Below are 72089 nucleotides of genomic sequence, written 5' to 3'. Positions count from 1 at the left end.
ATAAGTAACAAGAAGTGCCCTCCATCAAGTCATACCTGCTAGTGAGTAACATTAAGTAGATGTGGGGCTGGTGTATGTATCACATCTAACCCGTCCATTGGATGCCTTCCCTTAAGTTACCCCAAGGTTTGATGATGACTTCGATCCAAGCGACAATACAAGGAATAATATGAGAGCCGACTCTCACCCTTGATTCTTGTTGATGCAGAAATCTGGCTAGCCTTCCTTGGACCATCATATACTTACATAAGGGATGGATAAAGAAGACCCTAGCTAGTGTAGGGGACCCTCCGATGCCTAAGTCAAGTAAGGAATCCGAGTCTTATCGAGTAAGGAGTTTTGGGCTAGAGAATGTGTGTGTACTTTTCACCATTGGAGGTTCTCCTATTTATAGGTGATGAGAGGCAGTGGCGTAGGAGGGACATCCCTATGTAGCAGGGATGTGTTGTAGCAGGATTCGGATCCTACACAAGTTGTGAGGATTTTCCTAGATTATTGGCTGGGATCTCATGTAGATCCAGATTGCAGTCGAATTCCCAGATCTTCGACTGTGGTTTCAGATAGACGCGGTTGGGATCGGGTCGGAGCTGACAGAAGGTGGATTGTGCCGACCTGGAGTTATGCCGATCTAGAACTGTGGCATTTTGTCTCCTCTAGCGAGCAATTGAGCTTCTTTCGATGTCAGGTAGACCAGAGAAACTTCAAACTTGCCGACAAGATACTGAGCTCAACCTTTTCTCTTGCTCGATCTGGGAATCAGTGGATCTTCTGACCTGTTGATGAGATACCGAGCTCGACCTCATTTCTTGTTCAGTATGGGGTCAGACGTTGGATTTTTAGTTGTGTCCGTTGTCGTTCAATCTGGCGAGATGCACGAGGTCCCGACTTGACCTTTTCTCATTAGTCGGTCCATTTTTCCCATAACAGTAAGCCCCCTCTACTTTCGAGTCTGCGTAGCGGGCTTGGGAAGTATGTTGGTTTTGGTCAAGTCGGATTATCTTGCACTTGGGGTGTCAAATCAGTTCATCATTAATCGTCAAGTTAGGTGGTGTGCATATGAATCGGGTGTATCTGCAATCATAGTATGCTGCGCTCGAGGTCATGTGTGTTGTCAATATGCCTGCTCGGCTTCTGGCCTATGGGGTGTTGACGCATGGCGTTTTATAGAGAGATATGATGGTTGGCTAGTGAGGACATTCCACGTGTTTGAGTATGAACAAGTAGGGACTCTCCACGTGTCCGAGCACGGGCGTTGAGGGGACGTTTGGGCTATGTAACAAATGCTGACATTAAATTTCGTACAGGCGATTTTTATTTTTATTTTTATAAAAGGGGATGCCCTAACATAGGGCAAGGTTATTGCCCCTTCACTTTTGCTGCACTTTCTCTCCTTTGGCGTCAGGCAATCCCCAGCGAGGCTTCGAGCAATTTTTCGATGTCTTCTCAGGTGAGCCCCCTTCCTTGGTGACCTCGTTTCTGCCTTTCTATCCCCTCCCTTCATCTTTTTCTTCTTTTCTTTGGATTTTCGGCAATCTTCCGTTCTCGAAATCATACCAGAAATGTTAAGCTAGGGAATAGTCTCACTTCAAAAAAGAGGCGGGGACACCCTGTGTCTTCAAAAAAAAAAAGTTAAGACAGTGAGAGGGGACATCTTGTCGTGATGGTGGGGCAAATGATCTTCTCCTCATGTCGAACCCACCATCACCCCTGATGATGATGAGAGGCAGGGATTTCCGGGCATCTCATGAGTCGCGGATGACGGAGCAGTCCTCAGCCAAACAACTAGAGGGCGTGGAGGAGGCTGCCCCAGTAGTTGAAGAGGTTAGCAGGTCTTGGTTAGAAGAAGAGGAGAAAGCGCTAGTAGGGTCCTCGCTGAAGGAGGCCGACCTAGAACGGATCAAGTCGGGGTATCACATCCCCGATTCCATGGTACTTCGAGCTCCCACATTGGGTGAGCTCCCCAATGAGCCTCGGGAAGGCGAGGTTGCCATCTACCAGGTCGTCCTCTAGTGTGGGTTGAGGCTTCCTCTTCAGAGGATAGTGAGGAAAGTCCTCGCGTACTTGGGGTTAGCCCCTGGGCAGTTGATCCCTAATGCGTGGAGAGCACTCGTGGGGACATTCCTTCTCTGGTCCGAGCTCGATCATCCCAAGCTGACAATGAATGACTTTCTCCACTTGTATCAGGTAAAGTTCAATCCTTTTTATGAGATTTAGTATTATTTTGCTGCCTAGAAGAAGACTAGTAGGCCCATAGTCATCGACATTCCGACCTTGAATAAGAATTGGAAGACCAAGTGGTTGTACGTCGAGGGACTGGGAGACACCAGAGATTTTCAGGTTGTGCTCTTGGGTTCCGACCTCCTTTGCCATACTGTTGATTTGATGCTCCAAGCTGCAATGATTGATACTTCAGGTGCGAGCTCTATGAGCTCAATTTGAGTCTCCTCCTCCGACGGGCCCGCCAAAGATAGTTCAAATTTTCTCGGTAGGTTCATTGTTGATGAGCCTATCGTCCTTCAGGTTCGTTTGTTCTTCCCTTGTGTTGAGATATTCCGATCTCTTCTTTTATGTCGAAGCAGTCATCGGTTGAATGGTTGTGGTCGTGGTGGAAGTGACAGTACTTCATCTTATCTCGCTTGTCGATGTCAGATTTCATCTTGTTAGGCCATTTGAGGATTCATTGGTCCCGAACTTCCATGAGAACTTGCTCGGGTGTCGTGTTGAGGGGGGTGTACGAGCTGAACCTACTCTCAAGTCGCCTGCTTAGGCACCGGCCCCTGGTTGGCTCATCATCTTTCATTCTTTTGTTGTTATTGGTTGTAGACGAATCCTCTTTAGGTCATTTCTCTCTGGTTGAGCTTCCTTTGTTCCAAGCGGCCTTCTGGAAGCTGAAAAGTTCTTCGGCATTGGAATATTTCTAGGCACAATTGAGGAGATTGGCCATCGTCGTTGGAGGGTTTTCGCCGAGTGAAAAGAGGAATCGTCCTTCCCTCAGGCCTCCCATCATGGTGGTCAGGGTGATTTCTTCTGAATGTCCTTGCACTTGCATTGTTTCAAGGTTGCAGCACTTGATATAATCTTTTAGCAGCTCGTCTTCCCTCTGGGTAATATTGAGGAGATGTGAAGCTGGTTTGATCATTTCCTTTCCTCCAATGAAGTTGGTAATGAATGCTTTGCTGAGTTACGTGAAAGAACTGATCGATTGAGGCTTCAGTTGTCGAAACCACCTCCGGGCTACTCCTGTTATGGTTAAGAAAAACACTCAGCACATGACGGCGGTTGATGCACTATGGAGTTTCATTCAAGCCCTAAAAGAATCCAAGTGCTCGGCCGAGTCGGTGGTTCCAGAGAACGATGCGATCTAAGACATCCGGAACCTTAATGGGAGCTGGGCATACATGATGTCAGCAGTAAACGGTGGTTTTGTTTCCTCCAGTATTGCTTCCACCGAGGTGGGAGCGTTCGTGCAGCAAACCTTCTGTATCTCGCCGATCTGACCCCGCAAGTCGTTAAGTTCGGCTTCCTAGGGATCTTCGCTTTTGGCCATCACCTCGACAGTTGTTGCTCCTTTTTTTATCTAGCTCATGGCGTAAGTTGGAAGCAGCTACCGCGACGGTGCCCGAGACGTGGGAGGGTGGTGGCCTCAAGATTCCAACCTACCTACTTCTTCGAGAGATGGCGGGCGCCTCAGATGGCTCCGGGATCTCCATAGCGACTCGTCCTGACGCTTGCCCAGTCCCTTGGACGGGATGGGGTTGTAATTGCTCCAACATTTGTTTCATCGAATTCGTGTTGTTATTCAACGTCTCAATTTCCTGCTCGAGGGATACAAGTCGTCCTTCCCGATTCCAGGATCGCTGCATCAGTCCTATAGGGGAAGAATCAACTTGGAGTTAGGAAGAGGAATTCCAATGGCTAACAGACTTCTCTGGCGGTGCAAGATCAAGTGCAGCGATGGAAGCTGAAGCTTTCTTTTTCCCTTTCGCTATCGTTGAGTTGTTGTAGATAAAGAGAATGGCTTTGACGTCGTTCCTACAGACAGCGCCAAACTGTTGATGCAGAAATCTGGCTAGCCTTCCCTAAACTTTTGTGTACTACACAAGGGATAGACAAAGGAGACCCTGGCTAGTGCAAGGGACCCTCTGATGCCTAAGTCAGGTAAGGAATCTAGGTCTGGTCGAGTAAGATGTTTTGGGCTAGATATTGTGTGTACCTTTCACCATTGGAGGTTCTCCTATTTATAGGTGAGGAGAGGCGGTGGCGTAGGAGGGACATCCCTATTTAGTAGGGATGTGTTGTAGTAGGATTCAGATCCTACACAAGTTGTGAGGATTTTTCTAGATTCTTGGCTAGGATCTTGGGTAGATTCGGATTGTGATCGAATTCCTAGATCTTCGATTGTGGTTCGAATAGACGCGGTTGAGATCAGGTTGAAACTGACATAAGGTGGATTGTGTCGACCTAGAGTTGTGCCGATCTGGAACTGTGGCGTCCTGTCTCCTCTAGCGAGCAATTGAGCTTCTTTCGATGCCAGGTAGACCAACGAAACTTCGAACTTGCTGACGAGATACCGAGCTCAACCTTGTCTCTTGCTCAAACTGGTAATCAGTGGATTTTCTGACCTACTGACGAGATACCGAGCTCGACCTCATTTCTTATTCGGTATGGGGTTAGAGGTTGGATTTTTAGTTGTGTCCATTGTCGTTCAATATGGAGAGATGCACAAGGTCCCGACCTGACCTTTTCTCATTAGTCAGTCCATTTTTCCCATCACAATTCTAATTAAAAGTAGATTAGGATAATTTTTTAGATTAAAATATTGACCTATTTATTAAGATGTGTATTTATTGAAATCTCTTCTTTTTAGAGCAGCTTGAATTTAAGAAAGATGTTAGAGTAAATTAAGGTAAAATTTTAAATTATAATATTTTTTTATTTATTAAGATATCTTTGTTATATATTGAAGTTATTTTAATGAAATAAATAAATTCCAGATTCAAAATGTAATCTTGTGGTGTAACAAATCCAATGTGTTGAGCCCACTTGAGTTTCCATTTGGGAAGATATTTGTGCCCTGGTAGAAACGAGGGCTCCACATCAGATGGGGTTAGATTTCTCGAATACATCACGTGGGTCCCACTTCATACCGCTGGTGCCACTAAAGCGCAACCCTAATTATAAAGGGTTAATTGCATCTACCTTTCCTGATTATAAAACATTTATGTTGTACAGACAATGTCTCTGTTTTTAATATTTGTAGATGCCCATCCTCATAGCAGATTCCTCGCATATTCCCCTGTATAAGAGCTACTATTTACTAGCACCTTTGTCTTCGAGCAAATGACTATTTCAACACATCTCGAAGGCCGCTAGTTGTAGACATGTGGGGCTCACTTTAGTGCCTGTATATCATGCAGCCTGTCGAAATGAGTCAATCCATCTTTAAAATGTTATGCTCCAAAAATTGGTACTCTATTTGGGTCAATCAAAATTATGAATTCTTTATAGATTACAGTTTATGAGTTGACAATATTATTGGGAGATAGTGAGACCCTACAATTAAACAAATCGGCCGTTTTACCATACAAAACAATGACAAGGAGTTCCTGAAGTTTATGTTAGTTGGGAACTCTTTAACAAGAGTTGACTTTACCTAGTACATAAATCTATCAGTCAACTCAGACCAGACCTGAGCCAAGATGGAAGAATAATTTCATATGCAGTTCCATCGCACCAGGCCAAAGTTTCTATGGCCAACCTTTCTAGGCTAAGACAATTACCTAAGGAAACGATCGAATAATTTATAGCCCGATTTAAGGTGGCTAGAAACCGTTGTTCGGTCATCCAACCTGAGCCAAAATTCACTCAGCTCACCTTGGAAGGTATGTGTTTTGAGCTTTGCAAGAAGTTCGTGGGTTCATACTTTGGCGACTTCTTTGACCTGTCAATCGAGACCACCAGATACGAGCGAATCCTTCGGGAGAAGCAATAGCGGAAGACCGTTTTCAAAGGCACATTTAACCGTAACCCAAGTTACGAGGTGGCCATGATAGACATGGTGTCTACGTGGGTGGACGAGGATGATGCCTTTTATGAGGCAATCGTGACCAAGATAGTCAGTACATGGCCATACGAATGCGTCACCCTTAAAAAGGTCAAATGTAAGGCATTGGCAATGGTAAACCTAGAAGGGGCACGCCTGAGGCCAACATGATATACACGTTCGACATTTCCAATGTTGAGGAGATATTTGACTCTTTGCTTGAGAGAAATTTCATCAAACTCCCTATAAGCCAAAGAGTCCCATCGACCGAGGACCTGAAGAACGGGGTTTATTGTAAATGGCATGGAACTAGGAAGCATTCCACTAAAAATTGTGTTGCCTTTAAAAACCTATTGCAGGAAAACATTGACAAGGGACTTCTTAAGTTCCTTAAAATGGAAAAACAGGTTATGGAAGTTGACATTGTGCCCACTCCCGAGATGGTTGCCGTCAACATCATCTAGACTGACGTCACAGCGATCGACTACCTGAAGGAGAAACAATTTCAGAAAAGCTCGCTCGTCAGCGCCCCTGGCATCCTAAGCAGTAGAGTTGCAAATCACCATCACTAACAACACCGCAAGCATGACTTCGCAATTGACTGGAATAGGCAAGTCTATTAGAAGTATGACAAAAGGAAAGGCTCCAATAATATATCAAGCTTCTAAGAGATTGGAGACCCAAGAGTCTAATGTCGAACCTCAGACTTACAACTGTTGTGAGTGATAAGAGCCTTAACCAACAACCTGTCCTAAATATTGATCCCAGAAGATGAGTGATTGATCGCAAGGGACCCCTTCTGTCAAGAGAATCAACCATCGCTCGTTTATTCCTATCCTTATTCCTTGCTTGACCGAATTGGCCGCCATTCGAAGGAGCACTTCAAGTAGCTAGCCCACGAGAATGATGAAGAGCAGCATTGGTGGACCCACCAGAAGGCAAATCCACTGGGGTAACAAGTAAATGCCCAGAAGCCGTACCCCGCAAAGAAGACCTAATCCCAATAAGAGGAGTAGCAAAGCTGGTGATTGCTCATTGTCTGGTTGAAGCACAACCGGACAATTTTACACTCGATTAGGAAAAGGCCCTCCAAATCAGCAACTCGAAGAAATGGGTACTGGGATTCCCAATAGGATTTCCACCAAGAATCATACTCCGGTAGTATACATGGGCAAAGCAAGATGGAGTTTGGAAAAATGGATCTCCTGACAAAGTCCTTAAATCCCTCACTAGCTGGACAAATCTCTTCCCAATGGTGGAGAAGTTCTTGTAACAATGATGCGCGTTTAGCAAGGCGTAGCAAGGAGGAAGAGGAACGCCTTTACCAAACCAAATTGGAGCGCACACAAGGTGGCCGGGGAGAATTCAACACCAGTCTTGGGATTGAGATTGTGGATTGAAAGCACTCCACTAATAGGTAGGTCCCATGAAATAAAAAAGCTAACCCTCAATTAGCACAACAATTTTAGAGTAACGGAATCAAAAGGGCCATGTCGGATACACATAAGCCAGCTTGGACCATGAGTCATCCCAATAAAAGGGAAAAAGTACTCATCTGGAAGTTTTTTTTAAGTCAACAAGAAAGAAGTTAGAGTGTTCCTGAACAAGTATTCCTGGGACGAGCCTTCCTTGATTCGGTAACATGTTAAATGATGAAAACCGTAACTAGGTGACCTAGGAGGGATTTGCTTACGAATAGCGAAACTAAGCAAAGGAAAGTATTCACAGAGCCAGAGCCGAAGAAGTCATAAGGGCTCCCTAGAATAGTGAAGATTTTTCGTCACAAGATTATGAAGGGTCCGATATAAATAAGAGAGAACAAAAGGAGCAAGCGTCAGATGATGAGTAGTGGCTAATAATTCAACCACTTCATGGTATTCCTTCGTCATTTGATCGGCTAGGGGAGAGCGTCGAGGCGTTGCAGCAGACTGGCACTTGGAATCGTTGTCCCTCTTCCTAAGGGTAAGTCTGCCATTGTCTAAGATTTGGATGGAATCTCGTTTAGTCACTCACTAGGGTGTATAAGGTGAAGACTCAGTCAAATGACCCAAAAAATAAAATGGCAAAGCCACATTAGTAGAAAAGCGCAATGCTCATGGTGCGACACATGACCATGTTTCATCTCCTCCCATATATAGGTAGAAGATAGCACATTGGCCCACTGATTATCAAAAGAATAAGAAGACCATGAGCTTGATGGCTTAACATACTCACTCAGGGAAGGAAGACATTTCAAAGCACAAACATTAAGAATTGTGGGACTCATAAAGCCCCAAGAAAAATGGAAGCAATTGGTTGAAGAACCCCAGAAGTAGATGGTCGCTGCTAAAAGGGCAGGTTGCATGGCTGTTTCGATCCGGAAGAGCTGGATGGAATTAAAGATCCTGACAATTCTCTAGTCACCCTTGAATGCAGACCCGATGCAATTCATCCATACAATCCAGTCTGGAGAAGAGCAAGGCCATAGTTGATGATGGGAAGTGCTTGGGTTCCAATGGAACTAGTTCAAAGAAGGTGCCTACAAGAGAAGTGTCTCCCGGAGGTACAGAGGAAAGAAGCGAAGAAGAGAAGTCTTCCTCCTGAGAAGAATTGAATGTTGGACTGAGAAGGTATTGGTCTGGTTCATCGAACCCACAGTGAGTTAAGTTGTTCGGAAGAATGAAATCATCCCAGTGTTCGATAATAGGCTTGATTAAATCAGGAATAGGAACATCCATGGTTGCTGATTCAAGTTGGAAATCCTTAGAAGAATAAGCCATGACAATTGGAGGAGAAGAAAAATAAAATCAATTGAAAGAGAGAATAAGAATGATTGTGATGGAAACGTAACCATATAAAAATGAAGTGAAACATCGCAATTCATATTTATAATAAAGGCTGGCAATCATGCCAGGAGAATTCCAATGTTCACAGTAACTCGTATGACAGTTGAACACGAACCTCGTGCAGCTACACGTCTGAACGGTTGCCAAAACTCTATCGTCAAATGTCCCATCACATCTCTTAATATGAAGGGACATGTGGTGGGCATTATTTGTACCCATTTTCGCACCCTGACGTGGTCTAATAGAAAAGTTTCACATGGTGACACTACATGTTTAGCGCACATGGAAGACACACCTGAAGAGATCTTTAGATGATTTTCCTTCAGCATTATGCATTTCGTTAGTAATGCGATGGCACAGATCCTTACACATGCTTATAGGGGATGAAACATCGCATGCCATGTAACCATGATTAACGTGCCCATTTATAAGGCAACGTACCAGGCATGATTATAAAAGACTCGCTAAGAGAACAAATCTATCACGAATTTGTTGATGATATTCTCGGTAATGTCGTCTATCATAGTCTTTACAAAATGGGACATCTTCTTAGAGACATTCGAAGAACTCACAATGATCTAAAAGGTTCTCAATGTCAACAGATCGGACCTATGTCTAAGTCAATCTTAGGCTCGAGCCTAAGTTGGGAGAAACAATTTCATCGGCTAATCTCAAGTCGTTCATTGATTCAGATAAAAAAGAATGGAAGAGCTACACAAGAAGGCAAAACCATCCGATAATAAAATATTGGACAGATCCAGTCCACCCAACAAGGTGGAGATCGAAAGAGAAAGAGGGATCACCCATACACCTTTAAAGTCAAACTTCGATCATGATCAAGGGTTTGGGAGAATCCTTTCCAACACTCTAAACCATCCTGCAGTGAATGGTGAAAATGCTGGAGGAGGTTTGATCCAAACTATCTAACACCTCGAAGTGGATAAGGTGGGCCATCAGCAAAGACATTGATTGGTCGAGATTGATCCAGGTCCAACCCTTGACCTGGTTGTCTTGATTAGAGGAATCTTGACATATGCCTGATCTTTAGTGGGCCACAAACATCTCCTCGACGAATCAGTTACGAGAAGAAGATCCAAGAAGCCAACAAGTTCGGATCTAATTAGACTCTTTTTTCTTAATTCAAGTCGTGAGTTCTGGAGTAGTTAAGGGGATTCCCATATCCAGAACTATGACGTGAGCACGAATGATCCAGAAGAAATAAAGAATCCCAACGAGGGATTTCACCTCCTCGATAAGCTATAAAAGGAGCACACGAAAAAGAGCTTGAGGCCCCACGCCAAACATATTTATCTATTTTTTATTTATCTTTCCTTAATTTCACTTAGCATAGGTAGCTATTGCATAGCGACTCCCACTACAGTACCTTAGGAGTATGAGTAAATATCTTCAACCTTAAGTTGTAGGATCAAGTTCAAATGAGTTATAATTTAGTTGATCATACCAACCCGATCATATCCTGCTGACCACCTACCTCGATCGTCTATTCCAATATATGCATCAGGTATTTATTTTAGTTTAGTTTAGCTTTCATTTATTTATCTAGTTGATAATTATCTTATCGATCATAATAGACCACAAATTTTAATAGTAATAAAGTTGACATCTGTCAGTCAATCTTATTCTGTTTATTTGTACATTCTTGTTTATTTGAGAGGCATACAGATCCAAATACTGGTGAAAGAAAAAGTCCTTAAGATCATAGACTCGCGTCTATTGTCACAAGTCAAAAAGAACTTATTCAGAAGGGCTAACCCCTACCCTCTTCACAAATTGTTTAAACAGATCATAAGTTGCTTGTTGAGGATAACTAGATCCCAGTCCAATCTCTAATTTATCCATTTCGACGTAGGTATACTAGCGATTCAATTAAAGGGTCAAGTAGACTCTGGCACGCCCACACATCTTACTCTCACACAAACAATCAATCAAGGCTCTCACTTACCCTAATCCATAGCTCAAGTGGTAGACTGAGTGAAAGATACATCGTTTCAACACTAAGGTCTTGGTATCGATTCCCTAGTGGGGGTGGCTAATAGTGAAGTGTGAACTGACAATGGGTATACTAACAAGCTAACCAAAAAATAATAATCAAGGCCCTCACTCGCACATGTGGCCTAGTTTGATTGAATTGGCAGCAACTAGTAGGCCTCATGACCTCTACATTGGACTCAATGCCCTAAAGCGGCGCTTTCCTTTGTATAAATGCAATTACTATAGGAAAAACTTGAAATGTGCTACTTGCATTTATGTGGAGGGAAGTACCAATTTAGCATGGTGAATCCAACATAAAGGGCTTGCCAAATCAAACTTAAACTAAGAGGCCAATTGATGAAATCTATTTTCAGCGCTTATCACTAAATTTTGATATTTTTAGTGATTTTCACTGATTCAGATGATTTCATAAATCCAACTTATTAAATGTTTAAATTAATTTTCACTAAAAATATGGTCTTTTTTTTTTCCCGCTCTTCTCTCGTCACTTAATGAAAGCCGAATGTTGAAAGTGGCAGTGCATAAATTTTTCTTTTCACTTTTAACTAAAATATTCTTAAAATTATTTCAAAATTACAATTCAACACTTATATTATTTTTCAAAGTTTATTTTTTGATTTACCAAACTGCACCTTAATCTTTATCGTGTGGGATCCCCTACCCAAACTGGAGGACGTTCTTGTTGGCGGAAGATATATGGGCTCACTGGCAAAGTCAAGGTACTCTGTCCAACAGTTTTGCTACTCACTCTAGGACATGAACCCAATAATGAGGTAAATCCAAGACTCAAGTGGGTCACATGGCAGCAAAACAACAGTACCCAATAATGAGGTAGATCCAAGACTCGAGTGGGTCACATGGCAGCAAAACAACAGTACCCAATAATGAGGTGGATCCAAGACTCAAGTGGGTCACATGGCAGCAAAACAACAGGGCCATTGGAAACACCCACTGTTGAAACCTTTCCCGGGCCCACTATGATGTTTATTGGTCATCCAAACCGTTTATAAGGTTACTCTCACTGAGATGAATTGAAAACACAAACATTAGCCTAATCGAAAACTTATGTGGCCCTGCTGAGGTTTCAAAGGTGAGAGTTCCATCCTCATTTGTTCCTGTGGTGTATCTATTATTGAACTGGCGAAACTGACTAACAGAGTAGATTTTTCACTGACATTACAGTAGCCTCACATATCTTCCACCAACAGAAACTTCCTGTCGGCAGGAGCACAGGCAATTCCATTCCGAATACATACATATCTTTGTAAATCATCCTTCTCGTCAGTCCCTTCCTGCATATGAATTTAAAAACATGCATATCAGATACAGTTGAATAAGCCCTACATGACAGATGATCAACATGCCCGACTGGACAGGCACGATCTAAGAAGAGGCCTGTCTTTCAATCTAGATCAACATGGTCGTAAGCATCATTGGACAGAATGATTCCATGGACCATTGCTGTGTCATTGTAGCGAGTCAGACAAGTCTGATTCTTGGGTCTAGCATCTGAAAAATGGGCCCCTTGTGGAGGCTGGATCTATTACAAAGCTTTGTAGCTTCAGCTTAATCCACAACATGATTTGTGCGGTCCACCGTGATGAGTGCATGAGATCCAACCACGCCATTCAAAAACTCAGATGGGCTACACTGTAAAATCATTTTGGAATGGTGCAAGTCTTGGGGTTTTGATTTCTACTGAATGGATGGGATGGTATATCCAAAACAGTGGGCCTCACACAATCTGGAAAGTTTTTAATGGTGGGTCCATCCCCATCCGTATCAAGGTGTACCCATCAGTATGGCCCACCTGACTCTTGGATCAGCTTGATTTTTGGCCACTGAGGAGAAGATGAGGGGCACACATGATGAACAGAGAGCTCGTGCATGACACAACGTTTGAATGCCTCACACATGACAAGTTCGCACATACACCCTGTTTGGCAGAACGTAGCTCTAATACTTCATCATTTTGATACTCTACTAAAGTCACATTTCCTTCTTGTTATTGTTTTTTATGGGCCATTCCAGTTTTTGGCAAATTGTAATTATTGTTATGCAATATCACAATGCCTACTAGAAAATTGAACCACATTCCATCTCCAAAACATGCAATTTCAATTCATTGCCTGATGGCAGTTGAGCGTTTCTGATTGTTCAAGATCAAATGGGACCAACCTAAAATGAACATCAGCAACCTTCAACTACAGCCATTAGAAACCTAAATGACATCTATCTTCTTTCTATATAGCTCCCCAGAGCTCTCCTTACAGAAAGTGTATTTAACGTCCGTTTGGCAGTTCAAAGTTCTCAACATGGTTCACTAGCGGCAAAATGCGAATGAGAAAATTAAACTTTCCATATAAATACATCACCTGTCATTTGTGGCTGAGAAAGCATGAAAATGCAAGCCTACTTGGTGCAAAATGCAAATGGCCCGTCATTGAACTTCCAGTCCAACAAATCGCTCCTTGGTGCTACATCCAAACGCTACTTCAAAATACAGCAAATAACAAACCAGAACCGGATCATGCCACCAGTTCACTCTAGTTTAAAAAAAAAAAGAAGAAGAAGAAGAAGAAGAAGGAGCCTGAAAAACATGCTGACATGATATGAAAACTACAACTCATCCTTGGGTGGATAGAAGCATTCCTCATCCCAATAGTAAGGGAGCTTCAATTGGGCTGCAATGTGGGGCATGAACCAGTCCTTATATATGAACCTATACAAGCAGTCTTTCCATTAGTATTATGTTGAAGAATCTTTGTTAAAGATTATTATTATTATTTTTAAATAAAAAAGTATGGAAAATAAAAGAAGGAAAGGTCAATCAAGCCCAGCTAAAAGAGGGCGAACGCTAGATGAAGTGTGCACCAGAAGATATCTATTGTACAAGTAGCGCCTACACATGGTACTCAGGGCCATTGGTTTGGTGGCTCACCACATTGATAGGCCATAGCTCAGAAAGGCAAGGTGGGTCAGACAATGGCAGCTATCAAGGGATGTTTAATTCAAAAGATGAGTAAAGGCAAGGTGGTCAGACAATGGCAGCCATCAAGGGATGTTTAATTCAAAAGATGAGTAAAGGCAAGGTGGTCAGACAATGGCAGCCATCAAGGGATGTTTAATTCAAAAGATGAGTAAAGGCAAGGTGGTCAGACAATGGCAGCTATCAAGGGATGTTTAATTCAAAAGATGAGCAATGGTCCACATTCAAATGGCCAAACTCACAACAATCAGATGGTCAGAGTTGTCATCCCAAAACACTGGCTTTTGGCCAATTGCCAGATAACTAAGATCTTGATCAGCACAAGTGTTTGCTCCATGTACCATGGGGATGGCACTTGGTAGAACTGATATGAAGTGTGTGTAATAGTCACCTCTCTTTCCCAAAGATCTCATGAAACACGAGCGTGCACATGTTGTGACAAAGCAACTTGGGATTTGATTTTTGCTGACACGATTTATACACCCTTTGCCTTTCCCACCCCTAATGCATCGATGTGAAATCTATCACTCAAGTTAAAGATTCAAAGGAAAATGCAGGAGTTATCTTGTGAGTGAGTTACAATGAAGAGCACTCTCACTCAGTAGTCAGACCGCTCTTTGTTGTTCCAGGATTAGGTGAGAGAGAAGAATATATTCGGCTGTGTGGGGATAGAAATTGTTGAGTTTCTTACACTATATTTCTACAGATTATAGAGGTCTGCTAGCTCCACATGGACCCTCTCCACAAACACCTCTACAGAGCACAAGTACCAAACTGACAAGTTTGCTGGAGATCTGAGCTTTGCATAGGGGCCAACCATGAAGATGACCATATGCAAAGATCAGACGTGCAAAAATCAGTGCATATTAGTCTAGCCATCATAAATACCCTATTAAATAGATGGGTAGTATTAGATTAGGCCTTCTGCTTCGGAAAAGTGTATATACATGTAAAGCTCCTCATGAGAATGAGAGGTTTGTGAAGCAATCTCCTTGATATTTAGTTTTTTCCCTGCTAATTTGACGAACTGGATTATTTTGGGGTGCTGACCTACTCTATCAGGGGTGTGACTCAACTGGAAAGTTCCATGTTTGATTTGATTTCAAGCCTCTACATTAGTTTTGGTTATCAAGGAACGTTTAATTCTTTTCGAAATATTTGATGACTGTAAATGCTACTAATCCACAAGGTGATCTATTTAAGGACATTAATATGGTAAATGATGGATACCGTTGTGAGAACTTCATAGCTGAACATGAGGTGACAAAACTGTCAAACATGGGGATATTTTCTGGTGCGAAGAACATCCAACTCAACAACACCTTTTAACGTATCTCTTTGGAGAAGTAGTCAGAGGATGCTTGGTGAATTGTTAATCCAATCAACCACTGTTCTATTCTTCATGAAAGATTATTAATACATTATTAAAAAGATAATCACAACACAGAGAAGAATATTACTTTGTAATGAAGCCATTCCATTCATTAAGAAGATCCCAAGTCCCTTCACAAGTACTACAAGAAAAACTGTAGGACAAATGGAAGCACCAATGGTTGAATCTGCAGATGGATATGCTGACAAATCGACGGAGGATTGACCAAATATTGCCTAATGGAACTGTTGATCAATCAACCACTGGATTATTAGGAGGATTAATGTTGGGATCAAACAGACAGATCAGGAGGCCAATCAACGACCAGGTTGACAACAGAGTATACTGATGGATCAATGGTCAGGTCAGCAGATTTGAATGCACTGATCATACCCCAATAGTCTTAACAGATAATTTCACGACCTAAGGATGAGATAAAGGCCATGGGCCCATGGCAACATATTAGGTCCACCATCAGAAGGAGAAAGCGACAAGATGCCCTGTTCTGGAGTCTAGTTATGATCAAGGTGACCTGATGAGTGGGCCTTCACCATTAACAGCTGTTGTAATACTGCATAAAGGTGAGCAATGAAAAGGATGTGTAGGATTATGATAGATCAAACTTGGCGACGAGTTTTTTCCTGCTGTGATGCCATGATGCAGTCTAGAGTGGCTCCCACGAAAGCCTGGGAGTGGATTTCACAATCTGTCCTATCAGAGAACTGGGTCCCACAATCCAATTGAACAGTGATTGGGCCGAATAATACAACCAAACAGTTGTGGCTGCTAGTGCTGAGTGGATAAATCTATGGGCCCACGGGATGGTCCGATCAGTTACTGGAACTCATAGATATGGTGCAAACCATGGTCCATTGTTTCATATGATTTAGTCAAATTATTTAATTAAATGTTGGAGTTAGTGATTTGTTGGGAAAGTTTCTATGAGTATTTTGTCATTTATTTTTTGGGTCACTTTTGGGTATCAAACAATGTCAAAATGACACAAAACCGGTTTCATTAGCTTTCAAACAATCCCAGAATAATGCAATTCTAATATGAATTGAGTTAGTTATGGCTGGTTTACATTAAGGGTTGGTTGTGAAGACATTATTAATACATTATTGAATACATGTCAAGTTGATGCCATAGAGATCTATATGGAAGGGCAGTTTTGTTGATGCATTCCTGTTTGAGAATGAAGAAGGAAAAAGTCTTTTGAGGAGGAAATTTTGGTCATGTAGATCTTCTAATTCACTGGAATTCGTTGATTGCTCTGTACTGAGGGTTCGAATCCCTCTCTCCGTTCCCTCTGACCACTCGAGATTTGAATCCCCAAGGAATTCCAATTATTCTTGTTATATGTTCATTCCGACCTTCAATCCTCTTTTCTAAGTTCATCAATATTGAACCAATCAATGAAAGGACCGCCTTCTCCAGCTTGCTTGATCGGAATCGATTCTATGATTGAATAGCGGAAGTGCTACTACCATTGACGACGATTCTATCTCATCATCTTTCTTTGCTTGTTTTCCTTCCCCTCAACAAGTACGGTAAAGTTTGCCGACGGCCTTCCTAAAACCAATGGGTGCCAGTAGGCTCCAGAAGAGTCCCTCCATTATGGAGGAACATATACTAGGAATCAATCAATGGATTCAGTTCTTCAAAAACATAGTTGGAAACAAAGGAATGGAGTGGTTTGAAAGGTTAGAATTAATACAAAGTTAGGATTCGATTCTTATCTATTTGGAAAAGCATATATACAAGTCGAGACTTATTTTTATGCAGGAGGGGTAGATGAAATAGTACGCACGCATGCACGCAACCTACAATGGGATATTGATGCAGGACATGAAATTAAATATGAGGTGCAAGATTTCAAGCTTTAGATCATACCAATTTCTAAACAATCACAAAAAAAATCCACATCTCACATACGTTCAAACATTCAACAAGGGGAATCTACGGGGGTCCAAGCCTACACACGTTTAGGGCTGGATCAAGTAAAATTATAAACCAAGCAATACCCAAAGGAGTGTAAGATTCATCCAATCCTGCAAAGGACTGTTCCCCAATTCAAGAGATTCACCATATTTCAAATATGGGAAAACCTAAGGTTTGCAAAAGTTGGAAATACTTGAAATTTAGGATTTTCTAGGGTTAGGGTTTGGTATTTAAGGTGAGAGAGGAGAGAGAGGAACCCGAGAAGGATTCTGCGTGTGGACGGCAGGCCCACCTAGGCGCACGTGTGTGACTGCCTAGCCGCACGTGTGTGGGGCCCACGAAACTGAAAAAGGCCACCTAGGGCTTGGTCGGCCAAGGGAAGCCCGCTCTCACACTAAGTTTCGCGATGATCCGCCTTCCGGTGTGTGTATGGTGCTCCGCCGAAGTTTCAACCCCTCTGGTGGGCCAGAATCTGGAAATTTGCTGTAGTGGGGAACTTGGGCACAAAAAAGGATTAATTTAAAGATGAGAGGGCTGTGGCAAATGGTGGATGTGGGGCGGAGGAGGTGTGGACGATTTGAGATAGTTGTGGCTTCGCACCACGATAGTTAGCCATTCAAGGAAGAGAGGGTTTCACACCCAATTAGCTTCTTCAACTCAGAGAGATAGAGAAGAAAAAACGTATAATTTTATTCATAAACTTCAATATAAAAAAAACCTACATGAGGTTGCCCATTTATAAGAAAACCTTAAACCCCAAAAGCCCCGCCATGTGCGCACACTAAGACTTAAAGACGAAGTAACAAAAATAACAACTAATTAACGCAATCAAAACTGTTCATGATATTTCTAATAGCGATAATAACTAAAACTCAAAATCCTAGATCATCTAGGGTGGCCGGCCATGATCATGAGATCTAATGGTGGGATCCACATGATGATCGGGTCCAATCCAATGATCCATAACACAACCTCCTATCTAAGAGGTCCTCCATAGATGTCGTCGTCGATCCAAATCGATGGTGGGGTCTTCCTCCTCCTTGAGTACGTGCGTAGGGTAGGGGGCGTGCATGTGCGCATGATGTCCCCATCAACTCTCCCCGGCTGCGAAAGTTTCGCCACTGGTAAAACAAAACTCCTGAAACGCTCCAAGATGTCAGGATCAAGTCTCTGAAGCTCCTCCTTAGTGAGCCACGTATTGTCTGAAGCTGGGCGTGACTTCCACTTGACCAGGAACTTTTGAAACCCACCGTCCGACGTCGATACTATCTGATGGTCCAGAATATCCTCTATCTCCTCTCTGGCTGTGGGAAGGGTAAGTATGAAAGGTAGAGGCCTAAGATTGGACATCTTCCCCAATGGTGGGGTTTGCCCGGGTGGAAGTCTCTAATTGGGTAACGCGCACATTAAGCTGTTCAAAGCGTTGGTCAATACGTTGTTTCAAGCGCCTACCCAAAGACTCAAACTGTCGAGTTATGTTGTTCATTGACTCTTGCAATTACTTCATGTTTAGCGTAGGGTGCAAACCAAAACCACCACTAGTACGTGTGAGCATACAATCACTCACTCAACTCAAAGACCCTCTAATACGACTATATGCGTCTAAATGGGACTAAATGATCCTATAGGACTCTATATGAGGGAAACTACACAATGTTACTAAAATTCCAGCAATATAATTGCTTATTTGTTAATAGAAAATTCAGCCATGAAATTTGGGGATTTTCTGACAACAGAAAATTCAGCAGCCTATATCGTGAATGATGGATCCTAAACAGCCCTATATGAGGAGATTTGATGCAAAATAGACATAAATAAACTAAACCCTAAACATGCAATGCATTCCCCTATGAAAAACCTAAGCTCTAATACCAAATTTGATGTAGTACATAAAATTAAATATGATGTGCAAGATTTCAAACTTTAGATCATACAAATTTCTAAACAATCACAAAGAAATCCACGTCCCACATACGTTCAAACATGTAACAAGGGGAATCTACGGGGGTCCAAGCCTACACACGTTTAGGGCTGGATCAAGTAAAATTATAAACCAAACAATACGCAAAGGAGTGTAAGATTCATCCAATCCTGCAAAGGACTGTTCCCCAAATCAAGAGATTCACCATGTTCCAAATAGGGGAAAACCTAGGGCTTGCAAAAGTTGGAAATACATCGAATCTGGAATTTTCTAGGGTTAGGGTTTGGGATTTAAAGTGAGAGAGGAGAGAAATAGAGGAGAGAAGAACCTGAGAAGGATTCTGCGTGTGAACAGCAAGCCCACCTAGGCGCACGTGCGTGACTGCCTGGCCGCACGTGTCTGGGGCCCACGAAACTGAAAAAGGCCACCTAGGGCTTGATCGGTTTGGGGAGGCCCACTCTCACACTAAGTTTCGCGACGATCCACCTTCCAGTGTGTGTGTGGTGCTCTGCCGAAGTTTCAACCACTTTGGTGGGGTGGGCCAGAATCTGGAAATCTGCTGTAGTGGGGAACTTGGGCACAAAAAAGGATAAATTTGAAGATGGGAGGGCTGTGGAAGATGGTGGATGTGGGGTGGAGGAGGTGGAGATGATTTGGGATGGTCGTGGCTTCGCACCACGGTAGTTAGCCCATCGAGGAAGGAAGAGTTTCACACCCAATTAGTTTCTTTAAATCAGATGGATAGAGAAGAAAAAATGCAGAATTTTATTCATAAACTTCAATATAAAAAAACCTACATGGGGTTGCCTATTTATAAGAAGACCCTAAATTCCAAAAGCCGCACCATGTGGGCACTCTAAGACTTAGAGACGAAGTAACAAAAATAACAACTAATCAACGCAATCAAAACCATTCATGATGTTTCTAATAGCGATAATAACCAAAACTCAAAATCTTAGATCATCTAGGGTAGTGGGCCACGATCATAAGATCTAATGGTGGGATCCACATGATGATCGGGTTCACTCCAATGATCCATAGCACAGCCTCCTAGCTAAGAGGTCCTCCATAGATATTGTCGTCAATCCAGATCGATAGTGGGGCCTTCTTCCTCCTTGAGTACGTGCGTTGGGTGGGGGGGCGTGTGTGTGCGCATGATGTCCCCATCAGATATTTTGGGATCTGGGGCTCCTACTGTCATGATGTAACTCACCTGGAAGTTCCAGGTCTAATGTTATTAGGCTTTTGCCCTAGGTTTGGCTCATTGGGGAGGGCTGGTATTTTTCTTTTGATGCATTGGGCTTCCCTCCCTCCAGGTCTGAAATTATTAGGCCTTTTGTCCTGGGTTTGTTCCATTGAGGAGGGCTTGTATTTTTCTTTTGTTGCATTGGGCCTCCCTCCCTCCCACTCCACACATGTTCTTGCCTTGCCACTGCCCTCCCCGAAAGCCCATTCTCTGGGGTTTGGCCCATTGGACTGGGCTTATATTTTCTTTAGTTGCATTGTCTTGGGTCCACATCCATTAGGTTTTGTTATAAATAAAGGGATGTAGGAGAGATCTACACTCAAGTTTTCTCCATTCAACAAATGTGACTTCAAACTGGAAACCTCAACAAATTTGTTAAGGTGTGATGCTTCAATTCATCCATCATACACCACTTTGGAAGATCTTCTTCAACATAATATCAGAAGCATCTAATTCTTCTCTCAAATTGAGAACAGAATTTGGAATGAAGGGTGGAAAGAGTTCTATCATGAACAATGATATCACGGGTGGAAAGAGTTCTATCATCAACAATGACATCACAGATTGAACCAACAGATTTATTAAATAAAAAACTCTTTCAGTTGCAGTTGAAGAGTTTATCATAAGATAAGAACATAGGCAGTTAGAAAAAATATATGATACATACCTGCATTTTTGCATAGTATATACGGGGTTTTCAATTCTGACAAGTAGGGCCCATGGTTTGGTCATCCAGACCATTGGTCTATTGCAACCCAAAGTAAATGGACCATGCCCAAAAAATCTCCAGATTAGAAGATCCAGCTGACCAATATTAGGACCATTTTCACTAGAATATGAACCCTTGTCATTTCACTTCCTAACCATCTATCTGTGGGCCATAAATTCAAAGGTCAAGATTGTCATGTCAAGGAGATTTTTTAGACAGTCTTGGTTGGACTCAAGAAAACGATGGCCTAGATTACCTAACCATGGGCCCCACATGTCAAAATTGAATGCATGGTACCATGCAAAGATGTTGACAACATGTCATATCATTTTGCATGAAGTAAAACGCACAGATGGAAAAAGTAGATTGACATAAGGTTGTTGGTGAGCCTATCAATTTTGAGATTGATTTCAGCTCAAAAAAAGTATTTTTCATGTTACACCATTTGAGCTTGTCACTAAGATTATTAGGTGCCTCGGGGTTCATGGGACATTACCCAAAAAGCTTAATTTCCAGTTCAAAAATCCAAAGGAATGTAGATGATAAATTACCTAAGATCACTTATAAGTTCCTCAATGATGAAGTGAGAAACAAGCACCAAACCATCACGATCATGACCAACCATCAATAAAGGTATACAAATCTTACCTGCACACCTATCCACATGCATATGTGTCAATTGTGTGACTACCATGCTGTTCATCAAGTGATTTCCACCATCTACATGCCGCAGCCCAAAATTCAAGCTGCTCCACTAATCGAAAAGCCACATATGGGCCACATGTATGTTGAATGTGGAACATTGTCGGGTTTTTTTTTTTTGTCACTTTCTGTCCACATGTAGCCCATTTTATTTTTGGACCATTCTGGTTTTTAACAGGACATCTAAATGATGGGGCTCACCTGATGAGTGGCTCGGATATCTTGAGTATGGCACATGTGCATGCAGGTAGGTGTGCAGTTCAATTGACAAATCTCTTCATATACAAGATTTGTATGTATGAAGAGACTTTTTAATGTGAGGCAAGGGAAATGTGAGGATTACTAACACTTTGACAGGGGGACGAGATATCACAACAAGCATCTGCAAGTCCTCGTTCTCATTTGTGTTCCAGACCTGCACAATTCCACACCTTAACAGAAATACTATTTATGATTCCAACTAATCAAGAAAATACCACAGCATAACTGAGTAGAGACCAAGATCCAACAACAATTATATATATCATCTAATCTTGTCCCAATTAATTGGGGTTAGCTACCAAATCCTGTTACACCATTCCATTCTATCAAGGGCCAGAACTTCAGTTGGACCATAGGTCATCAATTCCTTTCTTACCACCTTCATCCACATCCTTTTGGCCTTGGCCTTGCCCTTTTAGAGCCTTCAACTTGTACCAACTCACCCCTAACTAGAGTGGTTCTTAGCATCCATTGCACATGACCAAACCACATAAGTCTACTTTCCCTCATCTTATTACCTATCGGTGCTACTCCATTTCTAATTCTATTCTTTCTTGTCTTGCCACTCATCTATCTCAACATCCTCATTTCGGCTCCACTCATCCTATGAAGTATAAACATGTTGTTCCTTAACTGCCCAACATTTTGTCCCATAAAGCATGGCTGGTCTTATAGCTATCCTATAGAAGTTACTTTTAGTTTTGAGTGGTACATGACGATAACATAAAACTCCAGAGGCACATCTCCATTTCCTCCAGCCCGCTTGGATTCTTTGGGCAACATCCTTCTCAATATCTCAACTCTCATGAATTATCGACCCAAGATGTCAAAAATGGTAACTTTGGGAAACTTCTTGGTTAGCAATCTTAACTAATTCCTCATTCTCACTCATATTGTAAATAAAATTGCACTTAAGGAAGTAAGGAACAGGATACACACACACCCACCAATTCCACATGCACACCTCTCGACACACTCCACTGACAGGCTGTTCTACTCATCTGGTCAGCCAAACATGTAAGAAGCAACCAATAGTTCCAATTGTCAAGAAGTGGCACATATGATGAATGGGCTGGCCAGAAATTTGGCCTAGGATGTCCGCACGGTGGGGTCCACTTGATGAGTTGATCAGGTGTTGCATATGGCCAGCATTGGCACATGAACCTGTGTGTGGAATTAGCAAAACTCTAAAAATAGCACCAAGTTGGACCCTTACATCGTCTCAAGTTCTCAACCAATAGCGAGTTTGTGGAAATGGAACAAACTGTTGCCTTAAAGTAATCTACATAGAAGTCAAAAATACTAAGCAGTTTTATCCGACTATGACAATAATCTAAAGTCAAACATGCATTTCATCATGCAACCATGCACCCATAAAAAAATTTGGGATTTTATTTTAATAAATGGATTTTTGGCGATATCAATACGTTGGCGATATTATCGAAATATTGCTAATACATTGGCAATAAAAGCAATACATGGTATTTATATAGTAGAAAACATTGACAATATTGATACATTGGCAATACTTAACGATATATCACCAATAGCTGGAATTTCTAATACTACCAGTGTTATCGGTATCGCCAAGTTAACAATACCAATAATATCGGCGATACTCAGAACAATGGTTAGGATAAAATTCGTGTTGGCCATTCTCTCCACAATTTTGGCTTTTCGCAACCATGCTAAAGGTTAAGAACTTAGGAAGAAAATATGAGAGACTTGGCAATTGAAGTGCTTTTACTCATTTTACTTGGTTGATTTCCAGTTCCTAGTCTCATTAAGCCTTTTCTTCATTCATTCAATATCTAGAGGAATTCCCAGGTCAGTTTTGGCTACCCTACAAGTGGAACCTATGGTGGTGAAACAGGCCAATGGGGGCTCTGCATGGATGTGTGTGTCCCAAATCCTCATATCAAGCCTATAAGTAGACAGTTAGAACAGTTACAACCATGGTGTAGAGAAAGAAAGAAAGGAAAGAGAGAGAGAGAGAGAGAGAGAGAGAGAATTTTTTATTTTTTTATTTTTTTAAAGCCAAAGATTAGAAGGCTAGGATTTTCCTGTAAGTAGATGGTAAAGAATATAATACAGCCATGGTCATGGGGAAAAAATTTTCTTGCTTCTCACTAGTTGAAAGTTTTTACATTGTTGAAGTTCCCAAGTATCATAGAGTGGAACTAAAATTCAAAGCAACAATATTATCATAGTCATAGATTGAAGTATAGGCAGCTTCACCTGATGAGCATCGTTAATGGGGATATAAAATGTGCTATTTGAAAAGATAGAGAACTCCTGGGGCTTTCCTGGGTACTGCATATCTGAGCTTGAAGCCAGAAAAAGAGTACCACTCCCTTTTAGAACAATAAACACCTCTTCACAAGAATGCCTATGGATTGGTGTCCCTGTTCCTGGAGCAAATGTTTGAAGCCATAACTCAACCTGACAAAAAATATGTGCTAGTAAAAAGGATTCCATAAATTTCAAAATCAGGAAAACTAAAAATAAAAATTAGAGCTTTGCATGAAAGGTGTGACATCTAAAAGCTGCTTAGCTTTAGTTATTACGAAATTTTCTTCCAACACAGTGTTAGCTAGCAAGGTTATGGTGTATCATGCCTGCAGACTGCATGTTGGTCACATTTTCGTGTCCTATAAAAGGTGTTTAGTAAAAGAAGTTTCACTTCACAACAGAGCTATATACTTTTACTCTTGAGTTTCAATCCTTACAAGAATGCCCCAACAAATTTCTGCTTAAATAAGCTTTCAACAGGACGTGTGTGTGTGTGTGTGTGTGTGTGTGTGTGTGTGTGTGTGTGTGTGTGTGTGTGTGTGTGTGTGTGTGTGTGTGAGAGAGAGAGAGAGAGAGAGAGAGAGAGAGAGAGTGTGAGAGAGAGAGAGAGAGAGAGAGAGCATGTGTATGCGTATGTGTGCATGTTTTCTTTTGAAGGGTTCCAAATTTCATAGTAAAAAACTATACGAAAATGATGATAAGGAATGAAGGAGTTGTACAACGTTCATTGGAGCATTCTTCTAACCTCAAAAATCCATCCAGTAGGGACAAACATTTGGGATCCAAATTGTTTGTGCAGACCTGTTGTGGATGGAAGATACCCCAAAATTTTCTCTCATCAGATGATCCTAACATCTGATTGGCCCCCCATCAGATTTGGACCCTGGTTGTAACAGTCCATTGGATGGCAAGGATCACAGGGAAGATTTTGGGGCATGGGGCCTAGCAGAAATAGCTTAGAATGATGAAAGGTGGGCCCCACATGTACCATGGCTGGGTTGAACAGAAACACCATTTCTTTCAACAATCAAATAACTCCATTATCCTTCCTGAATCATTGTTCCGCAATATTTGACTAACTATTATGAATGCTTCAAAACTTTGATGATAGTATCACTTGACAGTTTTTCTAAGCCTACACGTACAATGAAGCTCATTTACATGCCATAACACATGCTAACATGGCATATAGGTACAGGAACTATTGCGTCCCTCAGGAAGATCCCCCTGGCCCAAGAATATGGTTGGTATATAAGTTTGGTGGGCCAGAGTTTGCCAAAAGAAGAAACATACCACAGAAGAAAAAGTGGCCGATTGTCCAAATTTTTCTACCATTGTGGGACACCTAACGAATGGACTGGCCTGGTTTTTGGGCAAGAACATCTAATGAGTTGGACCAGCCTGATGGATGGCTTTGATAGTTTGTCTGTCTGCACATCTAGAAAATGTAGTGGTGCACTTCTCTTGCTTGACAAAATACCTTGTACCCACTTCCCCAAAGGTATAGAAAAGCAAAGAGTTCCAGGGGAACTTCAAAAATAAATAAATAAATAAAATAGAAAAAATAATCATTATAATTATAGAGATCTTGAGAGAATAGATCTATATTTATGCCACAACAATATACCAAGACTTACATCACTATAGTCTATAGTATATTTGTTGTAGTGACATTCTGGCACAACTTATCCCTTGAGAATTCCATCTAGGAATTTCCACTCTAAAGATCAATGAGAATGTGAACTGACAGCTTACCAAGTTGATTTTCAATCATCATCATCCTCACAACTTGTCCCAACTTGGGGTTGGCTTTATGAATCCTTTTTCACCAATTTTTCCTATCTAAAGCCCTATGCTCAGTGAGCAAGCCTTCATATCCCTTCTCACCACATAAATCTAAGTCCATTAAGATCTTCCTCTCTTACTCTTTTCAATCCCTTCAACCCTAATAAATCTTCCCCTCTTACCAGAGCTGACCCCAATCTTCAATGCATATGACTGAACCATCCCAAATTATCTCTTATTGGGACAAGTCCTAGGCTTCTTTGAATTATATCTTTCTTAGTTTTACCCCTCCTAATCTTCCTACACATCCATCTAAACATCCTCATCTCTACAACACTGGGCTTGATGACTTTTAATGGCCCAACATTCAGTTCCATATAGCATAGCCAATTGAGTAGCTATCTTAAGAAGGTTCACCTTAAGTGTCTGTTTGGGAACATGGAAAGCCTTTGGGGAGAACATTTTCAATGAACGAGTTACTTTACCCTATTTGGAAATGTTGAAGGTGTTGAAGAAGAAGAAGCAAGACTTATCCAAAAAAATTTCATTGGCAAAAATCTATTTCTTTAGCCTTCTTCGCAATTGCCTCTTCACATGCCTCCCTTAAGGTTCCCTCTTCCATCTTCTCTCCCAGGTCCAAATCTACCCTTCTCACAAATCAATAGCCCATATCAGTACATGTGTGGCACATAATTAAAGTGGACCAACTCAATTATTGGGCCAAGGACATTCATTATAGACACCACTCAATAATTGCCTGAATCCTTCACATGTGTACTACATCAACAGATGGATGAGAGAGAGAGAGAGAGAGAGAGAGAGAGAGAGAGAGAGAGAGAGAGAGTAATGCAAGTGGAATGAATATAAGATGTGTGCCATTAAGATGTGGGCACCAAAACCCCAATTTGTGGTCTTACAGCCCGTTTGGTGGGCCTAAGGCATGGAGTTGTTTTTAGATATTTTTAAGGAGATAGAAATATCCCATGTGTGGTTATAGAGTTATAGGTTCTTTGGAACCTTTATTTAGTAAAGATTTTGAGGAATCATCAGGAGTCCAAGTATTAGAAATCCTATGCATCATTAAGTCATTAGTAGTTTTCTATTTTGGGAGAATTGTATCATGAGGGATCTTTAGTAGTATTTATTAAATAAGAAAGATATTAACGTAAGACAATAAAAAAGAAGGGAGGGAATGAGGTCCATATGTGTAGTTATACCTCTTTCATCCCATGCAAAACAGAGCCTGCAACTGTAATGTGTGACAGACCTGCCCTCCCAAAATTACTCTGAGGAACTTCACTAAGATTCCTTACCAGAGGTAGGCCTGGAACATAAGAAAAATCTTTATTAACTATAGAAAGGCAGAGATGTAATGAAATCCCTAATCCACTTTCAGTACTGCTAAGTTAATCATAAGAAATATTTAGATTTGAGCCATTGGCAAAAGAACTACCTAGAAATGAATGCAATTACAGTACAAAGTTCAAACATTTTAACCTACAGTTTCATGTAAAATACTGCAGTTTGATGTTTCGCTTCCTGCTTCATATGGTACGATTATAGTAAACTGAAGGTGTTAGATAACCTCACGACCACTTTGGTAAAGAACAAATATTTTAAACATTTTTATGAATAGCATGAAATTTTATTAAGAGAAAAAAAAAAAAAAAAAAAAGCAAGGAAAAGGGAATAGTAGATTCAACATCAGCTTAAAGCAACCAGAGGAAAAAACTACAAACACCAAAACTGAGCTAGGAAACAGATAAACTGGGACACCCTAGTTCATGTTTGATCAGGAGGTGCACCCAATTGGAATGTTGCTTTGCTAACCTATCTGCCTCCAAATTAGCATCACGAAGCACATTAGATAATGATGTACTAATGAAGAGACACAAGTCCATAGCTTCCTCAATTAGACTAGCAATGCCCTAAGGTCGACAGCCAGATTAATCCATCTAATAGAGTTGCTCGAGTCTCCTTTAACAATGATCAGGATAAATTTACAATTTACTGCATATGTAACCCCTGGGAGAAGAGCACTAGATTCTGCAATTGGAGTCACACACTTGACACTCCCAAAGGACCAATATATAGGGCCTGTTTGGATTCATGGGAAAGAAAATGGAGGAAACGATGTTTCCTGGAAAACACTGCATTGAGGAAACTGTGGCAAAGGAAAAGTTGTTTCCCTAATTTATCTTCAACAAGATTTTCCTTTAAAAATTTTCCTCCATTTCCAAATCTATTGTTTGGAAAAACAGAACTTTCTTGGAAATTTTACTTGAAGATGAAAGGTAGCACACGTTTGGCATTGATGATGAATTGTGGCATGTGGAACATTGTCATATTTGGCACTTTACGAATATGAGGAATGTTGGCACATGTGGGGCACTTGAAGATGAATGGTCACACATGTTGAAAATATGGCACAGGTGGAGCACTTGAAGATGGATGGTGGCACATGTGACACATGTGAAAGGCTAAAGATGGACGGTGGCTCATGTGTCACACGGTTCACACCAGCACAATTGAACATATGGGGCGCTTGAAGATGACTGTGGCATGTGTTGCATGTGGCACGTAGACATGTGGGTCACTTAAAGATTAGGGGCAGCACATGTTGCATATGTGGCACAATGACACATGGGGCTTGAAGATGGGCGGTGGCATATTGGCACCTGTGTTGTGCTTTAAAATGGATGGTGGCACATGTTGCACAAGTGAGAGTGGTATATGTGGGGCGCTGGAAGATGGACGGTGGCACATGTGAGGCACTTTCGAGAGGTTAGATGCACACATGGCTAACATGTAGGGTATGTCATAGAGAGATGGGTTGTTTACCCTCCTTTTGCTTGAATTCTTGAAAACTACATTTCTCAAGTATGGGCAAGCAAATGAAAAGGGGGATTTTCTAGGAAATGGGAGAGATGGAAATGAAATTTCCAGGAATTTACAAAAACATGGAAATGAAATGGTGCAACAAGGATCAAGAACCACACTGGTTAGAAGGAGTGAGTTGGTGCAATTTGAAAGCTCTGAAAGGGCAAGATAAGGCTTAAATAGAGGTGGGTGGAGGTAGTAAGAAAAGACTATGACCTACAGTCTAACTAAAGTTATGGCCCTTAGTTGGGATAAGGCTTGGATAAAGGAGCAACAAAAACATTGTTTCTACGAAAACGGCCATTTCGTCATGTTATGTCCCAACAAATCCATAGAGGCTCTAACAGAATATCTCCCTAGAAATTCCTTTCAAATCCTCCTACACTGGCCAGAACTAGGTTCCCCAAAGAGCTATTGTTGAAGTTGAGCTTAAAACACACTTCAGGGGAACTGTGCCATTTTTCTTTGATTTCATTGAACCCAGCCACGCCTGATCATTTCTGCCCAGCTAGAGCTAGACCTTAGCAAATGATCTAGGGTTACCTTTCATGTTCCTTTTAGCTTGCACCATTCCATAATCAACCTGAATTCTTTGATATAATATACTTTGAAAAGGATTTTCCTCAAAAGGCCGTATTGTTCCTTTTTAGCCAAAGGCACCAAAGGCACCAAAGGAACACTTGGATAACCAGCTTCCACATGTACCACCCAATAGGAATCCAAGCATTTGTCCACCATCCACCAAAAAGAGCATGCACTAAATTCGAAAGCACCCAAGCTATGCCAAATGTCAAAAAAGTCAAGGAACAGGTGTGCCATGCAAAGGGAAAATGAAGAAGATAGGAGACAGTTTCTTCCAAGGTTTACAGTATCGTCTAAAAGTGGTACGTATCTGGTCTTGTCCATGAATGATATAATTGTAATGGCCCAATACAAGGTGATACAGGGCCATATTGGTGGTGAATGATATGATTATTGATACACTGATTTTAAACCTTGGTTTCTTCTACTTCAAAGTACATCGTGAATCTACTAGGGAGAGAGTGACCCTGCTTTTTGAGATGATCCAAAGTTACGATTTTATCCAGACACGTTCAACAAAAGCTCCAACCTTCACGGGCAAGGTATTAGAAACGGTTACATTACCGCCATAACAGTCGTTACATAACAATAATGGTGGTGCCCATTAAGCAATATGGGGTGGTAATGCCTTACTTGAAAACAAATGTGATGCAGGACAACTAACAACTTGCTTTAAAAGGGCCTCACATCCCATGGGTTAGGTCCTCAGCCGAACCCCCCTCGTGGGCCTCACATCACATGAGTTCTGCCTCACACGAGCCACTCACCGGAGGTCTTGTATTCAAGACTCCTCACCGGAGGTGATTAATGCAGGGGCATTAATCACCTCCGGTGAGGAGTCTTGAATACAAGACCTCCCGCTCTGATACAACTTTGATGCAGGACAATTAACCACTTACTCTAAAAGCTCGAACTAATAAAGCGTGGCAAATCAATCCCTTTATCTTATAGCCCAGGCCCCACATCACATGAGTTAGGTCCGCGGCCAAACCTCCCTCGTGGACCCCACATCACATGGGTTCTGCATCACACGAGCTACCCGCTTCACACGGGTGGGGCTCGCCTCACACAAGCCGCCCACCCCAATTGTGCCCCTGCATCCCATAGGCCACCCCATTCGAGCCCAGTGTAAAAATGCCCCTACATTAAAATGGCCTATAACAGTCATAAGGGATCAAACACATGCTTGTAACAGGCCAATATAGGACTGATATAGGGGGGTGATGCATTTTTCCTTTTAAAAAAATTGACCATTAGGGGGGCATAATGGCAATTACAACCCTTATCATAACAGTCATAAGGCAGACCTTTATGGACATCATTACAATTGTTAAATACCTTGTTTGGAGGAGCCCCACCAGGCTAGACAAAATAATGCCAATGCGAAACAAACTTGGACTCAATAGGTAAAACTTGGTAGAAAGACTGGCCCAAAAATTTGTTGTCATCTTCGGGGTCCCAAGCCCTCATGTTGGCTCCCACACAAGAGATGTACATACCCAGTGATTTAAATATTGAATCGGCCAATACTATCGACATCACATGTGGTAGATATGAAATAATGGGGGAGTTATTAAATTCCCCTATATAGCACAAAATATCGCAATGTATCATCGATATATTGCGATATATCGGTACGTTGCAATATTTTGCCAAAAACTCTTCATAAAGTTCCCCCGTATCGTCGATACATGGCGATACAATGCAATATGAGTCAGTGATACATTGTGATACTTTTTGGCTGTACATTGTGATACATTCCCTCAATGAAAAGTCGAAAAAAAATTGGGGAAAAAACACTCATAAAATCTATTTCTCCCAAATTTGTTTGGGGAAACTGTTTTCATACTTGTATGATTTATGAATTATATAAACTCACTTCAGATATAATTACATCACTTCTATTAGACAATGCATGGTTTAGAACCCTATTCAAAGGAAACTTGTGGTGCTTGTTTTTTGTGATTTTTAAGTTCTAAGTTTGTAATCATGTCTCTTTCACCACAGAAAAAAAAGTCTCTCTCTCTCTCTCTCTCTCTCTCTCTCTCTCTCTCTCTCTCTCTATATATATATATATATATATACACACACACACACACACACACACACACACACACACACATATCTCTTTCAACATATCTTGAGGTTTTATTGAAAAATTCCATCATTTCTCATTGTTTTCCTCAAACAATGATATATTCCCCAAAACTGATATTTCCCATGCAGTACCAATATGTTCCATATCTCCAGGGTGTGTGAACGTCGATGCCAATATTTAAATCACTGCATACACCTTTTAAGAGAGACAATCAGTGAAAAGTAGGTAATATTGTCGTCTCTGAGATTGCATCTAAAGGCCAAGCGCCAAACAATATTGTCAACAACCTGCTGAAAGAAGCTCTAGAATAATCCTCTTAGCAGCAATCTCACTAAAATGGACCAAATTGTGAACATAGCAGCATGTCATTGCACCAATGATCTTCTGAAAACTGAACTCTACCCCAGCTCCAAAAACTGCAACACATGTTATCAAGTGCATCCTAGCTCAGGGGAGAATGAAAATTCAAGACAGGCATCGCACTAAATGAGACTTCCAAGTGGGAGATATTGTGTACCTACAATTGCAACCCTACCAGCAAACATCATTCACAATCCGTCATCACACAAAACTTTTGTCATGTTCTTACTTCTTATGGGCCGTATAAAAACCCTACAGCACATAGGGCATGTAATATATAGGCTTAAATTTCCAGCCAATTAATGAATTCATCCCTTTTCCGTGTATCTTACCTTAAATGGAATATGAGGCAAAAAGGAGATTGAGGCATGTTCCATTCATTGGCAATGGAGTAACAGTGCAGTTAAGGCCACATGAAATTCTAGACCGCGGTATGGTGAAGCATTGGTTATGGTGGCTGAAGAGGCGGTGTGGGAGGTTTTCCACAAATTCCAGGAAAGATTTCCCAACATCCAACCTTGAGGACAAGGCTGTTTGAAGGGGAGACAGGTTGATATTTACACGAGCACTAGATTGCATGTTACTGCCTCAATAAAAGAAAATTTTAATTGATAACTTATTATTTTTTTAAAAAAAAAAAAAAATAGCAACAGCAAACCGCCCATTGCAAGTGACCCTCTTAGCACTCGCTGACCAATGCAAAGCATAAAAGACACACCAAAAACAGGGGACTCCCCAAAACCACACCCAATGGAGCAACTCCCCACCAAAAAAAAAATAAAAATCCCACAAGAGATCTGCCTTGAACATCCTCAAAACTCCAGCTTTGGCAACAACCAAATAGTAATCATGAGAGAAATCCTCCTTTGGATGAAGCAATGGCCATACCTTATTCTCAAAGATTCCGTTACTCTCTCTTTCCACAAACCCTATAAGATTTGCATGCTTGAATGCTTGCATGGGATAAGAGTTAATAAGCTATCATTATTCATTAGCATGGGTTAAGGTAGAAGGGTCAATAGATTATGATTAGAAAGTGATAGTGGGATATGATTTGGTTAGCATGATTTTAGGGACTGTGAACGTGACAATAGGTCAGCCAGGGGAGTGAATGTAGTAACAAAAGCATTTGAATGTGTATGGATTATCACCTTCCAGTTGCACCAGTGCAAACTTGGAGGACACCTCCCTCAATGAAGGCACTTCTCAAACTTAAACCACTACAGATCCCGTCATTCACCTTGTACAACATTCAAAACCAAGCAAAATATCAGGTCCGTCACAAAGGTCAACTACCATGAAAATCAGGCTAGTCTACTCATCAAGTGGGCCATGCTTGCACACTAAATCAAATCGCCACCTGTCCATTGATTTGACAGTGTCTCCTGCCTAACAAGTAGATCATTTTGCATGGTCCAGCTGTCCTACACATAAGATACCAATATGCAACCAAATAAAAAGGGAGAATATCCATTCGCATATGTACCTTTTTTCTTAACCCAAGGAATATAATGTTATTCAAATAACCATCATAACTCTTTTGAAAAGAGCCTTTACATGTTTATATACATATTCTCAAAGCATAGGAAACCCAACTATAAGACTAACATTCCATTACTTCTAATCTTAACCATAATTTCTCTTAATCCCATCACAACCAACATGCCTTAAGAAAATCGCCCATAACTCACTCAAACGATATTAGAATTGCATAATCTTGGGCTGTTTAAAAGATAACTTAGTAGGCTTTCGAAAGGGACCAATTTCATTTTCACATCATTCGAATAGCATTTGATACCCAAAAAATGGCATACAAAATAAGTGAAGAAAATATTAAGGAAATTTGCTCAACTAAATCTAACTACTAAGTAAATGACTAATGCACATTAGGACCATTGATCTCCCATTAGTTCAATCTAGACCCTCAAAAGTGACTCAAATCTTCAATCCAGACGGTTGGATGGTCCAGATCCTTGATAAAGAACTTTGGATAATCTTTGAACAGCCAGCTTATCTGGCCTGAATGCATCAATTCCTCAGAGTGAAAAAAGGTGTGCGGAGTAAGATTATGGTACTGCAAAGAGACTCTTCCAATTATAAAATTGAAATTCTCCAACAATTTGAAACTAAATTTGAGGCATTCAAAGTTTCCAAAATTACCCAACAAAATTATTAAGAGAAATGATCTACAATAGCCAAAAGCAAGATACATCTCGTACTAGGCAACTTCTCAGCCTGGGAATTTCTCAGGATACTTTCGTAGTTTGACATTTTTGCCACAATATTATCGGGAAAATCTCACTGAAAATAAAATATTAAAATATATTATAAATTAATAAAATAAATTTAGAAATATAAATATTTAATCATAAATGAATAATTAACTTCTAAATGAATATTTTGTTAGAAAATGATCTGTTAGATACATCGAAAATTTAAATATATATATATATATATATATGAAATTCGTTTCACTAGGCTGAATAACATAAAACGATACGCTATCCTTAAAGCGTGATTCACCCCCTTATCAATTGCTAATGGGTTACAGGCGAATTGCTTCCAGGATAAGACAAGCCTGTCTGGATCCGGCATGCAGCAATCACGATGGGTCCACTATGGAACAGTTTAACGCAGTAGATCTGTTCTGGCAGAATCAGACAGTGGAAATGTTCACAGTATTATAAAGAGGAGATCTAGAGTATCTGATGAGAGAGATGATGTTGAGATTATTGATTTTGGACCGGAATGGTCCAGTTTATATAGGCACCAAGTAGTGGACCGTTGCTAGGTGGCTATCAATGGTTCAGAACGTTTGAAAAACGTTTTTGATCGTTGACCATTAATTCTAGCGGTTTCTGGTTGTCGGATTGCAAGATCTGACCATTGGATCATCATGGCCCGTCCGTTTTCGGACTGTTGTGGCTTTTAAGGTAGTTAGCCGTTTTAAAAAACTGCTGAACGTTTCGGATTTATGATCCGACCGTTCTCAGTCGCCTATAAAGCCCTGGCTCATTTCAGACCCACTGCACCTAGGATCTTACCAGACCTATCGCACCATCTCGCGTGCAAAGTGCGCCGACTAGCGCCACTACAGCCACACTGCCCATGCCCGTGCCTGTGCCAGAGCGCGCACGCGTGCGTGTGTTCCAGTGTTAAGCACTGGAACATGCAACCCGAGCATCTCCATCTCCAAAACATTCAAGTAAGAATACTACCCACAAATCCACATATAAACCCTAAAAACTTTTCTACCATTTCCGATGTGGGACTAAAAGCACACACCGCACTTTTTAATTTGAAATCCCCGAAAACCATTTTGGCAACAAAATCCTGAAATTTTGAAATTTTGAATATTTTCAAAAAAAACCACCAATTTTAACATATTTAGTCATAAATAATTAATTAATTTCTAATTGTATTTATGTTAAAAATGCAACAATTTCGCCATAAAATCGCAAGAAATTAAAAAAACCAAGCTTTGAATTATTATTTTTTTGAACAATGCCAAGATTTGAAAATGCGACGATGCTATCATTGTAATATCGTTGGATCAATTTTCCGCGAGGATATCATGATTTTCATAATTGCCGGAAGTACAGCACTACCCAATTCTTTCATGCTTTCAGAATTCTAAGTAAATATATGATACTTTCAAGAGGAAACACTTGTAAGAAACGGGTTTTTTTTTTTTTTCTGAAGGTGTTGTAATGTGAAGTTAAAACCTATAGCCGGCTGTGTGTAATCAGTCATGAATTATTAATGAGAGAAATATAATTTAAAAAATAAAAAAATAAAAAACTTCAAATGAAGTCACCTTTACTGGAACAGACGGAAGCTGTAGCAACTGAACTGAAGAAGAATCGGAGAAACAGAAATAGGAATAAACACATTCGGCCCATCCTCTCTCGTGCGTTCGCTGTGGGATTTTCCTTCTTCCCCGAGTAGATATATACGTGTTGTGCGAGAGAAATGATCCGGTGCTTTCAGAGCACACTGAATTTTAGTGATCCTGATTGCATCGGGACAGTTGGATAGTCTGATCGACCCATACGGACCGTCGAAGAGATGCATCGTTCGTTTGATGGTATCCAGCATGAAAATAATACTTAAAAAATAGTTGGCTCAAATTCATTCACTAATATGATATGTACGCGTCGGGTGGATTAGAACTGTATTTCCCAATACAACTCCAATTTAACCTTATGCCTCCGGACGAGGGGCGCGGCTTAGGCACTACCCCGCCTGTTCCAAGCTCGGGACAGGCGGAGGCTCCCAGGGCCACCGAGGGGCCAACTTGATATATGAATTTTATCCACACCGTCCATCCATTTTTAAATATCACTTTAGAATATGACCTTTAAAATATCAAAGATAAAAGGTTCAAATGAACCACAAAGTGAGGATTAAATTCACCGTTGAAAAATTCTTGAGGCATGTAAGTTTTGTATCAAGATGATTTTTTATTTTTTTCACTTCATCCAGTTGTATATGACCATATAAACAGGTTGGATGGAAAATAAACAACACGTTAGACCTAAAAAAAGTTTCAATGGTGACCATTCTTAGCACTGCTTCTTACTTGGTGTGGTCCACTTTAGACTTTTATCTGCCTTATTTTTGGTCCAGCACTGTAAAATGATATGGAAAAATGGATGAACGGTGTGGATAAAATTTATACATTATGGTGGCCCCTCAGTGGTCCTCGGAGCCTACGCCTGTCCCGAGCTTGGAACAGGTGGGGGTAGTATCTAATCCTTCGAGATATTCCCTACTGTACGACCCATTTATGGCCCAAGAACTTTTAAGCCCACTTATTTTTAGCTCCCCTTAATAGGCCCCAGCTGTATGGAGAGCTTTTCACATGTCAAAAATGGCCCTGCTTTATACCAGGTGCACCTTCCAACGATGCCTGCCGTATCTCCTTCCAAAATTAGGTTTTTTCTTCTTTCTTTTTCCTATCCTTCATCCTAGCTAAAAAATCTCATTTTTTTTATTACCTCTCCCCTCCATGACTGTCCACCTTAGCAGTAAAACCCTCCCTTTATTGCTTTCTTCTTTCCCATTTATTTGGTCGAGAATACACACCCCACACATGTCATTTTCAACTTTTGTGAACCCAAGATAAGACGAAAATGGTCCCCTCATCTAAGAAGCGTCGAAGGACAAGTATATTCAAATCCCTGCTTTCTTTTCGTAGACCCCACTGTATATTATACTATATATGTGCACGGTCCACAATCCATTTTCATTTTTTTAAAACACTGAATGGTATGGCATGTCCTGATAAATGAGCAAATTTAATGCTCAAATGACCCACATTGAGGGTTTTTTAAACAAAGAACGAAATGAGATGTGAAACTAAGGGGTGTTTGGCACATGGTATTGGGAAGGATTAGGTGGGATGGGATTCAAAAAAAAAACATAATTATTACATATGGCAGAGAATGTCTCTGTTACCATGGGATAAGCTTAATTCCATGCTATGTTTGTAATATGGGTGGTACATTGGATGGATATACCCACCATCACTTGAAACTATTGAGAATAACACATGTGTTATTTCCAAACCGTTTATCTATTTTGTAACCTCATTTTATAACATGCGCCTAAAAATGAGGTAGATCCAAAACTTATGTAGCCCCAAAGAAGTTTTCAACGGTAGGTATTAAATCCCTGCTGCTTTTTATGGTGGGTTCCATTTGAGCTTTAGATCTACCTCATTTTTTGGCTCATGCTCTAAAATGATCTCGAAAAATGGGTGGACGATGTGGATATAGCCCACACATCATGGTGGGACCTACACAACTTGCTAACATTGAGTGGAATTGGCACGAGACCCAATACAATTCCATCTAATCTAATTCCAAGCTTTTCCATTCTTCCCAAACATTAAGTGGAATTGGCACGGGACCAAATGCAATTCCATCCCACCTAATCCCATCTAATACCATACGCCAAACGCCCCCTAAACGAAGACTGAGTGAAAGAGACCGAGCACCGACTAAGTTAATAGACCGATGACCCACTGAGTTATTGATGAGGACCGTGAACTGAGTTAAAATGACCGTGAACTGAGCTAAAATGATTGTGAACTGAGTTAAAATAACCGTGATCTGAGTTAAAATGGCCGTGAGCTGAGTTAAATTGACCATGACTGACTTAAAATGACCTTAAATCGACTTAAAATGACCGCAAAATGAATGGAAATGACTGAGAACTAAGTGAAATTCGACTCACAACTGCAAGAAACATATAACTCACTTCACGGTCAATTTCGATCAATTCCCTTCACTTCATGGTCATTTCCATTCATTTCATGATCAATTCCCTTCATTTCACAATCAATTCCCTTCACTTCATGGTCATTTCCATTCATTTCACGGTCAATTCCCTTTACTTCGCGGTTAATTCCATGCATTTCACGGTCAATTCCGGCGATTCCCCTTCACTTTACCGTCAATTCCATGCATTTCACGGTCAATCCCCTTCACTTCACGGTCATTTCCATTCATTTCACGGACAATTCCCTTCACTTCATGGTTAATTTCATGCATTTCACTATCAATTCCAGCGATTCCCCTTCACTTCACGATCAATTCCATGCATTTCACGGTCAATCCCCTTCACTACACGGTCATTTCCATGCATTTAACGATCAATTCGCTTCACTTCACAGTCATTTCCATTCATTTCACAGTCATTTCCATTCACTTCATAGTTAATTCCATGCATTTCACGGTCAATTCCGGCGATTCCCCTTCACTTCACGGTCAATTCCAAGCATTTCACGGTTAATCCCCTTCACTTCACGGTCATTTCCATGCATTTGACGGTCAATTCGATTCACTTCACGGTCATTTCCATTCATTTCATGGTTATTTCCCTTCACTTCACAGTTAATTCCATGCATTTCACGATCAATTCCGGCGATTCCCCTTCACATCATAGTCAATCCCCTTCACTTCACGGTCATTTCTATGCATTTGACGGTCAATTTTTGTAAGACCCGTATCCTAGTCTGTACGGTTCCGTCAAATCCAGCGATCCTTCCCGTCGAAGTCCAGCAACCTGCGACATATAATCGACGTTTGCGCGTGATCGTAAGTCAAATCCCGTAGATTTGAGTCGGCTTAATCCGAGACTTGTATCATTGCGACTGCACCGTCGCCACGGTTCCAACGCCGCGACTCACGCACCGATGCGATACCCTGGCCAGAAGATGCGGGCCGGCATTTATTTCGAAGAAAACACCGCGCATTTGCAATCCCAAGAGAATCTCTACAACATGTCCCATCAATCAATCACTCACATCAATCAATCAATCCCATTAAGGGTCAAGTACACCATCACCTCACACCCATCCCCAAGCAACCCATAAGTCAAAATTTTCTTACACACCCCATACCCTTCTTACACAATCTACCCCAAAAGTCAACAAAAATCTTACACAAGCTATCCCTCTCTTACATCCATCACCCATCTCTCACATCTCCTTACAACCCTCTCTCTCTCCCTCATTTCCCAAGCAACGAATCCCAAGCAAGAGAGGTGCACACGTCCAAGCTCTTCCATGTGAGAGAAAAGTGATTTTTGATGGCCCACTTTCTCATCCCAAATCCATCATCCTAACCATTCAAACTTCATCTTCCACATCAAAGTGAAGCATAAGGAGACCGGCGTTCCAACGGACCGAGAAGATCGAACGGTGGGTGCTTCTATAGGCTAGATTTTTCTTGTTTTGATGATGGGCCAAGTGAGGCCTACCGATTGATGGTATGGATCTCACTTTGGACCTTAGGTGTGGCCGATGGCGCACTTTGATGCTCATGATCATTCCATGATGGGGCCATTCTCCATGGACCCCATCATGATGTTTATTTTCCTTACATGAAAAGAGGTCATCTAGACCTTACATTTGGTGGAGAAAGGATCTCCACCGTTAATTTTTGTTTTAGTGGGCCCACATGTATTAGGACCCACTTGATGTATGATTGAATGCAAGGAGGGCCCATAGTGTCGGGGTCCCTCCATCACACGTATGTCCCACTCTTTCTCTCTCTCTTTCATTTTCTTTGTTCCTATTATATGTGATGATGTGGCCTTGTGGCCCACCCGGTTGGACCCCACCATGAGGCATGACTTTTACCCAAGCCATTTATAAGTGGGGCCCACCTTATATGTGTTGCACCCACACCATCCTCCATGTGGTGGCCCACCTCGAATGTATGTGTTACGTACAACCGGACGCTCGACGTGGATTGGGAAAAACACAAATATTAGCCTTGGTTCAAGGCTATTTGGAGTGAACCGCTCACACAAGCCCCATCCTGATGCATTGATCCGATCCACGCCATCCATCTCATTCCCTGGATCATTTTAGGCGTTGAGCCGAAAAATGAAGCTAATCCGAGCATCTGGTGGGCCATAGCATGGGAAACTGTGGTGGTTACCATTGAAAAACCAACTGCTGTTTCAATTCACCAAAATATATTCAATATTGGGCTTGTTTGGCTTGCATTAAGCCATGAGACCCAACGGTTAGGTCGGATTCACTTGAAGCGGGCCCCATGTATGGAAAACCGTGATAAAACTCGATTTCAAAAAAATAATAATAAAATACATGCAGCAGACGCTGCTGCTGGCGGGCGGGCAAATGACAGCAGACCCACGGCCTTAGCCGTGGGCCCCACCATGATGTATATTTTCCATCCAACCCGTTCTTATGGTGGGCCACTTCCAGCAGTGGGCCCCCTCCAAATTTCAGACACATCCAAGACTCAGGTGGCCCACATCAGAGGAAACAATGGCGTTGAACTGTCTACCATTGAAACCCATTTTTGGGTCCACAGAAGTTTTGGATTAAGATGAAATTTGTCTTTCCTTTTCATCCAGGTCCGCCCGACCTTACCAGCGGGTTGGATTGCAAGTAAGCATTATGGTGGGCCCCACAGTGATGCATGCGTTTTATTCAGAGCCCACAATGATGTACGTGTTTCATTCTCACCGTCCACTGACGGTGAACACCCCCCCCCCCCCCCCCCCCCCTTATGTGTTCTATCCACACCATCCAGGGGACGGTGTGTGTGTGTGTGTGCGCGTGTGTGTGCGCGTGTGTGTATGTATGTATATATATTATATATAATATTGTATATATATACTATATATAAATTATATATTATATTATATATAATATACATGATGGTGGGCCTTCATGTGGACCCCCACCATGATGCTTGTATTGCATCCAAATTGTCCAACCATTTTGAAAGCTCATTTTACAGACTTGAGACTAAAAATAAGACAGATCTATAGTCCAAGTGGACCCCACCTTGGTATATATAAGTGTCACGCCCCAAACTCGGAAACCAGGCTCACAAAATTCCCGATTGCCGAATCCGGTACTGACAGCCTCCGTAGTACCCCATTCTCGATTCCAGCGCTTATACGCTAGATTTCGATCCTGGGATCCTACAAGGAGGATTATATATATATATATATATATATATATATATATATATATATATATATATATATATATATATATACATACATTTATCTCGTAATAAGCATAACCAAAAGTATACCCAAATCATAAAAGCAACATCATCATCACATATCCACTAATATAAACATTTGAATACAATGCTGAAAGGAAAATACATATATCGAAAATCAAAGCTCCGGAAGTTAGCTACATGCTCCAAGCTCCATGCTGCTGCAACCTTACATCACCTGCACGCATCTATCGTGTATAAGCTTATCGAAAGCTTAGTGGGTGGTGAAAGTGTGTACACAAGGTCGGTGCCAAGTATTCAACGCAATGACATAATCATACAGTATCGAAATAAGCACAAGGTCATGATTCATACGACATCAGAGTAAGCAAAAACACTGACAAGTCCATGAGTCATACGATATCAGAACACGCAATACAGATCAACTATACAAATGAGGAGTCAAAGAGAGCCAAATATCAGATGATGAGGGTAAAATGCAATATGTAAATCCTTTCAAGTCCGTCTAGGCCATATAAGTGCAGAAACATAATATCCCAAAATGCTAAGTACTGTAGATGTAATGTAATATGTGGTATGAATGAAATGACCATGCTGGAGTGTGAAGTTGGGATGATAGTATCGTAGGATACGGGGTCCACCACAAGGGACTTCTATCAAAACCAGTCCTATACCTAAATTTGGATAGTCAGACTCAATGTGGCAAACTCCTGATCTCAGGTTAGTCGCGCGCCTAACCGAAATCCTAGCCATGCGAAGGTACACGTAACAAATAGTTACGCACCACCAGCCAGAGTGGATAGTGAATGAATGAATGAATGAATATGCAATTCCTGCCCAATAAGTCCACATATCAGAATGGTTACTCTCTGGGGAATCATCGGGGTCTATTACACTCCAAACCAGATTGCCGCCCCATCGTGCGCAACAAAGTGAGTGGAAGAGACCTCACTATTCACCTGCCAATATCGGGCCCGGCTCGTCAATAACGGACCCATTCCTCAAGCTAGTCAGACTCAGCCTAGCATTGCCCCCTCCTCTCGGGCAGGTAAGGCCATATCCCTTTCCAACTGACCACGACACAGTGAGAGACGCGGCTTTAATGGTATACGGCCCTCATGCGCTCATGCATCCACTCGGCTAGACGTTGGAGCAACCTCTGGAACCAAGAGGGTTTAGGGACTTTCACCCAGGGATATCTATAGCACCCCATGTAGAACAGATTTCCGGTGTCCCATCTGGCCATCCACGAAATACCTGTGGAGGCTACGACCCTGATGTCACTAGGGCGTACAGTGATCACAATGCAAGATGCATGAGTCATACAATCCAATCATGCATCACTCCTACGCATACCATGCGCTCAGGTGAGACAATCTCTGCCTATCAAGGAGTCTCATAACAACCTGCCCAATGACATATGCAATGGTCAACCACATCTCATAACAAACATACAGATGATGCGTATGGGCATGTATCATGATGCTATGCTGTCACATACTCATAATCAGTATCAATAACCGGCATCGACAATCAACCTCTACAATGTGGACATTTAACCAACATTTGCCCCAAGGAATGACCCACATAGAGCCTAACATATAGTGGACCCATGGCCTCTCACAAGGGTTAAATATACAACACCATGGGCCTCACTCAAGAGCCACATATACACAACAGGTGGGCCCTGCTCATGGGCTTCAAATACATGACATGTGGGCCCTACACATGGGTCACGAATACATCAAATGCGTCATACATCCTGGGCCTAATACATATCACAATGGCCTTGCCCATAGGCCACGAATACACCACAATGGGTCTTGCCCATGGGCCATGAATACATCACATTAGGCCTCAACTACGGTTCGCATATACATCATAAAGGTCTCGACAATCGGAATCGACACTCGGAATCGGCCTCAACAATCGGGGTTAGCCTATACAATCGACATCGACAATCGGAATTGGCTTTGATACTTGACCTCAACAATCAGGATCGATCGATAATAAGAATCGGTAAATCGGTCACGATAATAAGCCCCGATCGCTAATCAAAATCGGCAAATCGGTCACAACAATCGGATAGATCGATAATTAGAATCAGTAAATCGGTCACGATAACCGGGATCGATCGATAATCAAGTCGGCAAATCGGTCACGACAATCGGATTGATCGATGATCAGAATCGGCAAATCGGTCACGACAACCGGATCAATCGATAATCAGAATCGGCAAATCGGTCACGACAATCGGATCAATCGATAATCAGAATCGGTAAATCGGTCACGACAATCGGACTAATAGATCGATAATCAGAATCGGCAAATTGATCACGACAATCGGATCAATCAATCGATAATCAGAATCGGCAAATCGGTCACGACAATCGGGATCGATCGATAATCCAAATCGGCAACTTGGTCACGACAATCGGATCAATCTATCGATAATCAGAATCGGCAAATCGGTCACGACAATCGAACCAATCGATCGATAATCAGAATCAGTAAATCGATCACGTCAATCGGGATCGATCGATAATCCAAATCGGCAAATCGGTCACGACAATCGGATCAATCGATCGATAATCAGAATCGGCAAATCGTCACGACAATCAGATCAATCGATAATCAGAATCGGCAATTCGGTCACGACAATCAGATCAATCGAAATCAGAATCGGCAAATCGGTCACGACAATCAGATCAATCGATAATTAGAATCGGCAATTCGGTCACGACAATCAGATCAATCGAAATCAGAATCGACAAATCGGTCACGACAATCAGATCAATCGATAATTAGAATCGGCAATTCGGTCACGACAATCAGATCAATCGAAATGAGAATCGGCAAATCGGTCACGACAATCAGATCAATCGATAATTAGAATTGGTAAATCGGTCACGTCAATTGAAATCGGTAAGAATGGGCTTAACAAGGCTTAAGGGAAGATCACAATGAGGACACCTAATCATCATTGCCCATCAATGTGGACATTTAACCAACATTGCTCCCAAGAAGTGGCCCACATAAGGGATTTATACGCAACGTAACGGCCACACATACATCACATCGGGCCTCGCCCATGGGCCTCAAATACATCACAATGGGCCACAACCCATGGGCCTCGAATACACAATAGGTGGGCCCTACACATGGGTCTCATATGCATCAAATGGGCCACGTATCAGGGTCTCGAATACACCAAATGGGCCACGCGTCATGGGCCTAATACACGTCACAATGGGTCGCACGATAAGGGCCTAATACACATCGTAATGGGCTTCGTGTACGTCAAGTCGGGCCTCAGCATATGGGCTTCTTATACGCCAAGTGGGCCGCATCAATGGACCGCACTAATGGGCCTCATACATATCAAGTGGGCTGCATCAATGGGCCGCACTAATGGGCCTCATACATATCAAGTGGGCTGCATCAATGGGCCGCACTAATGGGCCTAATACATAACAATGGGCCCCCATCACTTGCGCATGATATACACCATATTAGGCCAAAAAAATACATCAAGGTGGGGCCTCACAGATGGGAGCTTGGATTACATCTAAAATCATTTCAATAGTTGCAGGTGCAACATGTGTATCGCTATACACATGGCCCACGTATGATGATCAGCACTGTCCAAACATAGTCCAGGTAAATCAGTACCGTCCAAACATTATCCATGTAAATCGGCGCCATTCCAAACATTGTTAAGCACCGTCCAACATCATCCAGCACCGTCCAGTACTATCTGGACGGTGTGGATGAGACAAATACATCACGGTGTGGCCACAGCACTCAGCACCGTCCAGCGCTGTCTGGACGGCGTGGATGAAACGAATACATCATGGTGGTCCCATGCAGCACCGTCCAGATGGGCGGTGTGCATAAACAACACATGCATCAAAGGGAGCCCCATCCAGCAGGACGTCCCAATGGACGTCTGGATGGAGCAGATGAACGGTCGTAGGTATAAAACATATACACAGGAGGTGGGTCCCACGTGGGGCCCACTAGATATATATAATATATATATTATACATATAATATAATATAATATAATATAATATATATAATATCATATCTTATATATATATATATAATATCAGGCCAACGTCCAGGGATCCAGTGTCCAGACCTTGGACGCTGGATGGTGTGGACTTACATACATTACGGTGGGTCCCACACACGTGGCCCACATCAAGGTAGCTACTTAAAGTTCCTGCCCGTCCCATTTAATGAATGGACGGTGTAGATATGACATACCATCGTGGTGGGGTCCATACACGTGGCCCACCAAATAAGTAATATATATAAATAAATAAAAAGGGGGCGTCTCCAGCGTCCACCAAGTGGGCCACATCCGATGTACGGACGGCGTGCATCCACACATACAATATGCTGTGGCCCACCGTCCAGCCATCTGGACAGCGGGGATGCAACCAGGTGAACGGCATAGGTAAAAAAAAATGGATGGATTGCGTTGATAAACCATATGCACCGCATGGTTTCCACATGCGTGTGGGTCCCACGGTTGCTGTGCAGCATTAATACATGCATCACGGTCCAACTCTCGTCCAGCAAGTGATGGACGGTTGGATATAAAACATACTTCACGGTGGGACCACAGAACTGTCGTCTACTGATGGACTGTTGGATCACACAGCGGCAAGTGGGCCCACGGCTGAACAGAGTGGATATAAAATAAATACATCAAGGTGGGGCAGGGTGGCACCTACACACGTGTCCAGCTCCATCCAGAGAAATTGGACGGTGTGGATGGGACCTACATCACAGTGGGTCTGTCCACTGGACAGTGGCTCTCACATATACATCAAGGTGGGTCCACGTGGTGGCCCACCAAAGCTTTGGATCAACTTGATATTTGTATTTTCCCTCATCTAGGCCTGTCCAAATGGGCGGGCAGCAATGGTGGGTCCCACATTCGGACGGTGTGGGTCAAACTCAACATGGTGGGCCACACACACCTCATCAACATCATCGCCAAACAAAGAGGAAGAGAGAGAGAGAGAGAGAGGAAAACGGATGGTGGAGATGGGAGGGACCCCGCCACTATGGGCCCCTCTTTGATATAAGGCATACATCGAGATGGGTCCCACCATATGTGGGCCCTCAAATGATCAAATCCACACAACAAAACAAAGAAAAACACTCACCTCAAGATCTCCTATTCCTTCTTCCACCTATAGCCTCTAGAGCTCCAAAGGAATGTTTTTAACGGTTGAGATGGACTTTAGATGGTGGGATTGGGTGGTAGGAAGGTGGGCCACACCAAGCTCTCTCATGGAGATTGGAGGAGCTTGGACGTGGGGTTGCTTGGGAGATAGGTTTGAGAAAATGAGAGAGAGAGAATTGTAAGAGAGAGAGAGATGTATGAATGATGGGTGAGGGATGGGTGAAAGGTGATGGAGTGATAGGTGTACTTGACATGTAAGGTTGCTTTGACTTTGGGGGTTGCTTGGAAATGAGTGATGTACTTGACATGTGAGGTGATTGATGGGATGGGATGTGATTGATTTGAAAGATTGTCTTGGGTTTGCAAATGCGCGGTGTTTTCCTCAAACTGAACGCGGGCCCACATCTCCTGGCCTGGGTATCACCTCGGCGCGTAATACGCGGCGTTGGAACCGCGGCGATGGCGCGGTCGCAATGATACAAGTCTCGGGTCGAGCCGACTCTGGAATACGGAATATGACTCAGGATCGCGCGCAAACGCTAGTTATAGATCGCGGGTCGCCGGAATTCGACCGTGAGGACCGTGAAAGCCTATGGAACGGTACGGTCAAGGATACGGGACTTACAATAAGGCCATAGGATTAGGCCCATCTTGATGTATTATGGCCCGTTGTTGGGGCCCACTTGAGTATAGACATGGGGCCCAATTGGTGTGGCCCATTTGATGTACATAAGGCCCATGTGATTAGGCCCATTCGATGTATTTGTGGCCGTTGTTGAGGTCCACCTTGATATGAATGTAAGGCCCATGTTATAAGGTCCATTTTGATGTATTCAAGGCCCAGGGGTTATGGCCCATTGCAATGTACATAAGGCCCATTGATGCGGCCCACTTGATTTATATAAGGCCCATATGAGACGGCCCATTTGATGTATCTAAGGCCTATGGGTCGAGGCCCATGTTGAGGGTCAAATATTGCATATCAGACCCAGTTGTTGCCTAGATTTATGAACATGGTACTATTTAATAGCCCATTTTAATCATGTTTCTGTTGCAAGGTGGAATTGCGAGCTGGGACTGGATCGGGATGCTAAAAGCATGGAATTAACGTTCTGAAGACACCAGAGCAAAGGACACACTCCAGAGAACCAAGACTGAAGAATTTACATGCCAGAGATTCGAGAAAATCAAGTCATTCACGTTAAAGAGGCCTGAAATTGGTGAAGAATGCAAGATCACATGGTTCCCGTCATCTGATTGGCTCAAAACTGCATGCATGGCCTAAGGGCCATAAATTAACCGTACATATCAAATTTCAGCCCTCAGATCATTATAGAAGTGGCCCAATGGACATATCAGCCCACACATCAACAATTTAAGGCCCACCTGATGTTTGGATCTGCTTCAAGTTTGGGGTCAACGCTTAAAATGAGATGGGTAAGCAGATGGTCGGTGTGGATTTTGTAGAAACATCAAGGGACGCACTTTATGTGACTGGCGTGCACACAAAGCATTCTCACTTGCGTTACACCAAACCGATACCGCAGTCAAAACGGACGCTGACCGAGCCTGTTTCATAAACGACAACTGCCATATTTTTTTGCATGCGAACAGAGGTTGCGGGTGATTCTTGTGGCCCACCACCGTGATGCAATGAACTGATCAGGACCGTCCATCAGAAGCCCATGCCCCCTATCATCCTCGCCTAGATGGCGGAATTTCAAGAAACAGCGAGGGTCAATTTTCGACCGTCTAAACAGAAGACTGACGGTGAATTGAAATGATTCACGGTCCACCACGAATCTGCTCCAAAACCAATCAGGTTCCACTTATTTTTTGGGGGGGAACTAATGGACGGAGTGGATTTCTCATTGGACTCCGAACATGGACCCCACGGCATTCGCTGCAATCGCTAACGCGTAAAACACCGTGCGTCCGAGAAAACCGGCCGTTGTAGGCTGGTTCTGTGATCCCGATCACGATCGGATTGACAATCTAACCCGTTCATAACGCAGAGGGGTGAAAACCAGTCAAACCCATGTTGAATTTGGGTAATATCATACTGATAAAATCCCGCTACAAATGTCACAAGAAGACTGCTTTGCAGCGTTCATAAATGTGCAGCGTGATTGATTCCGTGGACCACACCAGATCCAACCCAAAACCATCCATCTCTTATTAGAATTGCGAGGCGCATCTAATGGACGTGGTGGATCTCTCCACCGACGCTGATCCTGTGCCCCAGCAATCTCCCTAACGCAAGATGGGTTGCTGTCAAGAGCAGAGTCCCACGAGGAGTCTGCTGCGAATGGTGAAGCTTGGAGGCAGACGGCTGCATAAGAGAGAGAGGCTTTGGACGTGGAGAAGAATTCAGGGGAGAAACGGGTATCCAAATAGAGGTGGCTGGAGGAAGTGATATCTGTTCTTCTCTTTCCTTCTTGTTTTTTTCTATTTCTTGTTCTGTTTATTTACTTTGTCTAAAGGGTTCTAGCATGATCATGCTAGGCTAAACCTCTTAGCTAGGGCTAAGAGGTGAAGCTTGTAGTGAGATGGAAGACTCTATTTTTATGCCTTGATTTAACTATTAAATTTATGAATTAAATTTGATTTTAGTTATCGAAGGAATATTTTTTAGTCTTTAATGGTCTGTTGTGACTGAAATTACAATGGGTCTGCAATGGCTTTGAATATTTCCTTCTTCCTTTTGATGTTTATGACATCAGGAAGTCCTGGTGTTCACCATCGTCTCATGGGCATGGTCGGATGACGGTACCCTTCCTAACCTTCATGCATTGTTGATTGGTTGGTAATTGGTTTAATTCTGTTATTGCTTTGTCTCCTGGGCATGGTTTGGTGATGGAATCCACTCTAATTCATATACCTTTCATCTCTTGAAAACTAAATCAAGTAAGTTCAGTTCAATTTCCATAATTCTTGAAGCGGGCATAAGATCTCCCTGATCTCTATAAGTGGATCCTCTGAATCCCTAGTTTCTTAATTCTGATTTCCTTAAGTTTTTAAATAATTATTCCACAATTATTCCTTAAATTCTATTTGGTTTAGATCACATCTTAGTCTAGTTCTAGTTCTACTTGGTTTCAGATAACATACAGGTATCAGTCCCTTGGGATTCGACCTCGGTCTTACCGAGTTTATTACTACATCACAACCCTATACTTGGGGAGTGAACAAGTTTTTGGCGCCGTTGCCGGGGACTGACGGTTACCTTTTTTTTCTGAAATTAATTAGTTTTAGAATTAGGTTAGGATTAGGATTTTACTAACTTTAGGTTAAAGGTTTTTATTTTATTTTATTTTTAGAAACTAACCTGTTTTCTTAATTTTGTAGGACCCTGACATGAGTTTCTAAATTGGTAATTCCTTCCTAATTTCTCTACTTTTTCTACTATTAAAATTAGGGCTTAAATTTTAGAAATTTTCTAATTCTCGTATCCTCCTATTTGTAGGAAATAGTTTATTTTTAGAACTTTCCTCTTTTTGTTTTTAGAAACTAGGTTAGTTATTTCCCTTTTTAAATTAACTTTCTATTTTATTTTTTAGTATCTTTCTAATTTTAACTCTTTTAGAATCTAATTTTGTTTCCAAATTTCTACTTATAGAATTTTTGTTTAGAAACTAACTTTCCTATTCTGTAAGCCTTTAAAATAGAAATTTCTAATTCGGTGAGATCTTTCTTTACCTTCTATTTTTTTTTTCAGTTCTCTTTTAGTAATTTACATTCTAGTTAGACTTTTCTTCTTTTAGAAACTAATTTACCTCAATCTTTCTTTTTAAGGATTTTCATTCTAGACCTTCTCTTTCGAAACTGACTTGGTTGTTTTCTTTTTCAGGTCTTTAACTTCGGGCCTCCAATTTGGTAACTTCTTTCCAACCCTCTCTTTCTTTTTAAATTTTCTTTCTTAGGATTAAGTTTCAAATTTGATTGAGGGTTGCGAGTGTTTCATGCCCAAGTGGGCCCGTGACGACACTCGAAGTCTCTTGACTGAAGGAGGATTGGTTGAGGGGTTGACTGTCCATTGCAGGACTAGACACCGCTCGAAATCCCCTGAGTTAATTGAAGTTATAGTTGAAGACCAACCTCCTCTACTTCCACCCAGGGTGGAGGATACCCAAGATGAGAATGAGGTGCATCAGGCACCCCCGCCTCGTACTTTACGAGATTATCTACAACCGGCGGGAATGAGTACGCCCTCATGCATGATTTTTCCTGAAAACACAGGACAAATGGACATCAAGCCAGGAGTTATCCAACTCCTTCCCAAAGTCCATGGACTTGAATCAGAGAATCCATATTTACATTTGAAAGAGTTCGATGAGATTATAGCTACATTATATTTTCCTAATGTATCTGAGGATACAATCAGGCTGAAACTCTTTCCTTTTTCCTTAAAAGAGAAAGCTAAGACGTGGTTACATTCACTGCGTCCTAGATCCATTGGCACATGGAACGACATGCAGAGGGAATTCATAAAAAAATTCTTCCCATATCATAAAACGATTACCCTCAGAAAAGCAATCATGAACTTTGCCCAAAAGAAAGATGAAACATTCTTCTAATGTTGGGAAAGGTTCAAAGATTTGGTTAGTTCATGCCCACAACACGGATTTGAAACGTGGCGCATTACAAATTTCTTTTACGATGGACTGACATCTTCCATGCGCCAAATGGTCGAGACAATGTGTAATGGAGAGTTCATTAATAAAGATGTTGACGAGGTATGGGATTACCTCGATAGTCTTGCTGAAAAAACACAATCATGGGACTATTACCCAAAGTCGAACACCACGTCTAGGCCGACTCAATTAAAGGAGAAAGGTAGATTATATCTCTTGAAAGAAGAGGATGATCTCAAGTGTAAAGTGACTACGCTAATAAGGAAAGTTGAGGCCATGGAAGGAAAGAAGGATAAGGTTAATGAAATTGTTTACGGCATCTGTGATTGCAACATTCATTCAACTGAAAATTGTCCTACAATACCCGCCTTTCGAGGAGTGTTGAATGAACAAGCCAATGCCGTAAACAACCATCAAAGACCTTTTACTGGACCTAACTCCAATACGTACAATCCTGGTTGGAAAAATCATCCAAACTTTAGTTGGAGGAATGGACAAACGGCTACCCCTCAAGGTTTCTTCAATCAAAATCCAAACCAAGTGAAACCTCAAGAAGAACCGGTTCAAAATTCCATACAAGAGCTGGCTCAAGCAATGCGGAGAATTACAGATTTTATGCAAAAGATAGATTCTCGTATGACGGTTATAGAAAAGGGGATGCTTCCTGCACAACCTCTCCCCAATCCTAAACCGCAGTACGAGATTAATGATCCCAGCTCTTCAAATCAGATGAGGCACGTTAAATCCATCACCACTCTTACGAGTGGAAAGATCATTGATAAAACTCCTCCGGTTAGGCCCGAAAAACCTCAAGAACCAGAAGATGACAAAAATGATGGATCTAGTGATGCCGCACAAAAATTAGAACCGGAACTTCTAGAGAAGTCAGTTGCTCCATTCCCCCAACGGTTGGTTTCACCAAAACCGCTCTCTAACTCTCAGGATATCCTAGAGGTGTTGAAACAAGTGAAAGTCAGCATTCCTCTACTTGACGTCGTGAAACAGATACCTTTATATGCCAAATTCCTGAAAGACTTATGCACGACCAAACGACGGCAGAGTACTTAAAAGAAGATCTTCTTGACTGAGAAAGTGAGTGTCATCCTAAAGCAAGACGTGCCACAAAAATTTAAGGATCTCGGTAGCCCAACCATATCATGTGTAATCGGGGACCATCGAATTGATCATGCACTTCTTGACTTAGGAGCGAGCGTCAATCTGATTCCCTACGCGGTATACAAACAGTTAGGTTTGGGTGAATTAAAACCCACCCTAACCACACTACAACTTGCTGATCGCTCTGTTCATGTACCAAGAGGGATAATTGAGGATGTATTGGTCCAAGTTGATAGATTTTACTACCCTGTAGATTTTATCATCCTGGACACCGAACCCATTAGTAACATAAGCACTCAGATCCCCATCATCCTTGGTCGCCCATTACTTGCCACTTTAAATGCAATCATCAATTGCAGGAATGATGTCATGACTATGTCTTTTGGGAATATGACATTGGAGTCAAACATCTTTTTCAATAACGGCAGAAACGTAGAGGAGGATGACGATTTCCATGACATTAACATGATTGACTCTTTCGTGGTAGATACGACACCTCTGACCTTGTTCTCCGACCATCTAGAGACGTGCCTGGCCCGCTCCCATGATTTTGATGATGACATGATTAGGGAGACGTGCGCCTTACTTGATACTGCACCGGTACTTGAAGTTAACTGGTGGAGGCCACAATTTGAAGAATTTCCACAAACCGATGTAGTGCCTCTACCGTCTAACCTCAAGCCGCCGAAGCTTGACCTAAAACCTTTGCCCTCTGATTTGAAAAATGCCTATTTAGGTCAAGATGAGACATACCCGGTGGTGATCTCTGCCCACCTGGAGAAAGAACAAGAGAGTATGCTCATATCTACTCTCATTGAGCATAAAGGAGCCCTGGGATGGACGATAGCGGACCTCAAGGGAATCGATCCCTCGATTTGTACTCACCGCATATATCTTGAAGATAATGCAAAAACCGCTTGGCAACCACAACGTAGACTAAATCCAAACATGAAGGAAGTGGTTAAGGCCGAGGTTCTTAAATTATTGGACGTGGGTATCATATACCCTATATCTAATAGTCAATGGGTGAGTCCAACTCAAGTGGTCCCTAAGAAGTTCGGAATCACCATCGTAGCCAATGCTAATAATGAACTCGTGCCAACTAGAGTCACTACTGGTTGGAGAATGTGCATTGACTACAAGAAGTTGAATACCATCACGAGGAAAGACCACTTTCCTTTACCATTCATTGATCAAATCCTGGAAAGGTTAGTTGGTCATTCCTATTACAGTTTCCTTGACGGGTTTTCGGGCTACAACCAGATAGAGATAGCTCATGAAGACCAGGAAAAGACCACATTTACATGTCCCTACGGTACCTTTGCTTATCGAAGGATGCCATTCGGACTATGTAATGCCCCTGCCACCTTTCAGCGATATATGTTTAGTATCTTTTCTGATATGGTAAGGCAATATCTAGAGGTCTTCATGGACGATTTCTCTGTTTACGGTCCATCTTTCAACAAGTACTTGAAAAGTCTTAAATGTGTGCTAAAAAGATGTGAAGAAAAGAACTTGATACTTAATTGGGAGAAGTGCCATTTCATGGTTCAGAAGGGGATTTGTAAGTGCTATAGTTTATATCCCTGTCTGTTGTCAAATTTGTGGTGCCAAAATCACTGTTATATATAACTTGCATAAGTGAAGCTCTCTCAAGGATCAACATTCATGAACAAGCAAAGCTCACAAGTACAAGGATCAATCTTGAATGCAAGAACTGCTCACAAGACAAGACTTAAGCTGCAAGACTTCAAGAAGAGTACAAGGCAGTTTGTAAAGAACTCAAGACTTCAAGGCTCATACTTCAAGGTCACTAGTTCCTAATGTTTCAATGTCCTTACTTCATGGTTGAGGTTTGACTGACCATAGGTTGACCTTAGAAGTAGGTCATTTTGTATACATAAATCAAATGTTTATGTTACATAAGTTTGGTCTGTTCTTCGACTAGTCCTAGGCCTTCTTCGACTAGTCCTAGAGTTGCTTCGACTAGTCTAAGAAATTCCTCGATTAGTAGTGAGTTTGTTACAAATTTTGGATAAAATCTGTTAGGCTTTGACTAGTCCAGGAATCTGTTTGACCAGTTGAAGGAACAGTGTCGACTGCATCTTCGACTAGTCGAAAAACTTCGACTCAAAATCCAACGTTATTTTTCAGGTTATTCGACCTGTCGAAGGAGACCTTCGACCAATCGAAGGTGACCTACGACCAGTCGAAGGAGACCTTCGATCAGTCGTAGAACGATCAAAGCTTATCGCCCCTGATTTTTCAAATATCTGTTATTGCTTCGACTAGTCGAAGAGCTCCCTAGACCAGTCGAAGACGCGATCTACTCACCTATAAATAGTGCACGAATCTCAGAAGAAATCATCGAATTAATTAATCTATTCAAGCCAATCTTCGTCGATCTTCTGAGAGATAATTCTGTGCTCCATCTAAGCTAAGTGTGCTTATTTAATATTCTCTTTCCTTAGCTTTATTTAATTGATTTTGTTTCTGCTATTCCAATCTAATTTGATAAGAGGAATTGTTATTCCCTTTCTTTGGAATCAAAATCAATTAAGGCAAGCCCTATTTGGTTTAATTTAAAATCTATTAGAATTAGAACCATTGTAATCGAGTACTGGACATTGAACTTGGACATTCAATCATCTACTTTGATTTGGTTCTACTGGGCTGCTACAATGAATGAGATAATCATGTATTTTACATTTAATTGTAAATTCCTTTCTGTTTTGGTTTCTTTCAAGATTTGCTAGAAAAATCTTGTTGTATTGGTTATCTGAGGAGAGCCAGGAAAACTCAGAAGTGGGGTTTTTTAATTATGTAAGCCCACAGACAAAGACACAATTGTAAAGGTTTTGGGTGAACCTGGAAAAACCCATTTTGTTAGTGAACGCTAATATCCCCTGTGTGAGGATATTAGGAGTGGAGTAGCATTCTGTGTGGCTGTTGTTTAACAGTTGGTGAACACACAGGCAAACCACTATAATCCCTTGTGTTGTGGTTGAATGATTTATACTTCTGATCTTTAATTATTCTTTTGTGGGATGTATGTATGGTGGTGAATGTTGTAATCATTTAATTCAAGCATTGTGAGAATTTTGTAATAGTTTAGAATTTATTTTCTGCTATTCCTTTATCAGCTTGATATTCAATTTCCTTTAAAAGTTGTTCCAGCAAGGTTGCCCTGCCATTTTTATGGTGTATGGCTGTCCCTAGAACAATACATTTGTGATTACAATTTATTTCAATTCAGTTTGTATTTATTTCTGTATTCCTCTTCGGTTTGAGATTTGATACAAAGATCTTTCTAGAAATAAAGTTGTCCTATCATAAACTCTGGTTTTTGGTGTAAGGTTGTCCTTAGAACAACATTTGTATCAACCTCTCAAGATCTGAATTTTGAGGTTATTTTACTTGCATTGTGATTTATTTTGGCTATCATATTCTTTTTAATTCCGCTGTTATAAGTTTTATTTGGCATTGTCCTATTCACCCCCCTCTAGGACATATAGCCAGGCCTTTTCAAGTGGTATCAAAGCCTAATAGCTCTTTTTTAATTCTTGGATTTAATTCCTGAGCTAACGATTTAAGCTATTTAAGATGTCAAATTTTGATAGCCTTTCAGTCACAAGGCCTCCACCCTTTGATGGTTCCAACTATGCCTATTGGAAAGCCAAAATGAGGATCTTCCTCAAATCAATAGATGAAAATGTGTGGCAAGCCACAGTGACTGAATGGAAACCTCCTATCATGGAAGTTACTGGGGTTGATGGTTCAAAATCTATGAAAGACACACCATATTACCAATGGACCACTCTTCAGAAAAGTGAGAGTAGTGCAAATGCTAAAGCACTAAATGCAATTACTCGCGCACTATCACCGGATGAGTTCAAAAGAATTATTTCCTGTGATACTGCAAAGCAAGCTTGGGATATATTAGAAATGACACACGAGGGTACTACAATTGTTATAAAATCTAAAGTCCAACTCCTCACAACCAGATTTGAAGAAATTCATATGGAGAAAAATGAAATGTTTATGGACTTTTACACTAGATTAAATGACATTGTAAGCTCAATGTGGGGTCTTGGCGATAAAATCCCAGAAAGTAAAGTGTGTGCAAAAATATTACGCTCACTTCCTGAACGGTTCAATTCTAAAGTAACCGCGATCTAGGAACTTCGTGATACGGATAATATGAGGGTAGAAGAACTAGTTGGTTCTCTACAAACCTACGAGTTAAACTTTAAAGCTCCTAAAGGTAAATCTATCGCACTAAAATCTTCTAAATGTAATTCAGAAGAAAATTCTGATTCAGAAGATGATATGGCTCTTTTAGCTAAGAAATTTTACAAGATTTTCAAAAGCAAGAAAAGGGTTGATTTTCAAAATCAAATGATAAAAGAAGTTTAGACCCAAATCTCGAAAATCTTTGAAAGATAGTCAATGTTACAAACTGACAAGAATATGGGCACTTAGCAAATAGATGTCCTAAAAGGGACAAACCCAAGAAGAAGGGTATGTTGGCTACATGGGATGAATCATCTGATTCTGAAGGTTCTTCTGAATCAGAAGATTCTGAAACTGAGTCGGGCAATGAGGTTAAAGCTCTTATGACTCTAGCCAAATTCACATTTTCAGATAATGACTCAACAAGTGAAGAAAATCTGAGTAGTGAATGTGAAAATGAAGATGATCTTCAAGACGCTTACAATGCCCTATATAAGGAAAGTTGTAAAATTGTTGTCAAACTTAAACTTCAAAAAGAAAAGTTTTCTAAACTGAAAAAATGTTTTGAATCACTTGTCTTAGAAAAATCACAAATTTCAGATTGTTTTGAAAAATCAAAATGCGATTTGGAATTCAAAAACTCCCTAATTATTGATTTAAAATCTGAAATTGAGAAACTTAAAACTGAAGTATCTTCTCTTTTGAGTCTAAAGGACACATGGAAATATGCCCAAGGTGATCCAAAGTTAGAGAAACTTTTATCCGGATCAAGAAAATGTGGCGATCGATCCGGGTTGGCTATGATAAAAATCTACCTCCTAAACAAAAGTATACTCCTCCTATGTTTGTTAAAGGAGAGTCCTCAAACTCAAAAGGGAAAAGTACTTATCAAGATTTTTCTAGAAATTCAAAAACTTTTCAAAAACCTAGAAGCAGCCATGTCAACTTTAATCAGAAACGAAATCCACTAGCTGAAAAGATAGTTGATTTACTCAATGAGCTCTTAAAATCTAACTCTATAGGTCATTCCTACAAATATACACAAAAGAAGACCAACTATGTTCCTAAACCCAAAACAGTTATGAAATGGGTTCCTAAAGTTACCTGCTTGGTTGCTCACACTGCTTTCAAAGCAACAAGTCATTCAAAGTGGTACCTAGACAGTGGATGCTCCAGGCATATGACAGGTGATAAAGCTTTATTCACGGATCTGAAAGATATGACTGATGGTTCAGTCACATTTGGTGATGGTAGCAACTGCAAGATTATAAGCCAAGGTACGGTTCAACTTTTTAATCTTCCTGTGTTTAAAAATGTTTTATATGTTGAAGGCTTAAAACATAACTTGCTTAGTATATCTCAAATATGTGATAATAACCATAGTGTTCGGTTTTCTAATCAAAGCTGTGAGATACTAAACAATAAGGGTTCTGTAATATTAACTGGACGTAGAACGTCTGAAAATTGCTATATTATTAGCGAATCCAGCTCATCTAATCAAACATGTTACATGGTCCATACAGACGAGACTGATTTATGGCACAAACGTCTTGGACATGTACATTATCGAAATTTATATAGATTGAGCAAACGAGAACTTATAAGAGGTTTACCCAAACTTCAGAAATTAGATAAAATATGTGGTGAGTGCCAGATAGGCAAACAAACAAGAACTCACACAAAAAGGTAAATTCAAATACCACATCAAGACCACTCGAACTTCTCCACATGGATCTAATAGGACCTACCAGAACAGAAAGTCGTGGTGGGAAAAAATATATCCTGGTAATAGTTGATGACTTTACTAGATTCACTTGGGTAGTCTTCTTAAGGGGTAAATCTGAAACCTTTGAAGAAGTAAGAAAAGTTTTTAAAAGGATTCAAACTGAAAAATCTTCTCAAATCAGTAAAATTCGTAGTGATCATGGATCTGAATTTGAGAATAGCAATTTTGAGAAGTTTTGTACCGACTAAGGAATATTACATGAATTCTCTGCTCCCAAAACTCCACAACAAAATGGAATTGTAGAAAGAAAGAATAGGGTGCTTCAAGAAATGGCTAATGTCATGTTGAATAGCATGAAGCTCTCTAAAAATCTTTGGGCTGAAGCAGTCAACACAACTTGCTATATTATTAACCGAGTCTACACTAGCAAAGATAATAATAAAACGGCTTACGAATTGTGGTTTAATAAAAAGCCTACTGTTAAATACTTTCAAGTTTTTGGCAGCAAGTGCTATATTTTACGTGATCGTGAAAATTTGGAAAAATTCGATACGAAGAGTGATGAAGGTATTTTTCTAGGATATTCCTTAAACAGTCGACCTTATAGGGTTCTGAACAAAGAGACTGGTGTGATTCAAGAATCCATTAATGTTGTCATTGATGATCACTTAAACACGCCAATTTCTAATTCAGATAATGATGAAGTACTAATCATTGATAAACCTGATACTTCATCGAATCAGACTGATTCTGAGTTGAGGACTGTTAAAGATCATCCAACCACACAAATTCTTGGAAACCCTCTCACCGGTGTTCGCACCCGTAGACAACTTGAGGATATATGTAATTATGCATGTTTTTCATCCCAAATAGAACCATCTAACGTAAAAGAAGCTCTTGCTGATGAGAACTGGATTGTTGCGATGCAAGAAGAACTCAACCAATTCGTAAGAAATGATGTTTGGTATCTCGTACCAAGACCTAAAGATAAACACATCATTGGAACAAAATGGATTTTCAAAAATAAGTCTGACGAGTGTGGAAATATAATTAGAAACAAGGCTAGACTAGTGGTACAAGGTTATACTCAAATTGAAGGGATTGATTTCGATGAAACTTTTGCACCAGTAGCACGTCTTGAATCTATCGGACTATTTATATCCATTGTATGTTTTAGAAAGATAAAGATCTATCAGATGGATGTGAAAAGTGCTTTTCTAAATGGCGATTTATATGAAGAAGTCTATGTTGAACAGCCAATGGGTTTTGAAGATTCCAAAAATACTGATTATGTATATCGGCTTAAAAAGGCACTTTATGGATTAAAACAAGCACCTAGGGCATGGTATGAGAAACTAACAAAATTTCTTTTAAGTCATAATTTTCAAATGGGATCTGTTGATAAAACTCTGTTTGTTAAAAAACATAATGATCATATCTTAATGGTGCAGATTTATGTTGATGATATCATTTATGGATCAACTTGTACTGACTTAACTACTGAGTTTGCAGATTTGATGAAATCTCAGTTCGAAATGAGCATGGTTGGGGAATTGACTTATTTCCTTGGATTGCAAGTAAAGTAACAACCTGAAGGAATATTCATTTCTCAATCTAAGTATGCTTTGAATCTAATCAAGAGATTTGGATTTGAGAATGACAAGAATTTCGATACTCCTATGAGTACTACCCTGAAACTCTCAAAAGACTCTAATGGTAAAAATGTTGACTTAAAACTTTATCGGAGTATGATTGATAGTTTGTTATATTTAACTGCTAGTAGACCTGATATTTCTCTAAGTGTTGGTATTTGCGAAAGATATCAATCTGATCCAAAAGAATCTCACTTGATTACTGTCAAACGAATTATTAGATATGTCGCAAGTACTGTAAATCTCAGTCTCTGGTATCCTCATGAGACCAGTGTCCAATTAGCTGGGTACTCGGATGCTGACTGGGCTGGTAATCTAGATGATAGAAAATCAACCAGTGGTGGTTGTTTTTACATTGGAAATTGTCTAGTTTCCTGGTTTAGTAAGAAATAAAATTTTATATCACTTTCAACAGCTGAAGTTGAGTATATCGCAGCTGGTAATGCATGTACACAGCTTGTTTGGATGCAACGAATGCTAAGTGATTATGGAATTAAACAGGATTCTATGTTATTACATTGTGATAATTCCAGTGCGATAAATATTTCAAAAAATCCTATTCAACATTCTCGTACTAAGCACATTGACATTAGATTTCATTATATAAGGGAATTAGTAGAAGAAAAAGTTATATCTCTAGAATATTTCCTACCGAGGATCAACGAGCTGACATTTTCACAAAATCTCTCGATAAAAGCAGGTTCAAAAAGATGAAATTTGATCTTGGCATGTGCATTTTAAAATGATTATTTATGCCTACTTGTATTATAGTGTATATATTTGCTAGATTGAATTCTAATTTTTGTATAATTTGCAAGAAATATGAATTTTTGGTCATTCTTCGACCTGTCGTGAGTATACTCGACCTGTCGACCTACGCCCGGTCGTAGATATCCACGACCAGTCGTAAAACTCGGGAATCACTTAAATTTAGGGATTTTTTGCTTTCTTCCTCATTTCATTTTTCTTCTCTAAGGAGTGAGCTTCGACTTGTCGAACCCATCTTTCATGTTCTTCAAGGTTAGTGTTCCAAATCACGTTTTTCTTGCAGATTTGTGTCTAGATTGTTTACTTTTCAAGCTTTAAGCTTTGTATTGTGGATTTCATTGAGATTTGGGGTTTGGATTTTGAAAAATCTATTTTGAGTAAACCCACTTCTCAATCCTTTGCAACTTCTTAATTCCTTGATATCCTGTTGCAAATGGCTTCTAGAGGTAGAAAAACTACTTCCCGTGGTCCTTCTTCTTCCACCAGATCGACCGTTATCTCTAAGCGTCATCTTCTTGTTCCCAATGATGATCCATCATATGTTAGGAACATTAGATTACGTAATGTTATTGTTGAACATCCTGTTGATGTTAATCATATTGCACCTTTTGACATCCTTCCTATGCTTGAAGCTGTAGGTTGGGTTAACTTATTACATTGGGGTGGGCCTGCATACCGGTCCATTGCCCAATCCATGTTTACATATATTAGTGGTTTCTCACAGGATAATTTAACTTTTAAAATATCTACTAGAGAAGGGCCTTTTGACATTGATCGTCATTTAATTTCAGCCCTTATGGACATTCCTGTGAATGATGAGGGTATTCCTATCCATAACTTAACTGATAAACCCTCAATGTCTAAAAAACGCATGCTCACTAAAGACTTGTGCAACATGGATGTTCAATGGACATAAAAAGGGAATGCGCTTCCCGCAAGGTATTTGTTACCCAAGTATAGAATTCTCCACAAAATCTTTGTGTCTAATCTGTATCCTCGTTCGGGTAATAAATCTGACTTGACTTCGTTTATGGTTCGTGTTATCCATGCTATTTCCAATGGTACTCAGATTTGTTTACCATCCTTAATCTGTCATTTCATTCTTCAGTTTAGACTCCATCCTGGTCATAGTGACATTCCTTTTGCCTATTTAATGACTGTATTGGCTACACATGTTAGTCGATATGCCAGTTGATGAGGCACCTATCCATCATCTGATTTTCAACAATACTAATATCAATAAGATGAAGCTGGATCTACTTCCTGAACAAGGTGGTGGTGGTGGTGGTAGTCATGAAGAAGCTGGTGATGACATTAATATGGATGACATTTTTGAGGAACTGGATTCTGACTCAACAAATGATCCAGATTTTGAATCATCTGATGTTAATGCTCATCTGAGTGCATTAGAGGATAAAGTTGAGAATATAAATGTAAAGTTGGAAAACATGTCTGTTGCTCATGATTTACAATTCAAGTACATGCGCAAATATCTTAGGCGATTGAACAAAGGCATGCACCAACTTGATCCCTCTATTCCTGCTCCGTCATCTGGTTCTGGTTCTGACTAGTTTATATGAGACTTCTGGTCTGTAATAACTTTATAACTTAACACTTGGTTGACTGATTTTGAGTTGGATACTATCTATGTTTTATGCTGGATATTTATTCTATGTGAAGCTATGCTGAGTATCTCTATCACTGTTTTGCTATACTCTCATAACTCCTCATGTTTACTCTCATATATCCCTTTATTTAGTTCTCCTTTATTGTTGTTTCCTTTGTCATATTGTGACAAAAAGGGGGGAGAATGGTTTGTTCTTAACGATGTGATTGTGAGAGGAGGCATTGGTTATGTTACTCAGGGGGAGTATGTTTGAACTAGTTGAATGAAATTGGTTGAATGTTGAATGTTGAATATTGAATATTGATTTGCTCTGGTTCATAACTCTTTAACCAGTTGTTTTACTTTATGTTTATCTTGGTTATGTGTTTTGTCACTAATTTGACAAAGGGGGAGATTGTAAGTGCTATAGTTTATATCCCTGTCTATTGTCAAATTTGTGGTGCCAAAATCACTGTTATATATAACTTGCATAAGTGAAGCTCTCTCAAGGATCAACATTCATGAACAAGCTAAGCTCACAACAAGCGAAGCTCACAAGTATAAGGATCAATCTTGAATGCAAGAACTGCTCACAAGACAAGACTCAAGCTGCAAGACTTCAAGAAGAGTACAAGGCAGTTTGTAAAGAACTCAAGACTTCAAGGCTCATACTTCAAGGTCACTAGTTCCTAATGTTTCAATGTCCTTACTTCATGGTTGAGGTTTGACTGACCATAGGTTGACCTTAGAAGTAGGTCATTTTGGATACGTAAATCGAATGTTTATGTTACATAAGTTTGGTCTGTTCTTCGACTAGTCCTAGGCCTTCTTCGACTAGTCCTAGAGTTGCTTCGACCAGTCTAAGAAATTCCTCGATCAGTCGTGAGTTTGTTACAAATTTCAGATAAAATCTGTTAGGCTTCGACTAGTCCAGGAATCTGTTTGACCAGTCGAAGGAACAGTGTCGACTGCATCTTCGACCAGTCGAAAAACTTCGACTCAAAATCCAGCGTTGTTTTTCAGGTTCTTCGACCTGTCGGAGGAAACCATCAACCAGTCGAAGGTGACCTACGACCAGTCGAAGGAGACCTTCGACCAGTCGTAAAACGGTCAAAGCTTATCGCGCCTGATTTTTCAAATATCTGTTATTGCTTCGACTAGTCGAAGAGCTCCCTAGACCAGTCGAAGACGCGATCTCCTCACCTATAAATAGTGCACGAATCTCAGAAGAAATCATCGAATTAATTAATCCATTCAAACCACTCTTCGTCCATCTTCTGAGAGATAATTCTGTGCTCCATCTAAGCTAAGTGTGCTTATTTAATATTCTCTTTCCTTAGCTTTATTTAATTGATTTTGTTTCTGCTATTCCAATCTAATTTGATAAGAGGAATTGTTATTCCCTTTCTTTGGAATCAAAATCAATTAAGGCAAGCCCTATTTAGTTTAATTTAAAATCTATTAGAATTAGAACCATTGTAATCGAGTACTAGACATTGAACTTGGACATTCAATCATCTACTTTGATTTGGTTCTACTGGGCTGCTACAACGAAGGAGATAATCAGGTATTTTACATTTAATTGTAAATTCCTTTCTGTTTTGGTTTCTTTCAAGATTTGCCAGAAAAATCTTGTTGTATTGGTTATCTGAGGAGAGCCAGGAAAACTCAGAAGTGGGGTTTTTTAATTGTGTAAGCCCACAGACAAAGACACAATTGTAAAGGTTTTGGGTGAACCTGGAAAAACCTATTTTGTTAGTGAACGCTAATATCCCCTGTGTGAGGATATTAGGAGTGGAGTAGCATTCTGTGTGGCTCTTGTTTAACAGTTGGTGAACACACAGGCGAACCACTATAATCCCTTGTGTTGTGGTTGAATGATTTATACTTCTGATCTTTAATTATTCTTTTGTGGGATGTATGTATGGTGGTGAATGTTGTAATCATTTAATTCAAGCATTGTGAGAATTTTGTAATAGTTTAGAATTTATTTTCTGCTATTCCTTTATCAGCTTGATATTCAATTTCCTTTAAAAGTTGTTCCAGCAAGGTTGCCCTGCCATTTTTATGGTGATTACAATTTATTTCAATTCAGTTTGTATTTATTTCTGTATTCCTCTTCGGTTTGAGATTTGATACAAAGATCTTTCTAGAAATAAGGTTGTCCTACCATAAACTCTGGTTTTTGGTGTAAGGTTGTCCTTAGAACAACATTTGTATCAACCTCTCAAGATCTGAATTTTGAGGTTATTTTACTTACTTGCATTGTGATTTATTTTGGCTATCATATTCTTTTTAATTCCACTGTTATAAGTTTTATTTGGCATTGTCCTATTCACCCCCCCTCTAGGACATATAGCTAGGCCTTTTCAGAATTGTCCTTGGGCATATCATCTCGTCCAAGGAAATCGAGGTAGATAAGGCAAAAATTGATCTTATCTCTAACCTACCTCCACCCAAGAATATCAGAGACGTGCGATCCTTCTTAGGACACGCAGAATTTTACAGGCGATTCATAAAGGACTTTAGTCTCCTCTCTCGTCCTTTATGTAATCTTCTTCAAAAGGATGCTTCGTACGAGTGGACTGAGTAATGCCAGGAAGCTTTCACCAAGCTTAAGGGCACGTTAACCACTGCTCCTATCATGCAGCCACCTGACTGGAGCCTTCCTTTTGAGCTTATGTGCGACGCTTCTGATTATGCTCTTGGGGCGGTCCTAGGCCAGAGAAAAGATAAGAGGCCCTACGTCATTCATTACGCAAGTAGAACTTTAAATTCTGCCCAGGTGAACTACTCGACTACGGAAAAGGAACTCTTAGCTGTAGTGTTCGCCTTGGACAAATTTAGGTCCTACTTGATCGAATCCAAGATTATTATCTACACAGATCATGCGTCACTTAAGTATCTTCTTTCTAAGAATGATTCTAAGCCCCGTTTGATACGATGGATCCTTCTACTCTAAGAATTTGATTTGGAAATTAAAGATAAAAGGGGAGTAGAGAACGTAGTGGCTGATCACCTTTCTCGCCTTAATACCTCTGATTCCTTCGAGGCAACCCATATCAATGATATGTTCCCTGATAAACAACTGTTTAGAGTCTCCCATTCTTCTTGGTTCGCTGATATTGCTAATTATCTTGCCACAGGTTCCATACCGACACAGTGGACTGCGCAAGATAAGAAGAAATTCTTCACCGAAGTGCACAACTTTTTCTGGGATGATCCTTATTTATTTAAATATTGCCCAGACCAAATCCTAAGGAGATGTGTACCAGACGATGACTATCAGAGCGTCATCTCCTTTTGTCACTCATAGGCCTGTGGTGGTCACTTTTCTGCTAAAAAAACCACGGCCAAGATTTTACAGTGTGGCTTTTATTGGCCCACTATGTTCAGGGACACTCATAAGTTTTGCAAAGCTTGTGAGCGTTGTCAGAAATTGGGAGCATTGTCCCGTCAAAATATGGTGCCTTTGAATCCCATTCTTATCATTTGCTGGGGCATTGATTTCATGGGACCATTCCCCCAATCATTTGAAAATTTGTATATTTTACTCGCCGTAGATTATGTCACTAAATGGGTCAAAGCAATCCCGTGCTGAAATAATGACCATCTCACGGTCATTAAATTCTTAAAAGAGAACATCCTTTCGCGGTTCGGTACGCCTTGAGTCATCATTAGTGATGGGGGCTCATACTTTTGTAATAGACCATTCGAAAGCTTAATGAAGAAATACGGTATCTCTCATAAGGTGAGCACCCCATACCATCCACAGACAAGTGGACAAGCTGAGATTTCCAATAGGGAGATCAAACATATCCTAGAGAAAACGGTTAACCCTGATCGTAAGGATTGGTCAATCCGATTGACCGATGCCTTATGGGCATACCGTACTGCCTTTAAAACCCCTATTGGAATGTCTCCCTTTAGACTTGTTTATGAGAAAGCTTGTCACTTGCCTGTGGAGCTGGAACATAAAGCATATTGGGCGATCAAAAATCTTAATTTCAATCTGGACAACGCTAGCTCGCTACGCAAACTTCAATTGAATGAACTTGAGGAAATTCAGAATGATGCGTACGATAATTCGAGAATTTACAAGGACAAGATGAAAGCATTTCATGACCAACACATTTTGCGAAAATCATTCACGCCTGGTCAGAAGGTCCTTTTGTACAATTCTCGATTACATCTCTTTCCGGGTAAGCTTCGATCTTGTTGGACCGGCCCTTACATTGTTGTTACTGTTTTTCCTCATGGGGCCGTTGAGATAAGAGATCCCGACAATGGCAAGGAGTTTAAAGTTAATGGACATCGATTGAAACCATTTGTCGAGAAATTTGATTCAGAGGACATGTCCATGACCCTGACTGCTCCTATTTACCAGGATTGATCTCCTAGTCTGATAGAGGTATAGGTAGGTTTATCGCTTTCATAGGACTAGGGTAGTTGCTTTATTTGTTTGGCTGAAGACGGTAAACTTAGCGCTCCTGGGAGGTAACCCAACTCTTCATTTCTTTTCGTTCTTATCATTAGTTAGTTCAATGTTTGTGGGTAACATTACTACAAACCCTCACGAGACTACAACTCGTCCACTAGGGGCAACCTAGGGTTTTAAAGGCTTGTTGCATACGCTAAATATAATCGGGAGCACCTACGAAAGTAGTATAGGTAGGATTTTTTTTTATCTTTTTATTTTTGTGTTGCCTTCTCTCTCATGCTGACCGACGCCCATGCTGCGATCTCTGGGAAAGTGTCTCTCAATTCATCATCCAGGTACTATCTTCCCATCAATTCATATTTACTTTTCGTTGTCCCAAGTGCATTGCATGCTCATATCATTTATATTGAGGACAATGTAGATTTTAGGTTGGGGGTGGGAGATCAGGTGACCTAATCAGCGTTTTCTTAGTCTTGAATAAAAATTTGTGAAATTTTTTAAATTTTTCTAGAATTTTTTTGTGAATTCGAAGTGATTTTGACATCCAGCTGTGACTTAGAATTTCAAGATACGTGATGTTGGTAATTTATGACTCTGGGATTCAGTTATCTATTAGAGTTCAAAATTAAGTTCAAATTGTTACTCCATAATTAGAAGTTTCAAACATTGATTGAGTCATGATTTCACAGGACACATCTCGCTTACACATTAAGATTTCAGTTCGGCATTGAAGGGATAACTTGGTGCTCACTAAGCATGAAAAGAACCGGCCTGAGAAAATTGAAAGGATTGGGCGAATAATCTTCACCATAGGTTTGCTCCCTATAGGTGAAGGTTCAAGTTCCCAAAGTAACCAGTCGGAAAGGGGTAGGCAATGGTCTTCACCATAGGTTTGCTCCCTATAAGTGAGGATTCGATTCCCCTTCTTGGCGTTATTTTTTTTTTAAAAATAAAAATTAAAAGAATAAAAAGATAATGTGTAAGGCGAAGTTGGGTTATCGTGAATTTTCTTATTGGTTACCGATAATATCTTTAAATAGAGAGGTGAATCTTAATGTTGATAAGTCGAGATTAGACTATACATCCATGGAATTCAATGTTTAGAATTTTTCTAATTCCTGGAATAATACTTTGAACTTGATTATGAAGTTTACCGTGCGCCTGAGTCTAGGAGAAAGTAATACCCAACATTCATGAATCTAAGAATGCTCATATCTGGATTATTCTGCAAAAATCACTTGAGTTTATAAAAATTGTTCTGTAATTCTCAACTTACTTTTCACATATTTTGCTCGGGACTAGCAAAATGCTGGTTAGGGGTTGTGTTGAGGGTCAAATATTGCATATCAGACCCAGTTGTTGCCTAGATTTATGAACATGGTACCATTTAATAGCCCATTTTAATCATGTTTCTGTTGCAAGGTGGAATTGCGAGCTGGGACTGGATCGGGATGCTAAAAGCATGGAATTAACATTCTGAAGACACCAGAGCAAGGGACACACTCCAGAAAACCAAGACTGAAGAATTTACATGCCAGGGATCCGAGAAAATCAAGTCATTCATATTAAAGAGGCCCGAAATTGGTGAAGAATGCAAGATCACATAGTTCCCACCATCTGATTGGCTCAAAACTGCATGCATGGCCTAAGGGCCATAAATTAACCGTACATATCAAATTTCAGCCCTCAGATCATTGTAGAAGTGGCCCAACGGACATATCAGCCCACACATCAACAATTTAAGGCCCACCTGATGTTTGGATCTGCTTCAAGTTTGGGGTCAACGCTTAAAATGAGATGAGTAAGCAGATGGTCGGTGTGGATTTTATAGAAACATCAAGGGACGCACTTTATGTGACTGGCGTGCACACAAAGCATTCTCACTTGCGTTACACCAGACCGATACCGCAGTCAAAACGGACGCTGACCGAGCCTGTTTCATAAACGGCAACTGCCGTACTTTTTTGCATGCGAACAGAGGTTGCGGGTGATTCTTGTGGCCCACCACTGTGATGCAATGAACTGATTAGGACCGTCCATCAGAAGCCCATGCCCCCTATCATCCTCGCCTAGATGGCGGAATTTCAAGAAACAGCGAGGGTCAGTTTTCGACCGTCTAAACGGAAGATTGATGGTGAATTGAAATGATTCACGGTCCACCACGAATCTGCTCCAAAACCAATCAGGTTCCACTTGTTTTTCGGGGGGGAACTAATGGACGGAGTGGATTTCTCATTGGACTCCGAACATGGACCCCACGGCATTCGCTACAATCGCTAACGCGTAAAACGCCGTGCGTCCGAGAAAACCGGCCGCTGTAGGCTGGTTCTGTGATCCCAATCACGATCGGATTGACAATCCAACCCGTTCATAACGCAGAGGGGTGAAAACCAGTCAAACCCATGTTGAATTTGGGTAATATCATACTGATAAAATCCCGCTACAAAGGTCACAAGAAGACTGCTTTGCAGCGTTCATAAATGTGCAGCGTGATTGATTCCGTGGACCACACCAGATCCAACCCAAAACCGTCCATCTCTTATCAGAATTGCGAGGCGCATCTAATGGACGTGCTGGATCTCTCCACCGACGCTGATCCTGTGCCCCAGCAATCTCCCTAACGCAAGATGGGTTGCTGTCAAGAGCAGAGTCCCACGAGGAATCTGCTGCGAATGGTGAAGCTTGGAGGCAGACTGCTGCATAAGAGAGAGAGGCTTTGGACGTGGAGAAGGATTCAGGGGAGAAACGGGTATCCAAATAGAGGTGGCTGGAGGAAGTGATATATGTTCTTCTCTTTCCTTCTTGTTTTTTTCTATTTCTTTTTCTGTTTATTTACTTTGTCTAAAGGGTTTTAGCATGATCATGCTAGGCTAAACCTCTTAGCTAGGGCTAAGAGGTGAAGCTTGTAGTGAGATGGAAGACTCTATTTTTATGCCTTGATTTAACTATTAAATTTATGAATTAAATTTATTTTAGTTATCGAAGGAATATTTTTTAGTCTTTAATGGTTTGTTGTGACTGAAATTACAATGGGTTTGCAATGGCTTTGAATATTTCCTTCCTCCTTTTGATGTTTATGACGTCAGGAAGTCCTGGTGTTCACCATCGTCTCATGGGCATGGTCGGATGACGGTACCCTTCCTAACCTTCATGCATTGTTGATTGGTTGGTAATTGGTTTAATTCTGTTATTGCTTTATCTCCTGGGCATGGTTTGGTGATGGAATCCACTCTAATTCATATACCTTTCATCTCTTGAAAACTAAATCAAGTAAGTTCAGTTCAATTTCCATAATTCTTGAAGCGGGCATAAGATCTCCCTGATCTCTACAAGTGGATCCTCTGAATCCCTAGTTTCTTAATTCTGATTTCCTTAAGTTTTTAGGTAATTATTCCACAATTATTCCTTAAATTCTATTTAGTTTAGATCACATCTTAGTCTAGTTCTAGTTTTACTTGGTTTCAGATAACGTACAAGTATCAGTCCCTTAGGATTCGACCTTGGTCTTACCGAGTTTATTACTACATCACAACCCTATACTTGGGGAGTGAACAACCCAATGAGATGCATGTAGGTCCATTGCAATGTGTGATTCCCTACGGTTTATATAATGATATTTTATGGCGGGCCACGCCTTGGGAACAATGTTGGTTTGACGTCCACATTGTGAGTACAATGTTGGTTAAATGTCCGCATTGTAACTCTTCTTAGGGCCCATTAATAGGCCCATACTTGTTGATAATTCATCACTTTATAACATGCGTAGTGTAGCTCAATGATTCATGCCCATACGCATCATATGTAAGCTTGATATAAGGAATATTTGACCATAGCATAAGCTGTTGGGCTAAAACATTTATGGGACTCCTTATGAGATAGAGTGCCCCACATGATCACGTGGTACGCACAGGATTGCTGCATGATTGTACGGTGTGACTCATGCATCTTGCATATGTGTGACTTGACCACTGCACGCCCTAGCAACATCAGGGACGTGGCCTCCACAGACACATCGTGGATGGTCGTATCGGATACCGAAAATATTGACTCTAGCATTGTGGGCACTTAGGATGTCCTTGGGTGAAAATTCCAGAACCTTTTTGGTATCAGGAGATGCTCCAACGTCTAGACCAAGTGGATACATGAGCGCCCGAGTGCCGAATACCAGTAGGCCGTGTTTCCCACTTTGTCGTGGTCGGTTGGAAGGGGGTATGGCCTTATCCGCCTGAGTGAGGGGGTTATAAGCTAGGCTGAGTTTGACCAGCTCGCAAATGAATCTGCTATCGACGAGCCGGGTAGGTATTGGCAGACTACTGGTCGGGCGGATAGTGTGGTCTTTTCCACTTACTTGGCTGAGCAGCTAGGGAGGAGGCAGTCAGTGTGAGTGTATTAGACCCCGGTGATATCCAGAGAGGAACTGTACTGATATATGTACTTGATGAGTACTGGCACGCTTGCTTTGCATCTCGCATATGACATTTGGCTACATAGGCCTCGCATCGCATGGCCTTGGTATGGCCGATAGCATTCATGCCTTGCATCACATAGGTTTGGTATAGTTGATAGCATTCATGGACTTACCGCATATTTTCGTATTACTCTGATATTGTACACTTGACACTCACCTTACACACACTTTCACCACCCTCTAAGCTTTCTATAAGCTTATACACGATAGATGCATGCAGGTGGCGTTAGGTTGCAGCAGCGTTGAGCTTGGAGCGTGAGTCAAGCTTCTGGAGTTTCTGTTACTTTCATTATATTGTGTTTCCCTTCATACGCATTATACTTAAAGTTTTTGATATAGTGGATATGTGGTGATGTTGTTTTGTGACTTGGTTATGCTTGTGGTTATGCTCCATTACAAAAATAATAATAATACTGAAAATCCTCCTTACAGGATCCCAGGATCGGAATCTGGCATATGGGCGCTGGGAGCCGAGAATGGGGTACTACGGAGGCTGTCGGCATCGGATTCGGTGATTGGAAATTTTGTGAGCCCGTTTTCCGAGTTTGGGGTGTGACAATTTGCTTCACTTCACAATCATTTCCATTCATTTCACGGTCATTTCCCTTCACTTCATGGTCAATTCCATGCATTTCACGATCATTTCCGATGACTCCCCTTCACTTCACGGTCAATTCCATGCATTTCACAGACAATCCCCTTCAC

General features: G+C 41.0%; 1 protein-coding gene, 1 non-coding gene and 1 pseudogene across 2 annotated transcripts; 1 reads left to right on the top strand and 2 right to left on the bottom strand.

Annotated features, from left to right (window-relative positions):
• Positions 1 to 12954: 12954 nt before the first annotated feature.
• LOC131231259 (auxin-binding protein T92) lies at positions 12955 to 36107 on the bottom strand. Its single transcript, XM_058227399.1, has 6 exons — positions 35837 to 36107; positions 27317 to 27423; positions 24261 to 24464; positions 22109 to 22176; positions 13472 to 13603; positions 12955 to 13371 (listed from the first exon to the last, which is right to left on the bottom strand). Exons 1-5 carry the CDS (start codon positions 35919 to 35921, stop codon positions 13501 to 13503), a joined length of 567 nt encoding a protein of 188 aa, XP_058083382.1. The 5' UTR covers positions 35922 to 36107; the 3' UTR covers positions 12955 to 13371; positions 13472 to 13500.
• A 15153-nt stretch (positions 36108 to 51260) lies between these two features.
• On the bottom strand, positions 51261 to 51367 carry LOC131232176 (small nucleolar RNA R71). Its single transcript, XR_009164791.1, has one exon. It is a non-coding gene; the product is annotated as a small nucleolar RNA R71 (small nucleolar RNA).
• A 27-nt stretch (positions 51368 to 51394) lies between these two features.
• LOC131230363 (uncharacterized) lies at positions 51395 to 66751 on the top strand (annotated as a pseudogene).
• The last annotated feature ends 5338 nt before the right edge of the window (positions 66752 to 72089 follow it).

Source organism: Magnolia sinica, chromosome 17 (genome assembly GCF_029962835.1).
Source record: "Magnolia sinica isolate HGM2019 chromosome 17, MsV1, whole genome shotgun sequence".
In the NCBI taxonomy this organism is placed as follows: domain Eukaryota; kingdom Viridiplantae; phylum Streptophyta; class Magnoliopsida; order Magnoliales; family Magnoliaceae; genus Magnolia; species Magnolia sinica.
Note: the sequence above shows the minus strand (reverse complement) of the source record. Positions and strands in the feature narration are given on the sequence as shown.

Excerpts from the sequence above, each read along its gene's own strand:
- LOC131231259 (XM_058227399.1), bottom strand. The coding sequence starts at position 35,921 with ATGGGCCGAATGTGTTTATTCCTATTTCTGTTTCTCCGATTCTTCTTC. Across the intron at positions 24,465-27,316 it reads TTTTGCATGGGATGAAAGAG|GTTGAGTTATGGCTTCAAAC; the intron begins GTATAACTACAC and ends ATTTTTTGTCAG. Across the intron at positions 13,604-22,108 it reads TCTCGTCCCCCTGTCAAAGT|GTTCATATATAAGGACTGGT; the intron begins GTTAGTAATCCT and ends CTGCTTGTATAG.